A 72,089-nucleotide genomic window follows, 5' to 3' on the forward strand; every position below is an offset into this window, starting at 1 on the left:
ACACGCAGACTTTGTGTGCCCCGGTACAGGGGAACGCCAGGGCCAAAGGGGGGGAGTGGGTGGGTAGGGGAGTGGGGGTGGGTGGGTAAGGGGGACTTTTGGTATAGCATTGGAAATGTAAATGAGCTAAATACCTAATAAAAAATGGAAAAAAAAAAAAAAAAAAACATCCTTGACTGGAAGAGGAAGTGTTTCTGGTCGCCTGGGAGGGGGAGTGCTTTTAGCCAGAATGTATCAGGTATTTCTGCATGGCTGACCAAAAAAAAAAAAAAAAAAGGCAGAAAGGAGTCATCTGTTGCCTTCCAACGTTAGAAAAGGGTCCTGTGTGGTGCTTGCTGCCTTCTTCATGCTGCCCAAGCTCGGATTCCAGGATGTTTATTTTCCCTTCTTGGTGTTGGGTGTAAGATAAAGTCACCACAGCAGAATGGAGGTGGGGGTGGGTCTCCCTTAGGCCCTGAAAGAAGAGCTCTCTTAAAAGAAGGGATCTCAGGGAGAAGAGGCGCTGATGGGTCCGATCTTCCCACAGAATGTGGGAATGTAAACATGCATTATCAGCATGATTAAAGGAATGCAAACAGCAGCGAGCCCCCCCTTCCCCAAACCACCATCCATCAGCCTTTGCAATTAGCATTCTCTCTTGATTTGTCGCCAAGTGGGGGGAAAAAAAAGAAAAGAAGAATCAAGAACAGAAAAAAAAGAGAGAGAGAGCAACCTCCCGATGAAATGCAACACTGATTGATACAGCAGATGGTTCCCTGGCGGTTTGCTTTATTAGTTTCTCCTAAATGTATATGCCTACGTAATTATTTCAAGATTAAATCAAATATTTAAATTAAGATGAAGATAAAATTAAGGCTAAATGACTAGAAGCAGAATGGCTCCATCAACTAATCAGCTCAGTGTGAAATCTGATCCATAGTCTGTGGTGCCGCCTCCATAATGCCCTGATCTGATTGGTCCAAGCAGTGCCGCGTGCTAGTCTCATTTGCATGTCTCTATTGTCTCCTTCTTCCTTCCAGAAATTAACTGTGTGGGCTTCTTCTTTTACCAATTACCCGGTAATTGATATATATATATATATATATATATATATATATATATATATATATATACACACACACATATATATATATGTATACATATATGTATACATATATATATATATATATATATATATACATATATACACACATATATATATATTCCCCCCCTCTGGTTTGAAAAAGTTCTTTGTAGACTAGGGACTGTATTTATTTGTCATCTTCTTTTATATGGTTGTAAAATAAAATAAAATAAAATAAAATTCCCTTGCTGTAGACTTTTTATGATGTTTCAACTGTGTACAGGAGGTAAACACTTGGGGCCTTAGGGAATGACACAGAAGCTGAAATGATTGCCATGCAAATGTGAGGACCTGAATCAGGGATCCCCAGCATCCACATGGAAAGCCAAGTGTACTGGTACATACCTACAATACCATTGCTGGGACCCGCAGAGACTAAAGGAGCCCTAACTAAGGTTTACTGGCCTCCAGTCTAGCCAGCTGATGAGTCCTCTCAGTGAGAGCCTCTGACTTAAAAAAAATAAAGTTGAAAAATAGAGAAAGACACTGGCTGTTCCCCTCTCTATTCATGTATTCGTGGGCACACACATATCCCACGCATACAAGGCTCACACAAACAAAAACAGAAAAAAAAAGAAGCTGTATAATTTTCACATACGCAATGTTTTGTGTTTCTTGCATTTCTCTGAGTTTTCAAAGACCTGTCAGAAAGATATGATGGAAAACTCCTGCATCCTCACTTGATTATTTACCCGTCCGTGAAGGAACGATGAGGTCATCTCTGTGAGCTGGGACACACAGGGGAGTAGAAGTGTAACAGTGAACAAGTCAGCCGTGCCCTCACCAATGGGGCCTAAAACCCACCCAACAACAGCCTGACCAGATTCTCCTCCATGCAGATCTCAGGGTCTCAGCAATTGGCACTAACTAGAACCTCTGGAGTTTAACTCCTAAGAGCCATGAACTCTGAAAGTAAAGCCAAATGTATTATAAGTATTGACAGTTTAAGGCCTGTGGATGGCTTTTTATGTGGTAATACACTGGAACCTGGGCTGCTCAGCTCTAAGCTACCATGGAATCCTTTGGGCAAGAATGGGAGTTGAGTGTCACTAACCACTGACAGAAAGCTTGCAGTGAGAGGCCAAACCCTACTCCATTTTAGAAACGGCCTCCATCTTAAAAGAAAAAATGGGGGGAAAAAACTTGGCCCACACCTGAACCCAAGCTGTACCCAAGACACCACAGTTTGCCCTTGGCTACTCCCTCTACTTCCTAGTAACAGTCAAAGATTAGTCTGACTGTTTCAGATGTACTTTCAGATCGTTCTTGGTTGTATCTAGTCTTGCTTCAGAGCACCCACCTGTCTGCTTATGATAGACATTCAGTTAGATGTTTGCCAGGCTGGACCACACACACACACACACACACACACACACACACACACATACACAAACACACAGAAACTTACTTCCATTTCCTAAAAAAACCTTGTCCTGATGAGAGTTTGGGGCTGCTTTACCAAACCATCCCTCGAGCCGTGGGCCAGAGGTGAGTAAGCCCAAACTCGAGTTTGTACTAAAGAAACCCTAATGTGAGTACATTGATAACAGCTCTTGGTGCTCTTTTGGGGTTCATGAACGCTTCGTGGCACAACAGCAGAGATGCCTTTGCTGTCACTGTTTTTGTTATTGCTGCGCACTGGAGAGAAAACCATGCCTGACCTCGCCTCCAACCTTCTGAGAGAAAACTGTGGGTTGTATCTGCTGAAGAGAAACACAAAGTGATTAAATTTGCACAGAGATGGATAAAGATGTGGGTGGATTTGGGTCTGCTCCAAAATTCATGGAACCTTCCAGAAAAAAGGTTCACCTTCTTTCCTCATCCACCTTTGGGCATTCTAAGACACAAAGCACTGTGGGAAACTTTTTAACGAATTAGACCATTTGGATTTTTTTCACTTAATCAAGAAGTAATGGGAGGCGTTGGATCAGACCTGCCCCCCCACCCCCCCCACCCCCCCCCGCCGCCGCCACTGCCTTGAATGGTTAGTTCTGAGAGAATCTCATGCCCAGCAAGGACCACTGACCCAAAGCAGCAAGCACAGGGACACTTGGTTGAGTTCCACAAGCAGAAAACCAGCTGCAGGAGCAACTCAATATGACTTTACCACATTGCAAAGGGCATACGTGAACATTCTCTTATGCCAGCTGCTTCAGGCTCTGTCAGCAAGATGATTACTAAAACAAAGGTGTGCAGAGAAACAAAGTCAGAGTGAAGGTGTACCACCAGCACTGCCACTTATCAACAAAGATTCTTATGATCTCCCCTCTCAAAAACGAGTGTGTGTGTGTGTGTGTGTGTGTGTGTGTGTGTGTGTGTGTGTGTGTGTGTGTTTGCGCATGCACGTGTGCCTGGAGTATATATGTATATGCACCAAGTGTATGCAGGTGCTTCAGGAGGCCAGAAGAGGGCGTCAGATACTGAAACTAGAGTTCTAAGAGTTTGGAAGCCACCCAACATGGTACTGGGAACTGAACCTGGGTCCTCCGGGAGAGCTCAAGTGCTCTTAATTACTGAACCATCTCTCCAGTCCCTCTTCTGATCCCTTTAGATGAAATGATCGATTCTAGCCTTTCCCACACAAGATGACTGTAAAGGAAAAGTCCTGGTAAGTTAGGGGACTCATTCCAAGCCAGGCTGGGATCCTGCAGACCCAACCCGGTCTAGACTCTGCTTCATCCTTTCATCCCAGTGTGCAGCAGTGCCTAGACACCCTGGAGAGGGAGGAAACAGAGGACATAGAACCACAGCCGGCCCCCAACACACATACCACATTCTATAATTATGCTGCGGGGTTCTTAAAGTTCTTAGCATTCACCTCTGATTTTATCAGTTAAAGGAAGAAAGGAAAGAGTTTCTCCCTTTTCTTGTGCCAGAGCATATTAGATAGTTGGATCTCTGTATGTGTGTTTGTTTTCGGGGTACTGGGGAATGAACCCAGGGCCTCTTGCAAATTCAAGCACTATACTCCATTCTCATGTTTGTGTCTTCATATAGTAAGAATACTGCCTAACTTAAGCTTTACTTATAAAGAGAATATCATACACAGCTCAATGGTACTATTTAAAAAAAAGATGCACTTGACTGAACCATTGTAACATTGGTTTCAAATTTAAATAAAATCACGAAAGCCCCTGTGTTTGTCAGGGTTCTATTACTGTGAAGAGATGCCATGACCACAGCAAGTCTTATAAAGGAAAGCATTTAATTGGGGCTGGCTCACAGTTTCAGAGGTTTAGACCCTGATCCCCACGGTGGGAAGCATAGTGGCATGCAGACTGTTGACGAGGGAGCTAAGAGTGGCACATCTGGATCAGCAGGCAGCAGGAAGGGACAGTGACACTTGGCCCAGCTGGAGCATCTGAAACCTCAAAGCCCACCCCCAGGGACACATTTCCTTCAATAAGGTCACACCTACTCCAACTGAGCCACAGGTCCGAATCCCTTCAAATGGCCACTCCCTATGAGGCTATAGTGGTTTGAATGAAAATGGCTTCCATAGGCTAGACTTATATACACCATTTCTTATCTTTCTGCTGTGGATACACTCACGTTATGGCACAAGGGTGGTGTCAGAGGACGACCTTTGATGCCAGTCTCCATTTTTTTTTTTTACTTTGCTTGAGACAGGGTCTCTTGTAGTTCACTGCTGTGCTCTGAAAGCTAGTTGGCCCCTCCATTTCCAGGGACTTCCCCATCTCTCCTCTTTTCTCTCCATGGGACACTGGGATTACAGATGCATGCTACTATGTCTGCCTTTTACCTGAGGGTTGGAGATTTGAACTCAGGCCCTCATGTTTGCACAGAAAACAGTTTGCCTGCTAAGCCAGCTCCTCAGCCAGGGAAATGTTTTTAAAAAAAGATTTTCTTCTGCATTTAAAGACATTTCCATGTGTTTGCTATTTACAGAATTGGCTTCTTACAAAGGAAGTCGGTAAATGTTCATTTTCAGTCGTAGAGAGTGGAAAGAAGTTAATCACTTAAACACGCTCATCCTACAGGCCTCGGCTGGGCACTCCCGGTTTCAGTTTGGAGCAAACTTACTCTTGAACTTTCTCCAAAATTAGAATTGGAAGGCACTTCAACTTCTTGAATGGAAAAAAAAAAACCCAAATAACAAAAAAACCAAAACCAAAACTCTTCCAGTGAATGCAAATGGAAAGGGGTCTTGTGTATATTGATTTTTGGTTTAAAACAGTTCATCTATTGTCTTAAAAGTTTTTACTTATAAGAGTAGCAAGCTAGCAAAATGTTTCCTAGCTTTTTAATTGGGGCAGAGAAAAACAAACAAACAAACATACAAACAAACAAACTTGTCAAGTTACCAGGATTCTTCTTGTTTTAAAAGTCCATTTTCCATAAAGCTGACCTAGGAGAATTGAGTTGGACCAGAGTTTGAAAGAGATCACGCCCTATACAAAGGTCTCATTTTCTTAACACGATTTACTGAGTTATACAACACATTGAATACCATGATTTTTCTCTTTAAAGGTGCCCCAAAACTAATTAAAATCCCCTGGGGTCACCTCACCAAGATGGTATTGATTCCTGTTAATCAGAGTAATTTACTGCCTGGCCTATAAATAAATTCTGAAATATTCTAATTCACTTAATCTTGATATGGTGCTCCATCTTCTCTGCATTTCCACACATCATGTAGATGGCTTTTATCTAAAACCCATCTCAGACAACAAATGTAAGTAAGTGTGGTTCTTGGCTATCCATTTCTTTTTTGTACTTTAGTAAGTAGGACATTTTACCCTAAATCCCACCCACATGAAGCAACATGGTAAATTGACTTGACCTTCTTTTTTTGCACTGAGAGAACAAACATGTTTGAAATGCTTTGAAAATATTTTTTAAAGGTATTTATTTATTTTGTGTATATGAGTAAGCTGTCTTCCCGCACAGGAGAAGAGGGCGTCAGATCCCATTACAGATGATTGTGAGCCACCATGTGGTTGCTGGGAATTGAACTCAGGAAGGACATACAGTGCTCCTAACTGCAGAGCCACCTTTCCAGCCCCTCAAAATATTTTTGATTTAAGGAAACCCCAGAAAATATGAAGTACCAGCAACTTATAGCCACGGCGTTTGGGTGTGTCCTCATTCTGTGATGGTTAGGTGGGTTGTACAGACGCTTATCTTTCATTAAAATACATTATGACAGAATGCTACAGGACGCATATGATATACTGCATATGGTATATGCCTCTATCCATTTCCCAGTGCTCACTTGTGTAGGATGAATGCCCTAGAGCCGTTTGTGGTTTTTATGGTGTGGTCTTTGCCACCCGCCTGTGCTTGTATTTGAAAGGGACATTAGGCGTCACTGATGCTAAGTGGCATCTTCTACTTACTGACTCAGCTCCATTTGGGCTGAATTTTCACTTATGTTTCAAACTTCTAACTTGTGGTCATGAAAATAACAAACTTTAAGTAATAGCAAAACATTAAAAAGTTAAGAAAGAAAGGAAGGAAGGAAGGAAGGAAGGAAGGAAGGAAGGAAGGAAGGAAGGAAGGAAGAGATTCAGTCCATTCCTCTGATGAAAGGAAGACATCGCAAAGTCACGTCCCCGGGAGGGAAGTTCTTCCTGTTTTCCAGGTGGGCATGGTCAGCACCAGGAAGGAAGCATGATGCTAGAAATCATGAAAAACCACCATCGATGCTAAAAATGAAACGTGCGTTCTGAGCCAGGTCCTTCCAGGACTCAGATTTTTTACAGTGTCTGTCCACAGTTCTCTTCTCTGTGAGTGAGAGATGGGATTGTTGTTTTTCTAATTTTAAACCACTCTTTTAAATTTTTAAATACATTATTTTTGTCTTTGAGACACAAAGCTCTTAAAAAAACAAAAACAAAAACAAATAACTAAGAAATAACATAAATTATGTTAGACTAGGCGTTAGGGTCCCTTCTGTGAAATTATTTATATAGAAACATTTAATTGGGCATGGCTGGCGTGTTGATAATAATCAATATATTTGCTCCGCAGTGAACTGGGAATCACATCTCTCTGTCTGGAAGAATCATTTATATGTCTTTTATAGATTCATTAACTAAGGCAAGCAAAATCCATAGCTGCACAATATTAGCAAAAACACTTCCTAGAGTGATTTGTGATTCTTCGTCGGCTGGTGCAGTAATTAAATCACGTGCTGTAAAGTAGTACTGAAAACGAGTTCCTCCGTTCTTAATGAAATTCATTATTTTCAGCTTTAGACATTAAAACTAGAAAATTTCTCTATTTAAGGCCAAGTGCTTTTCAAGCTAATCCTAGGCAGCAGAATTCTTAATGTGGCAGGCAGGGTGCTGGGAATGAGAAGGGTTCTCCCCCCCCCCCCCCCCGCCCCGCCGCCGCCGCCCCCCCCCCCCCCCCCGCCTGGTCGGTCGTACTGAACGGTCCCAGCCCCCAGCTCTTTTATCGGATTCTGAAACTGCCTCAGACATAATTGGGTTTCTTAAGACCCGTTTCCTCACTGGACATGACTGTGAACAAAGAGGACTGAACTGGGAAAATAATTACTTTTAATGAGAGAGACACTGGGGAAGCGTGTGAGGGGCTTCTTCGGTTTGCTTTGATCTAAAATAATGAACGTTCATGCAGCAAATAGAGCAGAAAGATTACAGGCAGCGAGTCCTAAATACAGGCGACACTTTGGGAAAGGTGGGCGGGGTGGTGGTGGTGGTGTAACAATCTAATGAAATCTCTTTCCTCAAACTATGTTCACAACGGGGTTTGCACCGCCGCCACGACACTGCTTTGGATTTTTAAACCTTTGTTTGTACAAACGAGGTTCCGAAGGTCTACTGAATATGTGCGGTCCCCGGTGCATGGAGGGGCGGGTCTGGGTGTTTCCCTTTCTTCTGCCCACCAAAGTAGAATTTTCTCCTCTCCGTGTTTAAAGCCTTCTTTTGTCTTAATTTTTTTTTTTTTTTTTTTGCAACGTTTGCATTGAAGAGTATCCTGCCTGCACTGTCTTCTGACAGAAAAGAATTGTGAGCCTCCCCCAAATGAAGATAACACCACGCTCACGACTGAATTCCATTTTGACAATGTTGCAGCTGGTGGGTAAATCTTCACCCAAATGAATGGTATAAATAAATCAGCAGAAAGCCCACCACTGAAATTCGCGCACTGTTTACATTTGGCTGTCTATGAACCTAATCCCTTATAAGTATGAATATCTGTACCAGCTGGGAGAAACTACTCAAGAGTAAATACAGAAGCCTTGACATCACAGCGGCTAAAAGCTACATTTGGTTTGGGAGCCGGGGAGATGGTTTAGCAGTTAAAGAGCTTTGCCCGAAAAGCAAGAGAACTAGAGTTCAGATATTCAGAAGCTAAGTAGATAGATGAAGGTGGGTGTGGTGACCTGCCTGTCATTCCAGTCTCACAAAGTGGAGTCCTAAAGGAAAGCTGGCTGGTAAGCTAGCCATATAAGAGGACTCTGGGTTAGACTGAAAGACCTGGCTGAGAGATCTTGTTTCAAAACATAAAATGGAAAATCGATCACACACACGCACACACACATGCCTAAAACATATGTATACCCCATGCATGCATTTATGCATGCACACATGTACCCTACTCACATACAAAGAAGAAAAAGAGTGGGGAAAAAAAGAAAAAGTTTTGTTTTGTGTTCTGTGATACTGCAAATGCCACTGTGGGCAAGGTGGCTACTCTCCCTTACATCTGTTCTCCAGGTAGTAACTCAGAAACGCAGGGTGCTTCCATTAGGCCATGTAGCCTCAGCTCAAGGCACTGTTGTTGCTTCTGAGGAGAAGTATAGATAGCACGTTTCACTGTGCTGACTTAGAAACAGCACACTTGATCACTTTATTTTGTTTCTGTGAAACAGGGTTTCTCTGTCTAGAAACCTTGGCTGCCCTGAAACTCTTTCTGTGGACCAGGCTGGCCTCAAACTGAGAGATCCACCTGCCTCTGCCTCCTGAGTGCTGGGACTAAAGGCGTGCAACACCACTCATCTGTTTGTCTGTCTGTCTGTCTGTCTGTCTGTCTGTTTGCTTGTTTTATTGATCCACTTTATTATCTGTAGCCTTGTTGCTTATCTGGCTTCCCCGGCAGGGAGGCCGAGCTAGAATCAGTGCCTGGCATTCTGAGAGTCAGCAAACTTCTGCACAGTGACCTGCCCTGGAACTACGCCGTGATTATTTGAACCAATACTTTATTGTTAGAAATTATGATTATTTTAAATTTTGTATATTATAAGGCCCTCTGATGTGGATCCCAGAGGAAACTCAACAACTAATGCAATTTCTGGCTATTTCAGTGTAGTTTGTTAAAAACACATTGACTTCCAAAGTAGGTTTCCTCTCTGAAGGAGCAGATCCCGTTTGGGCTCAACTTTTCTCCCTAAGCACTCTGGGCAATATACAGGAACATTTTGGCTTTCTACCTGGAGAGTAGGCACATCTGACACCTCCACCCAGAGAGTAGGGGCCAAGCAGGGATGTAGAAAATATTTATGCAGCCCAAACATCAATGTGAATGGGGTCAGCAAACCTTGTGTCGTGGCGAGATTCCATTTTACAACTCAATTAACAGCAATTGTTTGACTGGGAAGATGTCTCCATGGTTAAATCATCCACTGCATTGCACAATGAGGGCCAGTGTTTTGGCTCACCAGAACTCACACATAAATGCAAGGTGGGCCCTGTAGCTGCCTGTATTTCCAGTGCTGTAAAGGAGGAGACAGGGGATCCCTAGAACAATTGGCTAGCCAGAGTAGCCTATTGGTGAGCATTGCATTCAACTGAGGGTCTGGACTCAATGAATACAATAGAGAGTTGAAGTGGAAACTTCTGGATTCTTTGGAAAGTCAGTTATGTCAAAGGATGTTTTCCTGAAGCAGACACAGGTGAAAGGATGTTTTGCGAAAGCAAACATGTGAAAGGATGCATGCTGTTAAGAAGGGCCCAACAGACAGTAGATGACACTGGATGATATTGGTATGCCTTGCCATTCCTTAATGGTCTATGTTTGTTGTGACTTCATAGAAAGAAACGGCACCAAAAGAACTTCTGGTGTTCTGGTTTCTTGCCACTGTCACAGACTCAGGCCGACTGGCAGAGTGATGTCAGCTGATCAGGCTCACATGGAGTTTTGTTAAGACAGGCTTATGTGGTGTTTTGATGAGGCAAGACCAGTGGGAGGCAAGACCCATGGGAAGCAAGACCCGTGGGAGGTCATGTGATGTTTAAAGGGTGTATAAATAGGACCCAAGGGACAGGGATGGGGGAGGGGAGCTTGCATATCTAGCTTTGCAATGAATGGCTTATCTTGAGTCTTCATCTTAGGTGCTCTTCACTTTGTAGGGAGAGGCACAGGGCAGAGAACTCCTGGCGTCCCTTCTGGGTCACACCACCACTGCAGATTTGTGTTTGCTATCCTGACACTACTGAACTGGACTGCTCATATCTATCCTGACAACGAAGATTGAATTTGATGCAAAGAACTATTTCTAATCAGCTCCATTTCCCCCATATCCTAATAACCTTTCTTTTCCACTACTTCTGGTGGTCAGTGGGCTTGAAGGGAGGTTAAAGCATTTAAGAACCTTTGTTAAAAGTAGGGTTTGGAAAAAATCTTAAGTCTACAGAGAGTGAGGCAGACTGCTAATGTCAACCTTGGGTGTCCAGATGAAAATACATATCACACATGTGTTCACACATGTGTAAACATGAATGCATGCACATCACAGACACACACACACACACACACACACACACACACACACACACACACACTGAGGTGATCCAGAGAACACAGTGGTTTTTTTGGTTGTCACACAAAGAATCAGAAATCTATGCAATCTCTGATTCCACATGTGCTGGCATCTAAATTCAGTTTCCTGGGTGCTGCTCCAGCATTTATTCCACGTTGCTCAGCAGCTTCAGGTTGGTTGGCATTCTGACTTTTCTCTATGTGCCTTAATTAGTGAGAGTGGCCCTTAGCCCTAGACACAGAAATAGATTTAGGATTCGGACCTCTAGATGATGCCTGCTCCACCCCAGAGTTCCTGCAAACTTACTGATGCTATGTCCTGCAAAATGGTAACAGTAACAAGCTTAGGTTTATGGAGTCCGCACTGGTCCTCTCCCTCACTACAAGGTGTCTGTGAATATTATTATGCACAGAACACTTTGTATATATGACAGAAAATAGCATGAAAACATTCATTTGTATCCTCCTTGTAAAAGAAGGGTTTGTATATGCATTTTAAAGCCTTGTGTTATGAAACAAACTCAGACTCACAGAAAAGTTGCATGAATAGAGCAAATAATTCTTCTCCTGAATCATATGATCATGAGTGGCTAACAGGGTGCCTCAGCTCCAGGCCCCAAATATTTTATTAGATATTCTCCCTCCTATCCACAAGCACAGCTATCAAAACAAGGAGCATAACACAGGCACGCCATTTCTCTCAGATTCCATTCAGTTTGCACCAATTGATTCAAAGATCCCAAATATCTAAAGGATCCGGCTGGAGCCCCAGGTGTGTTAATTTTCTCTTCAGACTTTTTTATGCTGGAGAAGGTCCTTCCACCTTCCTTGACCTGTGTGACCTTGTTGCTTTGAAGGTCAGTTATTTGGTAGATTGTCTCTGGGCTGAGGCTCATCTGATATTTCCTCGTAATTGGATTCAGAGTGCAGCTTTATACACACCGCAGAAGGCATGCTGCTGGGTTTTTTTGGGTCCTATCAGGTGGTCTGTGATTTCAGCCTGTGCTGTCAGTCACTTTGCTGACTTTGCTGATTAAGGGATGTTGATTAGGTCTCCTTACTATAAAGCAACAATTTTCCCATTTGAATTAATAAGGATTTTGTGGGAAGGTATTTTGAAGCCATATATTATTCCATATTTCTCTAACCTTCCAGTTGATTGATTGATTGATTGATTCATTCATTCATTCATTCACTCATATCATTACAATCTTCTTGGTGGGTAAGTTATAATTCATTAGCATCATAAATTATTCTTAAAGAGTATTTCTTTAACGTGTGTGTGTGTGTGTGTGTGTGTGTGTGTGTGTGTGTGTGTGTGTGCCTATGCGAGTTATATACATCTTGTGTATGCAGGAGCCCCAGGAAGTCAGAAGAAGGCATTGGATCCCCTACAGCTGGAGTTACAGGCAGTTGTAAGTAGACATGTAGATCCTCTGTGAGAGCTATAAGTGCTTCTAATCACTTAGTGATCAATCCAGCCCATGAGTTATTTTGACTTATTGATTACCCCAGACCTATTCAACCTACCCAAGCTGCATTGTGTTTTATACACACTATTTTCATCAGTTCTTGATTTGAGCATGGTAAAATCATTCAGGCTTGGTTTCTAATTTCCTGCTCCGTATCTAGTACCATTTGCACAGTGATCTTTGGTTCTCTCAGTACTGAAAGATATTTATAAAACAAAATCTAGACACTAGCAGTGTTCACTGTACCAATCAGCAGGGTGTCCTGGGCTCTTAGTGGATAGAGAGTGAGCCTGTGGCAAATCTACGAACACCCAAGTGTACATGCATGTACACGCACTCCCTTGCACTCACATGCTGTACCACAGTTTCCTCCAAGACTGAAGCATTCTGTGCTGCAAAGAAGTTCCTTTATCAGGAAAGCAAGCAACTCAAAATAGCTTCAGGAAGTCCCTGAAACTGAGCAGATTCACTGGGTACCTCTTTGCCAGAGTAACTATAAAAGCTGAGAGTACCCCTTAGAGGAACCAAGTTGAGTTGCAAAGAAGACTGAGACCAGACCAGCTGCCTGGAAGAAACAGAAACCAGTCTAGCTGTCTGAAAAGGCTTCAGACAGAGTCATGTGGAAAAAATACTCTCTAATCTGAGCTGCCATCAGGCTGTGCAGTAAACTCCAGGTTTCTGAACTGCCACCCATGATGGGGTAGGCTTTAGTGACACAGCTGTCTTTGAGTGATTTCTGCTCCAGTAAGTAAACCCTCACCTGTATTCTTGTAAGTAACCTGAATAAAACTCATGATTCGTCAAGCTGGACTTTGGTGGTATCTGTACTTTGGTCTGTTGTGGGCTCCCTATTCAGCTTGAGTAGATGTGTATGTTGTATCTCCCCAGGAAAACTTTTGTCACAAACCACATGCACACACATGTATAGTCTATGTCTACTTGTTCCTATAATTACTGATTTAAATAAAAAATTTAAATCCTGAGTTCATGCCAACATTGCCAACTCCAATTCAACACCATGAGGTTTATTTTAGGCTTCTTCGTTATCTACCACTTTATTCTTCAACTGTAAGAATCATGTCTCATAGTATCCTTCATTTGCTTACTAATATGACCAACCCTTTACCACGCTACCATTTTCTACACAGTCCAGCTGATATTTTTCCACTGACTATGTTATAGACACTATCTTTAAGGCTCCAACCATGAAATGTCAACTATTATATTTGCTTTCTTCTTCTCTTGCTTGCTTGAGATGGTGCCAAGGCTTTCCATGAACCCATAGGCTTACTCACTCTCCTCATCTTAGCTGACTACAGAGGCAAGACTAGAAGCACATACCACCTTGCCTAGCATCTATGTAATCTTGATGCCTTCTTTCAGGCCAATCTCGAGGACCCTTTGTTTGCCCTGACTCTGGAACTCTGCCAGGTACATCCACACTCCATGGATGTCTTCCCTATTCCAGTTGGGCTCTCATGCCCTGTGGTGGACAGCTTTACTCCTAGCCACCTACTCCAACTCCCTTCTTACCCTGCTTGTGTGAGACCCCGACTTAGAGCGTTTCTCCCTGAAAGGTAAAGCCCCTGGATGTTCCCCAAGCTTGTTTTCCCTGATCTTTAAAAATACAGCCAGAAAGAAGCTCTTTATTCTCTATAGCCAGCAAAAAGCCTTTTTGTTTCTATACTGTACAACCAGAGATGCCTGCCTTCCTGTGCCGAGGACACAGAGATAAAAACTCAGAAGGAACTCACTCCCCACTCCTGCCTTGTAAATTTCACCAAGGACACCCAGAAGAGAAGAACTCTTTCCAACTCCTCCCAACTCTCCTCCCAACTCCTCCCAACTCCTCAGCTAGCTGTTAAAAGCCCCCTACTGTCACCTCCGGGGGGGGGGGGGGGTCGAACTCCTTTGCCCTGCATGGCGGAGGGACTTCGTCCTCAGCTAGCTGATAATAAAACCTCTTGCAGTTTGCATCAGGTGTGGTTTTCTCTCAATATGTTGGGGTGTTGGCCAGCTCATCCCGGGACTTGAGTGGAGGCCCAGCATCGGGGGTCTTACACTTGGACTCTGACAGCATATGTCCTGAATGCACCTCTCCATTCCTTGCTCAGACTACACCAACTGCCTCATCTCCAACTCCTGTCCTTCTTACCCTTCATACTTTATAAAGTTTAAATCTGGAATGATTTTTTCTATCTGCCACTCAGAAAGAGCTACCAGCTTACATCATAGACCAGCATTAAGAGCACCTATCTCCCTGAGTCCTCACAAAACATTTAGGTCTAATCTGAGAAGTGAAATTTGTATATATCTCATTTTACCTGTACTTGAGGGCAAATAAAGTACAAAAAATGGAGCTCGGAGTATTTCCCCAAATTACTATCTCATTAGGACTCTTAATCTAATAATAAGTAACAAAGTTTACGAAATAATAAATTCACTCATTTGTATAATAGCATATTTTCCTGTTAATAACTAAATAGAGTCCCAGAAACATATTGTGGGACCCAGATTTAATTGAAGGAATTAACAAATTTAAATTCCAAATGGGACAAGAAAAACAACACATGACAGTCTGTTTTGACTGTAACAGTTGTCAAATCAATAACAATTATTTGTACTTATGTTACTTTGCCTACAAAAAAAAAAAAAAAAAGAAAGAAAAAAGGACTGACTATAGAGGGTGGGGGAGCACATCACATAATAGTAATAGAAGACGGCAGCCATGTGGCCTTGTGTACCAGACTTTTGAAGAGAGTCACAGTATGTATCACAGTGTGTCCATAATATCAAGTCATGCCTAGCCTGCACTTCATGATAGGCAGCAGAGAGCTCTGTGGAGTGTGAATGGATTTTTAGGGGCCGCATCATTCGTGAAAAAGTGCTTGGCGAGCCAGGGACCTATTGGAAGCTACCCTCTTTACATCTGCAAATCTAAAGCATAGGTTTCCCTTGGCAGGAGACCACCATTTTATACTTCCAAGGTGTGGCGACGCTAAGTAAATATGTTCCAACATCTACAAATGACATGTACTGGTTTCCAGAAATTATGCTATTTACATTTACAATTAACAAAATCTTGAGAGAGAGAGAGAGAGAGAGAGAGAGAGAGAGAGAGAGAGAGAGAGAAAACCTTTAAATCCAGGTTTAATGGTTCTTGCCTCTTGAAAGGCACAGACAGAAGAAAACCATGAATTTGAGACCAGCCTGGGTTGCATAGTGAGTTCTAAATTTAACCCTAGCCCCAACTACAGTGTAAGACTACATCTCATCAAACAAACACAAAAGCCAGCTAAAGTCTAAGACCACATCTCATCAAACAAACACAAAAGTCAAGCATAGTTGTGAATGCTTGTAGTCCCATCAACCAGGAGACTGTGGCAAAGAGATCATGAAATCCAGACCAGCCAAGAATATTACAATATTTTTAATATGTACTGAATGATATCTTAAATATGCATAATTTTCTAGAATTCACCAAGTATCCCGAGATTCTCCAAGACGGTGCCTTGTTGGGGGGGTAAGAAGATCTTCTTCGTCTACATGCAGCCTTGCATTTGAGATGGCACATGGGTGCCATGTGGTATCTCCTGGTTCACATCCAAGAAATTTTAGGGCTAGAAACTAGTTTAAAGATTATCCAGTTGAAAGTTCTCCTTTTTTTTTTCAAATAAAACATCTAAGACATTAGTTTTAAGCAGTATTCCTGAGTGCTTAAGACAGCCCATCTTGAGAAAAATAGAAGAGCAAGGTCATTACCATCGACCACCAAGGTGATAGCTTCATTTGCCATGTGCAAAAAGGAGGTCACAGGTCACTGGGGTAAAGTACAGGAGTTTGTAACCAGGTGATACAGTCAAGGTTGATGGGAACCCAAAGAATCTGGGGTCAGTGTAGACTTGGAAGACAGTCATGCTTATTGGAGAATTTCTGCTCATCCTCCAACTTTGTCTGTATATTTCCTTCCTATGAATTATTCCCTGACATCTCCTTCCTGGTTAAGAGAAATTAACTGTCCAAAGGATGAATTTTCTTAGCACTTTGTCCAAGATCTGTTTCAGAGCCCATCATTTTTTGTGTGTCAATATGTGATCTGAAGGAAGAAGTGGCCTCGAATGGCGTAAGCAGGCCTTCACCCACAGCTCTGGCATTAGCTCGGAGGAACAGAACGCTGGTGAGAGCATGTTTCTGATGGGAACAAAGACTCTATCAGGAGCCGAACAAGAGTCCCCTCCTGATATCTTCTAAAAACAACAGCAACAAACCCCAAACAACCAAAACCATTGGCCATCATGTCTACAGTTTGTTTGTAGCCTGAGATTTTGTGCAAGTTTACAGGTGATCAATTAATTAATCTGATTGAGGAAATTTCAAGGCATCCCATCATTCACGTATGGGCACTGCTGACTGCTTTTAGATGGATCTATAGTGAGAATTAGAACAACAACAACAACAAAAGCAAAGATTTGAAAGGAAAGATTTGAAAAACTTGCAGCTGCTATTCCTTCACAATGATATATTTTAAGTTGGAACTAAAATAGTACAATTGCTGAAGAAATTATTACCACTAAAAATGGAGAAAACACTTTGCCCTAAAACCAAAGGAATGACATCTGGAAGACGTCTCAGGCCTTGACTAGACCCTACTCATTGTAGACTCTAGGTATAAAAGTTGTTAACTCATTTCAAATTCTTTGCTATGAGAAGATACCTCCAGGGTGCTCTGCTTGCAAAGATCTTTCTAGCCAAGTGTTTCCTCATGTCCCACAATCCAGACACTTAGCGAGGTCAGTACAGCCATGATCCAAGGAAGGCTGTTGTCTGAGCTGCTAGAAGTCATTGGCGTCATCTGTGTGGTATTGGAGAAGTTTCCACTGAGATTTCAAAGAAAGCTCAGTGGGATCAGTAATGTGTGTCTGGGTTCGGATCCCAGCAGGCAGCGTCTTAAAGGTCAATATGGAAAATGGTGGTTTATCCTAATATTGCCAAAGATGCAGTGGAGACTCCAGCAAGTTGGAGAAGCCAGGACTGTGGAAAGTCTGACAAAGAACACAGAAGACAATGGGCAGGGTCAGCCCAAGAGGTAAGCCATTGTAAGGGGCTGCAAGCAAGGTTGTAGGGATGGTTTTTCCTTGGACCTTTGAAGTTTACTTCTTACCACATTACCATGGATACCAGGAGTGAAGATAGAAGATTGAATGTTCTCCATGCTTAGTCTGATCTTGAATTCTTCCCTTTGGAATAGGAAGACATCCTCTGTCTCATACTGGTATGTTATAAGCATATAACATGTTGTTTTTATTTTTTAGAGCCTCGTAGCCTCATAAAAGTTTGTTTCCAGCCTCAGAGGAGACGTTAAACATAGATTTTTCGAACAATGTTGCTGATGTTGAAACTTTGGAGACACATGGAAACAGGCAACACATTTTTCCATTATGAAATGGACACAGATCTTTAGCACACAGGGTCAGAATGCTATGGTTTGGATATAAAGTACCCTCAAAGACGTATTTGTTGAAAGTTTGCCCCTCCCATAGGTGGTGTTGGCACCAGATGATTGGATCATAAGGGTGTCAACCTCACCGATGGAGTCAGTTGAATTCTTAGCTAAATGGATGCTATTAGGAGGTGGAACCTAGTTAGTATACTTAGACAGCTAGGGGTTTGTCTTTAAACCATATCAGTAGCGTTTTCCTCTTCTTCATCTGCCATGGGAGGGTGGGAGAGCTTTTCTGTCACCCTTCCTTTGTGACATTCCTGCCTCGTCATGGAGGTGATGCTGTGGAGCCAAGGGACCATGGGTTCAATTATGGCCTAAATACATCTTTCCTTGTTGAAAAGAAAAGGTTGTGCCAACTTTTTCTCTTCATTCTCATTTTGCCACTCGATATAGGAAAAGATGCCCTGGCCTTCGGGTCTCAGTGCATACTCCACCAGTTGGAATTTTTATTAACTAGCAGGTGACTGCTTCACATTCTCTCCTGACTGTTAGGCAATATTTTAAGTAGAAAATCAAGACTTTCGGAGTCTGGTTTCACATGACTGCTTTAATTTCTTGTCTGTCAATGTGTATAGATTTCCATGCTGCACAAATGAATAGCTGCCGGGTAATTCCTCTCCGAAGCTGAGAGAATGCCTTCTACTCCTATTTACTGTAAACTAATTTTCTTCACCCACACAAGGGATGGAAATAGAAATTTCTTCCCCAGTCCTTTGGCTCTTCCAGTCCATGTCCTTATGCTTTAATCAAAGAATGGCAATCATGTCTGACAGGTTCATGTGTGAGAACAAAAGGAGAAAAGTTTAATATCCTCTGGAATTACTTTGGAATCAGGAGACTCATGGTTGAATTCAGACTTGTCTGTGAGTCTTGAACAATAGAGTCAGCAAATCCATCCCATCATCTCCCTTTCCAAAAGCACGAGCAAAGACACTTGGCAAACATTCTGCTGCTCTCTTCTCTGCCTCTCTCAAATGCTCCTCTTTATACCAAATAGCCATTTCTTTGCTGTTAGCAGCAAATAGCACACTCCAGCTTCCTTAGGCTATCCACGGAAGGCCAGAATCTTATAAAGACAGAAAGCCAGTGAGTGAGGCTGATGGAGTTGGAGTGTTTTAAAAAGGGAAAAATCATTGCTGGAGTGTCAGTTTCTTAAATGGATTGTGTTAGGCTGGGGTCTATATTACAGAAGAACTTTCTGTTCTGAAATCATCTAAATTCTTCTAACATTTACTAGGATACTACTTCCTATATGGATTTTGAATGAAAAAGTATGTATTTACTGAACACCATATGCCAGATATCAGCCAGACTCTTTCACTTAGATCCATCGCCCAAGATCTAATCGTGGTGAAGGCATAACTCCTGTAGATCTAGTATAGACATGAGCCTGGGTTACTGGAAAGGCCCTTGACACGTGAGGAGAAACTTGCTCTCTCCTGCCTCTGCTCGTCCACTGGACTTTTCCCTTCTGTCTGTGGGAAATGTGTCTGGGCTGTGGATCTCTACTTCCTAGGTTGAACTTCCCTAGAATATGGTGTTTGTGTACATAGGAAGAATGAGGCAGGGCCATGGGCCTTTGCATTCACTGAACTAGTCAGTGGTTCTCATGTTTTGTATGTGTGTCAGAATCCCATGGAGGGTACCATCCCTAGAGTTTCTGACACAGTGCACTGGCTGGAATAGAGCCTAGGAATTCTCATTTCTAAAGCATCTCAGGGCTAGAATAGGGTTCATGGTAGAGTGGTTGCCTTCTAGGAACAAGGCTCTGAGTTCCTGCCCCTCACCTCACTCCAGGGGATACCAACTGCATCATGTTGTGAAAACCTCAGCACTACAGCATCCTTTTGAATCTTTTCAGGAGGGCATAAGAGACAGCCTGGTTCAGAACCATGGTTTATGTTTCTTTATCCCCTTGAGTATAATTCTCCTTATTTCTTTTTGGCTAATTTGTTATCCTCTTTCTTCAACATACTGCTCTGTCTGTCTCTGTCTCCCTCTCTGTCTCTCTGTCTCTCTCCTGTTCCTTTTAAAACACGCTATCTTTTTCTTTCCTGTCTCTTTATTTACTTTCTGTCCTCAAAAGCTCAAGCCAGGTCCTAGTCTCCAGGAAAAGATTGTTCAAAGCAGCCCAAGTTCTCATCTTTTCTTTTTTCTTATTCTGGGTTTTGGAGTCTGTAGAAAACTTCAATAATTATCTGCGAACTGATCACAGGCTTTTTTCCTCCTTACATGAGCTCTTGTGGAAGCTCTTGTTATCACAGAAAAAGTAGCAACAATATTTAACATGCTTAACCTGTCCCCGTTAAAGCAGAGAACTGGCCATTGTTGATATATTAACCCTGTTGGGTTAATTACTATTGTCCCCTTTTGTGAGTAAGGAAAACTGACAACAGATAAGATGCATGATTCACTGAAAGTTTGCCACACAGGACTACCTCTCAGGGCAAGGCGTGAAGAGTTCTAATATAATTTTTAGCTTAGGCTTTTTGCTGGGGCAATTTTCCAGCTACTGTTTAAACTCAACCCAATTATGCTAGCCTATGACCTGCCTCTCTGCTCCACTCTGGTCCGTATCTGTCCCCTTCGTTGTCTGCTTTAAGTCTGCCATGTCTGCCCTTCATCATTCTCTCTGCTAGGAAGTTCCACCCTTGTACTTCCTGCGCCAGCTATTGGCTGTCAGATCTTTATTACTACCAATTAACAGTGCGACAACACATGAGACATCTCTTAGATTGCCTTTAGGCAGATGAGGTAGGGCAAACATTAACAAAAATAGATAACCCAGTGACAGGCCATAGAAATGACAATACCGTAATTCTGCCAGTACTTAGCTCTCCGCCCATACAGAATTAACAATAGAAAGTACAAGAGACATACCTTCATACAATCTGAGGAAGATTATACCAACATCTGATGCTGTACACAAATGTGTCATTGGGGCCTCCACCTTCCTATTGGTTTGGTGTTGATATGCTTCCTGCGTGTGTGGCAAGCAACTAGGGAGTGTCCAGAACTTCTGTATTAGAGGATCTTACCGTGGCTGAAGCCACTACTGAGGCTCCTTTCTTATTCAGGCATCTGGCTTTCCTTGAAAACATGGTAATCTCTCTATAAACAGCACGGAAGATCTGATGTTCTGTATTTTGCTTTTGGTCAATTAGCTGCTCTCTCTATACCACAGAAACGAGTTTAGCTGCAAATGTGACGCTCGTTAGGAGGGCAGATGTGGGGATGTGTGCACATGTAGAACATTGACACTTTGCTCCCCAAATATATTTATTCCCTCTTATTCACAAGGGTGTGTGTGTGTGTGAAATAGCTGCTTTCTGGGTATAGATTATTTCTGCCATCTTAGTCTGTGCTTGATACTGCGGTGAACAGTGTTTATCGTGGTCTTTGGTCCTCAGAGCTGAAGGTTTCAGGAGATCCCTGCAGGTCTTAGCCTTCAAATGAGCCCGCCAGGGAGATTGTTGCTGCTACATCTGACTCAAGCATCATATCCCAGGTGCCTGAGCTCACTTGGAACAACAGAAGCAAAGTTTCCACTTCCGCCTAGTAAACACTCTACCAATTAAATGAATCCTGAGTGCCCATGACCAGGATGGCCTTGTCCTCAGTGTAATTTAAAGACAGGTGCATATCAATTGCTATTATCTTTTGTTTCTATTCAGACTCAGAGGGGGCAGAACTCCTGGTGGTCGGCTGTTAACTCACCCACAGTATACCATCATTTTTCCACTTCTATCTTAGAGGAAAACATGTAAGCCAACTGGTGGGTGTCTAGGTTCTTGTCCATCCCCCCTCCAAGAACGGAGTGGGCAGGCAGCCAACAGTACAAAGAGGAAGCACTTTATTAACAATTTAGGATTAACAACTTTTTTGGTTTGGTTTGGAGGCAGGGTTTCTCTTTGTAGCCCTGGCTGTCCTGGAACTCACTCTAGACCAGACTGGCCTCAAACTCAGAGACCCACCTGCTTCTGCCTCTGGAGTGCTGGGATTAAAAGTGTGCTCCACCACACCTGATTTCTTAACAACTTTTAAACAGATGGCCACAAGGGATTTAGACGAAACAAGTTTGACTTTTCCATGAGCAGCAGTAACAACGGGCAGCTACTCCAGAGCCAAGCTATAGCTCGGCTAAGTCACAGCTAAAAGTTCTCAGGGCCTTTGGGGTGCCAATTGATAGCTGTCCTTTGCAGAGCAAATTTGCAGGGCCAGACAGGAGCAGTAGGAGCAGGTTTCCTGGCTCTTGCAGGTATTGAAGCATAGAGTCGCAGGGCTCTGGGGGTGGAGGCAGAAACGAATTACCCTGGAAGCAGTAGCTGGCTAGTGGAGAAGGAGCAAGCTCCCAGCAGGCAGAAAACTGCAGGAACGCAGAGCTGAGTCCTTCTGAGGACCTGCTTGGCTATGACAGTCTTTGCAGGCTGTAGAGAACTGCTTTTTATTGTTGTACCCTCCAGGGTCCCTTCATGTCAAAAATAGGGCCTTCCTTCCTGCAGCTGGTTTTCTTTTTTGTTTGTTTGTTTTGTTGTTGTTGTTTTGCTTTTAAGATGTATTTCTTTATTTTATGTATGTGAGTACACTGCTGCTCTCTTCGGACACAGCAGACGAGGGCATCAGATCCCATTACAGATGGTTGTGAGTTGCCGTGTGGTAGCTGAGAACTCAGGATCTCTGGAAGAGCAGTTAGTGTTCTTAACCCTTGAGCCATGTCTCCAACACATTCCCCCAGCCCCACCCCATCCCCCCATCTTTAAAATCTCCTTCCACCCTTTTCCTCTGGGGCTGTGTCCCTTCTTAAAGAGAACCTCATGCCAAGGGGGAATCTTCCTGCCCCCATCACTAGGAACCTTGTTTTCCAGTTCCAGAGTAGATTTGACCAGGAAGAGACACCCATCCTCAGAAGCTGTTCAAGGTGGTGAAGGAAGAGAAGCCATCATGCTCTGGTCTGTGAGCCAGGCCTTCTGGGAAAGCCCAGTTGGAGCAGTGGGAGCTCTGACAGCCCTTGAGATCTTTGCCCTTTTGGGATTTTTTTCTGCTCAGTAGTGACCCAATCCTTCTCACGGTTGAGTAAGCCTCAGCTCCCCTAGCAACTTTCGGGACAGAGCCCAGTGATAGAGCATTTGCTCAGCACGTGCAGGGAGCTAGGTTTGAGTTATACTACCACCACCACTGCCAAGGCACATGTGTGTGCTCATGTACACACACACACACACACACACACACACACACACACACACAGAGTAATTTAAAGTATCTAAACTCACCAATCTGAGGTCAGCTTAGGCTTCCCACATCCCAGCATCTGGATTGGCATGAGATTGAGACCAAAGCCAGTCTAGTCTCATATTCAAAAAATAAACACACAAAATTAAAAGTACTTTAAAAAATCTAGAGGGTCTCTTTTTTTTTTTTTTAAGGTAATCCTTACTGATACAGAGACAAGGAGTTCATTGTTCTCCTCTTTCCTTTCCTTCTAATTCTAAAGGGCTATTAGTCAACAGAAGCCCTGGCTGAATACAATAGCTCGTGTTGCAATGTGGTATGGAAGGGGATTCATGACACAGATGAAGGCTCTACCTTCACATGGGCCCAGGAGCTGGGGTGCTGGTCATTCCTGCATCAAATGGACTTGCAACTGCAGTAACTGAAAGGTTATTCTCTCCCTCGGGGAAGTGTGGATCTTTTGAACGGAAGACAATGGAATGTCCCTTCCTTTCTAAAACCTGTGGCTTGCTGAAGAAATGCTCAGTAGTGGCCTTGCTGGGCATGTGCCGGAAGTCTTCCACTGTCCTGAGTTACTCTGAAGTGTTGTCCTGCAAGGCCAGATTGCCCCTGCATACCTGGGGTGTAGAAGGATGTGGGGCTGTGAGCAAAGTCTCTAATGTTTACATGCCTGCCGCTTCTGCACATTCATGAGGTATCTGAAACATGAAAATCATGGCCACGGATAACTGCACTTAAATGAGCACATGTCAGTTGAAAAGATTTGGGTTTCAAACAAGAGAAAGTATTGTTAAGCTGGCCTGAGTTATAAGGAATTGTAGCTCAGTGATCCCATTTACCCAGGGTCCTCTCTGCTCAGTTCTGCTGGCCTGGCCTGGCCTGGCACTGGTTCTGTTCCGAGGGCATTCCTATTTAAACAGGATTGCTGCAGCTTCCCAGTCGCAGATCATGAATGAGCGCTAAGGGAACTTGGCTTCTGATATTAGTTTTTCAGAAATAAGGACAACTTTTTCACGAGTCCCACTGCATTTTGCTGTTCTTAAGAACATGCCCCACTGGCCAGAGTATGTGAAAGGCTTACCACTAAACCTATCATGAGAAAGAACTGGTGAACACTGCTTCAGCCCTGCCAAAATGTAAGCCTGGCCCTTGAGCTCTAACCTCACTTTTGTGCCGTGCCAATGTGGGATGGATGGATGATGCTGGTGTTTTGATCATTAAGAAATAAGGAAGGGGGCTAGAGAGATGGTGCAGTGGCTGAGAGGACTTGCTGCTGATGCAGAGCATCTGCATTCAATTTCCAGCACCTACATGGTAGCACATAACCATCCACAAGTCCAGGCCCAGCATCCTCTTCTGATCTTCATGGGCACCAGGTTCACATGCTGTTCCTTCATTCCCTAGAGAAAAGGAAGGGTTGTTAGTAAATGGAAAGAGATTTATTAAGTTCAAGACACACTTGAATATGCTGTGTAGGAGGACATTGAAAACCTACGGTAATACTGAGAGCAGCCTCCTTTAGCATAAGAAGACAAATCAGAGTATTTCCCCTGTTCTACATACACCCTCAGTTTTCTTACCGGCTTGTAGGAGATTAATTTGTGTTGTGTCTGGCCAGCAGATCACAGCCTGGGTTCTAGCCTGGAAAGGCATTCTGGAAACCTGGAAGAGAAGAGGGGCTAGGCGGCGAGATAAAGAAATGCAGCTAAGACAGGCATTCTGATCAAAGCTCAATTTTACTGTTCCGACACTCAGTTATGAAGGAAGGGGGAGGGGCCCGATTCCCGCCAAATAATCTCGGGATCCAGTAGCAGGGTGACCACCTGTATGACTCCAAACAGCAAAGCAGGTTCCAGCAATGGGCGTGGCAGAACGATTGAGCAGGAAGCTCCACCCCTGAGCAAGCAGGTTTCAGTCTGGGGGAGGGGAGACTACAAATTTGGATGCTGTAGACAAGTGTGTCTGGAGGGGGGGGGGTGTCTCTGCCTCCTTAGTGCCTTGGTGTTGATGCACACAACTCATTGCACATTCGAATTCTGAAGACACTGTGCAGTCCTGTTAGTCAGTACAGTGATTTTTTTTTCCTACTGAACTTTGCCAATCCTTTAAGCACTAAAGTATTCATTACTGTGTGTGTCTTCCTTCTCCTCAAAAGAGGAAATGCTCTTATGGGCCAGAAGCACTGAGGTCACAACCCCGAGAGACAACTTTAATCTGTTTGACTCCACAGTATGAGCCTCAGTGTGTTCACATAGACTGAGTTATTACTGGGCTCCACCCCAGGTCCTCAGCATGGCTAAGCCCTAAGGACACATGTCACAGCTTCTACTTCAAACCATCACAGGTAACATAAAATAGTGATTATGTACATTGGTTTCTTAGAGACTGATCAGAAAAATAGGTTAGTAACTGTTACAGGAAACTAGGAGGGATTCTGGGACCTGCTAGAGTTGCGTTGCTCTTGACAACCACAGGTCCCTAGGGAGTCTCTGCAGGATTCTCATCTTATTTTGCATTACCTCTGGTGCCACACACACCCTTGGCACCACAGGTTATGACTAAGGCTTTGGGGGATATTTAAAATCTAAGCCATAACCCTGTGTAAATTTGCGTCCAGTTGCTTTCAGAATTCTCCCCTCAGTCCTGATTTTGATAAGAGAGCTACTTCACTACCACAAAATTTGGGGTTGGGGGTAGACAAGCACCTCAGGACTGTACAGAGAATGCAGAAATGGAATTCTTTAGTCTGCTGGTCTTTAGACTTCAATATTGCAGGGCAATCAGCAAACATTACTAACATCAGTAACAAGTCTAAGAGACCTTCCTACAGGGTGGGAGCCTAGGACAGATAGGGTCAGACCTGGGGGCTCCTGGGATGAGCTGACCCAATGTTTGTTAGACATTATTAGACTTTTAGCAAAAACAAACAGCAAAGCAGTGGTAATTGTTAGGTCATTGTTAGGTAAGTGTTAGGAAAATTTCCCAGTAAATAAGCTTGCTTACTTCAGGACCTCCTTAAGCTATTAATACAGTGTGATAAGTTGTGGCGTTTCAAGAGTATTATATTCGTGATTTCCTCAACACATCTTGCTAGAGGACACAGAATGGAATGTGAAGATGGGGAGATAACTCATCAGAGAAGGGCACTGCCCCTGCAACATGGGGGCCTGAGTTCAGATCCCAGCACCTATGTAAGAAGCTGGGCAATTTTACAACCTCAGCCCTCCATTGTCTGCGACCACAGCAATGTAGGAAGGTTGGGAAATGAAGACAAGAGTATTGAGGCATACAGGTCATTAACCCAGCTCTGGGTTCACTGAGAGAACAACGTGCCTCAAGGAGGAAAGGTGAAGACTAATAGATCAGGACATCACATCCTCCTTTGGCTTCTACACATACATCAAATATGCACCTGCACACACAGACATTCACACACACCACACACTCACTGCCACCGCTGGCACTGCCGCCACCACTGCCGCCAGCACCGGAATAAGATAAGAGTAGTTATGGCAGAAACGACACTGGGAATGCTGCCCATCTGTCTCACTTTGTGGTTAAAACAACCAGGTCTCTTGGGTAAAGGGAGGTGTCAAGATTTATCTTAAGATCTCTTGGGAAACAGGCCGGAGAGTTGAAAATAACACAGAGTCATCACTTGTTTAGAGACACCACCAACACTCACACTAAGACACCCAGGGAACCACAGAGGCAGGAGGAGGCAGCCATCCCTTTAGGAGCAAGGGCAGGAGCCTTGCCATGGAGCCCAGTGAGAGCAAACGCCACAGACAAGGGCCGGCCTGGCAGACCTGTAGTGTGCCAGGTAAGGGGGATAGACACAGAACCCTGCCTTGCTGTTCTTCTGTCTCCCATTGATGCTACTTCTGGGCCAAACCTCTGGAAGACTAGAGAGGACAGGACGCCAGGATGCACAGCCTGAGCACACAGCGAGGAGGGGAGGGGAACTGCAGAGGAATGAACACAACCTCACGTCACAGCTATTTTTGTTTTCCTTTTCTTATAAAGAAGAAATTGGCGTCTGTATTCCACATGCACCAATACACAAATATGCTACATGTATGTACATACATATGCATATACACACATACGTGTGCGAGAGAGAGAGAGACTTTATATAAAGAAAAATAAACAAAAGTAAAAAGAAGATAAAAAACCGAAAGCAGAGCAAGAGGGATTCAAAGCTATGTGTGAGAAGTGTGAGAATCTTCGGGTCTTCAACACACTAGATCCACAAGGTCAGTTTGTAATGACATGGCAACCAATGTTAGTTAGCCCTTGCCTCTGGCTCTCACAAGTGAGCCTTGGAAAAGCTTGGTGGTGGGCGGTGCAGTCAGTGTTCTGGTGTAGGATGGGGGCTGGGCTGTGCATTTTCTATTGGCCGTCTAACACAGTAGAAGACAGGCATGGCTTGATCAACACAACGTCTGTGGGTTCCTCAACTCATTTTTGATGTCATGGACTCTGAGTCCAAATGTTGTACAACTGCTGTGGCATAGAGATGCATGGAGAGGCGTGCGTGTCCATGAGATTGAAAGGAACTAGCCTCACTCTGGACACTGGATCTCCCTTCAGTTTATGTGGAAGAAAAAGTCTACAGAAACCTTATGAGCAGTTTCACATCTGCTGCCTGGGGTATGAGTTGGTCAAGTTTTCGAGCTACGGAGTACAAGAAGTCCCTTGAGCATCATTCTTGCATAATGATCTCCACGTGTAAATAATGCAATGGAGACACCCAGTCACAAAACCAAACATCTTCATTGCGAGGCTGGTGTGTCCGTTTTCTATTTCCACATAACAGACAGTGACACAATGCCAAGCACTATTGTCTCGCTGCATCTTGGGTCAGTCTCAGAAGACTGGCCATTAGCAGTCTCATCTGGAGGCTTGGCTGGATGTGCTGTTGTGGGCAGAACTAATTTCTTCATGGCTGGAGAGCTCCTGATACAGGGCTTCCTCAAAGCCAGTTTGCTTTATGGAAGGCCAGAATCTCCTCTTAAAAGAAAATTTAGGTCAGACACAGCCAGGATAAACTTTTTATTATTATTATTATTATTTGTTTAAAAGTCAACTTATTTAGGATCTTAATTACATCTACAAAACCCTTCACATCTTTCGTGTAGAACAATATGATCGCCTTTGCCATAATTCTCAGTGAGAAGAAAATGAGTTTCGCCCTGAATACACCTACATTCCACACCCTGTCGATTCTCAGAGGTAAAAAAAAGGTGAGGTGAAGTTAAGAAGCTGAAGCAAATACCAAAAGGGCCAAAATCTTACATCTCTATGACCAGGACCGTTTAATGTGGAGTTCAGGACTGGACCCAGACAGGGCGGGAGTGAGTTAGGGAGCACCTGAGAGGCAGAGCTCACCTGTGTTAAATGTTTCCCAGTGCAGCCGCTCGTTTCTGTTTTAAATAATTTTCTTTATGGTTTGCCATAAAGTGAATATTTTCCAAATAATCATCAAGAAATAAAGACCCCCAAAACTGTGTCTTTATTTATTATTATTATTTTAATATATCTTATAACAAGGCAGTCTGGATGCATTTGCTCTAGTTAGTATGATGTACTCATTAGAAAAAAAAAAGGAGTAATCACTAGAAAACTAAATCAAGCAAATCGTCAATACTTGCCACATAGTAACAAGGCCGTTTATTAACTAATTCACTTATAAGGTGGAAGCAAACTCTGGCTAATATTTTAAAACCATAACAAACTCAATTAATGTCAGCAGCTACTATTGATGCCTGATTTTATGGAGACATTATCATGAAAGGAATTTATATTAATTGAGTACCTTTAGTGTTGAGAAAAGAATCCGAAGTTCACTACTGGCATATGTAATATGATACAAATTTTAAGATTTACCAACTAAAATTACTGTTTTTCTTGTTTATTCTATAAAGCATCCTGTCAAACTAGTAATTTCACTTGGCTCCCTGTCTACCAAGACTTTCTAGGAACATGACAATTCCTTATCTTAATGATTTTTTACATGTAATCCTCTTCCATTTTATATATATATATATTTTTTTTTTCAGAAACGCAGGCACAAGGGTGGAGGAAGATGATCAGTCATAGCTGGGGAGATATAGCAATTAAAGTATTGTGCGGCTGCCCTGGCAGCTGTAATTTTAAAGATGAAAGCTTCATTTTTTTCCCCCTATCTACAATGCCAATTTCATCCAAGCTGTTGTGTTGAGTGCTACATGCACTTAAAAATTACATGTTTAAACTAATCAGGAGCAGAGGGAACGTAAACCCCTCATCCCAATAACGTGGGTGGACTATAAATCTGCTGTGCCTTTTTAACCATCGAAAACTAGGTCTGTTCAAAACGTATTGTTTCTAGAAGTCTGTCAGACAAATACAAAGATATAGATGCAAAATATTCACTGCAGGGGCTTAAGGAGGCAAAGTCTAATAATTTAGAGTAAATAGCAGCCGAAATATCCTCACCTTGGCATTTCTGTCCAAGCTAGCGCAAGAAGAAAGCCCACATTAATTGGTACGCTCAGAGAAACAGGCACTTAGAGCAATTAAGTCAGATGCAGGAAAACAGCCCTGCATTGAAAAGCTGACAGCGGGACCCGGGCACAATATCCGTAATGAGTGGCTGAGGATGGTAATGGATGGAGGCTTGGAGACTAATGGACAATTAATGTAAAACAGATGACTTCCCTCGGAGATGACGGTCTTTTGAAAGGCGCTTCACCTGCTGCTCAAACAAACGCAGCTAAAATGAAATGGGAAGAGGAATGAGGACTCACTGAAGTGAGCCGCAGCCAGCGTTTGTGTCCCTGCTTTCTCCTTGAATATTCGCAGAATCTAGGTCAAAGATTTAACGGGCTCTTGGCAACGGGGGCTGGGGGGGGGGGTGCTTCCTGTCATTTTGGCTTCCTGCCGTAAGGATGGCCTGAGTTGAAGGGTTGCTGTGGCAAGCCTTCCCAGGAGACGCTCTAGGGCTTCTCCTTGTGTCCAGGGGGAAGAAGACAGTGCCTGTCCCGATGCTGCACGGCAGTTTGGAATGACAGGCGCCAAGTGTCCCGGTTGTATGCACTGCCATAGAGATCCTGCAGAGCAGAGCAGTGGTTTTCAACCTTCCTTAATGCCTTCAACACAGTTGTGGTGACCCTCCAAGCATAAAACTATTTCATTGCTTCTTTATAACTGTAGTTTTGCAACTGTTATAAATCCTAATGTAAATATCTGATATAGAGGATGTACATCTAACCCCTGTTGAAAAGTTCCCTCAGAGCGAAGGTATGAAAAGGGGTCTTTCAACTAGCAAGGGGGGTCATGACCCACAGGCTGAGAATCACTGCCGTAGAGGGTCTCTTGGAGATTTGAGAGCCAGGTTTCTTTTCCAGTGCTTATTAAGGTAGGACAGAGTCCTTCATACCTGAGCTTACATAAGTCGAGGATAGGCTTGTCCCAGAAACAGGTTAAGCACCAAAACCGTAGAGCGAAAGCAGATGTCTGGGAAGAGACGTCCCTTTCCCCTAGGGAAGTGCTGCTGGGGTCCCTGTGGTCCCTGAAGCCTGCCTAGCCCTGCCAGAGGCTTGGTGCCACCTGGACTGAGCCTGAGTCCCAGGAACAGTAACTAGCTGCCATCCAGAAAAGAAGAGGAGACGATGAGCCAAGCAGTCCTGGAGAGAACTGTAACCCCTAGAGACAAGGAAATCCTTGTCACTTTCCTGCCTCCCAACACTCTCGGTGCCCAACTCTAAGGACACAATGCTATGACGCTGTCTAAGTCACTGGGCGCTGCATACTGTGTGGGACCATTTTCACTCCAAAGGTCTTGGTAATTTTTTTCACCTATCCTCCTCCATGTTTTCTTCTATTTACTCAGAACAGTGTATCTGGGCTAGCAAGTGTAGGAACGCAGTCTGCATGCTACTGAACACCCTTGAGCAGTGGCCTGAATACTACCAGAAATCTTTGCACTTGTAGAAAAACAGGAAAATGATTCTCAACTCACAGCTGTTTCCAGCTAACAGAATTCCTGTGAGAAAAAGTCAAGTGACGAAAACAAAATGTCAGCTATGTCACACGTATTCATATAAACAACAGCGTTGGGGAGAGGGCTCAGGGCCAGAGACAAGGCTCAGGGCTGGAGACAAGGCTCAGAGCCAGAGACAGGACCTAGGGCTGGAGACAGGGCTCAGAGCCAGAGACAGAACCTAGGGCTGGAGACAGGGCTCAGGGCTGAGACAGGGCTCAGGGCTGGAGACAGGGCTCAGGGCTGGAGACAGGGCTCAGGGCTGGAGACAGGGCTCAGGGCTGGAGACAGGGCTCAGGGCTGGAGACAGGACTCAGGGCTGGAGACAGGGCTCAGAGCTGGAGACAGGGCTCAGAGCCGGAGACAGGGCTCAGGGCTGGAGACAGGGCTCAGAGCCGGAGACAGGGCTCAGAGCCGGAGACAGGGCTCAGGGCCGGAGACAGGGCTCAGGGCTGGAGACAGGGCTCAGGGCTGGAGACAGGGCTCAGGGCTGGAGACAGGGCTCAGGGCTGGAGACAGGGCTCAGGGCTGGAGACAGGGCTCAGGGCTGGAGACAGGGCTCAGGGCTGGAGACAGGGCTCAGGGCTGGAGACAGGGCTCAGGGCTGGAGACAGGGCTCAGGGCTGGAGACAGGGCTCAGGGCTGGAGACAGGGCTCAGGGCTGGAGACAGGGCTCAGGGCTGGAGACAGGGCTCAGGGCTGGAGACAGGGCTCAGGGCTGGAGACAGGGCTCAGAGCCGGAGACAGGGCTCAGGGCTGGAGACGGGCTCAGTGGTTAAGAGTCTTACAGAAGACCTGGATTGAGTGTCCAGCACCCACCTAGTATGGCTTACAGTTGCTTAAAACTCCAGCTCCAGGGCATGTGACACCTCTGGCCTCCTAGGACACCTAGACTTAAATGCACACACACACACAATTTAAAAATAATAAAAAGTAAGTCTTTAAAAACTGCAGAATGTGTGGGGATGGTACCTATGGAAGAAATAGAATCCTGTGAGAATCAACAGGACAGTGTCTTGAGAATAGCATCTTCCAGCAATACTGCACAGAAATTATATGTGACCAGGAGAATATTAGACAACGTCAGTGTGTCCCTACAGTCTGACTGGCTTCAGTCTCCATGTTCCCACCACCAGGGACCACTGGACAGGAAGAAATCTGTGCAACCAGCAAGTTATAAGTCCTGCCAGGCCCACTTAACGCAACACGACCTGGTCTGAAGATACAAATATTAACAGGAATGGAGATTGTGACTTGGCGTGTGTGTGTGTGTGTGTGTGTGGTGTGATGGGTGTGATGGGTGTGATGTGTGGTATATGACTGTGTGTATGTGTGATGGGTGTGTGAGTGTGTGTATGTGTGTGTGAGTGTATGTGTGAGAGAGTATGTGTGGTGAAAGTGTGTCTATATGTGTATGTGCATATGTGTGGTATGTGTGTGGGGTGTATGGGGTGTATGATGTGTGTAGTATGTGGTGTGTATGTATGTGTGAGTGTATGATGTGTTTGTGTATATGTGGTATGTAATGTGTATGTGTATGGTGTGTGCTGTGTGAGGGTGTGTGTGTGTGATAGTGTGGTGTATGTGTGTATGGTATGTGGGGTGTGTGTATGTATGGGGTATGTGTAGTGTGTATGGTGTGTGTATGGTATATATGGTTTGTGTGTGTGGTGTGTATGTACAGTGTGTGAGGGGCGTGATGGGGATGTGTGTGTGTGTGTGGTGTGTACAGTGTGTGAGGGGTGTGTGTGTGTGTGTTTGCGGAGAGGTTGTGGGAGTGCATTAGTTACTCTGATCATATGACCAAATGCTCAGTATAAACAGCCTGAGGGAGGACAGATCCCTGCAGCTTACAGTTCCAGGGGATTCGGCCCATGGTTATTTGAGCTCATGCCTGTGGGAAGAATCCTAGTGGTGAGAGCACATGGTAGAGAAACATCTTCACTTCGCTTCCGAGGAGGCAGTAAGCAGGGGAAGGGGGAAGAAAGGGGGAGTGAGACTTGAGAGATCTATAAAGCCCACGAGCTGGGTCCAACCATTCAACACGTGAACTATAAAGTTCAAACCGTGTGCAACAAACCAGAAACCTGATAGTGGGGGTTGTGTCTGCTCCAAATTGGGTAGGAAAGAAATACCTGATTTTGTTCATATCATATTAAGTCTTTCTTCCAACTCGATGCCATTGAATTAGTCAAAAACTGAATCCTAGTTGTCCTTCTAAAACACCCATAGACATGAAAATAATTATAATTTTAAAAGTACTAAGTGTGGGAGAGATACTAGACAGAGAAAACAAAAATAGCTCTTACCCAGCACCATCGTGATGAATAATTACCCTGTGCCCTTCTCATAAGACACTGAGGGAAGCCCTGTCTGGGTTTAGGAAAGATGAAGGGAACGCTAAGAACTTTAATGGATCTCCATTCACCTCATCTGTGAATCCTTATGTCTGTGTTCCAGTTGTAAGAGCCCAGGAGGATTTACCCCAAGAAAAGAGCCTGCTGAGAAGTAAAGGCCAATGCATAGACGTGGAATGAGGATCATGTGGGCACCCCTGGGATGAGTTGGGTAACTCCATACAAGGACCTTTATACTGAACAAGCTAAAAACAGCACAGAATAGAATTTCAGAGCACCAAGGTCTCCCATTTTAAAAAATGCAATACCTTCCTTCACAAAACACACAACATAAATGCTGATTTGTATCACATTGTCCTATTTCAACTTTGTCCTAAAGGTTTGACTCATGAAGAAGCAAACAGTTGTCACGTCCATTTTTAAACCTAACTGAATGTCATGTCTCCTTATGTGTCCCACTATCCCAGATATTGCTAATATTTTGAACCTGAAATCTTCCAAATGGCTTCTTTTCTAAGTCATTTTGAGAATGTAGAATTAAGTACGTAATTATATGACTGAGAAATACTTTTAAAGCTTGCTCTCACTATGACTTAAAAAAAAAAATAGTGCGGTTCTCTATTTGTATTCCTCGGAGGATGGCTTCCTGAGTTAGGTATAACTCAAGAGTGCCTCTGCAGGCCCATTAGTCGCCTTTTCTAAATTACATGAACTCTTTCAGGCCCCCCAGAGTGCCCACAACTTAGGAATAAATGAATGGATTATATCTCACGCCACTGTATTTTTAAACGATATATATTAACAACCAGCACTGTTGGGCAGTTTGGGGCTTTGGAGATTACAGTCACAATTATTATAAAACAGAAGATTCTCCTTACAGAATAGGAAGAACAAAACCATTAAACAAAATGCAAAATTAGCCTTCACTTTCACTTGAAGAAATCCAGACTACAGATCAATTCAAGCTTTGATCAAGGTCGCAGTCTGGTTTCTGGGCAGCAGGAACTGGACTCAGGCCTCTACACTTTTTGGCACCTGTTAATGGTTGCTACCACCAATTCTTAAATTGTTTGCCAAAAAGACTATTCATTACCTCTTGTCACATGATTGCCATCTAGTGGTGACAGTGCTTATAGTCGCGTATTCAATGACAAAGGCCAGAACATCGAGAGAATGAGATTTAATTTGTCTTTCCAGCTACTGCTTTTTAAGGTATTTCGTCTATGTTAACTTAGTTAGTACTCGGAATACCATGGTCTAGAAATTTTTATCCATGTAGAAACGTTCCTATAGATGAAGGAATTGGGACAAAAACAAAAAATAAAAAATAATCACACCACCTTGCTCCCAGGTGCAGTCGCTAGATGGCGCGCTTCCCGGGAGCTCGGTGTCTGTCGAACGGCTCAGGACTGTGAGGCTGTGTTCTCTGGGGCAGCAGCACCAGCACAGGTAGCCGCCACCTTCTGTTTGTTTGTTTGTTTGTTTGTTTGTTTGTTTGTTTGTTTGTTTGTTTGCCTGCTTGCTTGCTTGTTTGTGTCTTGTCTTGTTTGCGTTCCTTGGGCTGCAGTGTCTGCCTGGAACAGCCGGTAGGATCCAATGACACTTCATCCCAGGTGAGGAAAAGGTATGTGGTGTTTTCCACTCACACAGCGCTTGAAAGCCTTCCAAGCTCACTCAAGATGGACTGAAAACCGAATCATCACAGTGCTGGAAAAGCGAGGGACAGGAAGAAGTTGGACCCCGTGCAAGCCCTGTGTGCTCTTCCGAAATAGCTCATGGCAGTTTCAGACCCCAGTCAACAGATTGTCGCTTTACAGACGAACCCAGTTTGAGATTGCTTTTCTGTACCTGGGCTGTAAGAGTTTGCCCTTTTCTCCGTTCCTAATTTTGTATTGGCCACTGTCTGTGCTTATGAAGCAAGGGCGGTGCTTCCTAGAATCCACTATCCTATTCTGGCAGTTGTAGCATTTAACTAAAGACAACATTTGAAAACATTTATAAATTTTAAAATGAAGCCTTTTACATAAATTAAATGATTAAAAACTTTGCATATTTTTTCCATTGTAAATACCAGCGTCTCAAAAGCAACAAAGTTTACAACCTAAAGCCGTTATTCTTTTGCTTAGACAAAAACCAAATAACTCTGGAGCTTGTGAGAGGTCTGTTCAGAGCTTATGTGTTCACACAAGCCTGGATTCAGTCCCCGGAACTGTAAAAGAATCTGTATACTATGACCATAGTTTTAAAACCGAAGCACAAAACCCACAGACAAGACTGTAGCTCTGTGAAAGGACACTTGGTGATGTGAGTTAGGCTCTGGGTTCCATCTCTAACGGTGCAAAATAAAGCAAACTAATTTCAAATGTAACAAGAGAGAAAACAACATCTGGAGTTCTAAACTTCTGCTATGGCATGAAAGTGACTTTCTTTTCCTTTGTACCGTTCTTAATTTTCTATACTTCCTGTAAACATGCTATGTGATAAATTAAGATGACATTCATTATGATTTCTGTAATCTGACACTTCTATTGTTAAAGCCTAAAAGGTATCCACGCTTATTTTTATACTCAAAAGCTACTGTTTTCATCATCTGTCATTTAAGGTAATCAACATTTCTGTAAGCTTTCTAAGCATCTGAATGAAATGACGCAAGCCACAGCAAACGGATACATACACAACACTGTGCATAATAAGACATCCTTTGGGAGGTGGGCTCTGAAGAGATGGCTCTTCATGGGCTGCTCTTCCAAGAACCTGGGTTCAATTTCCAGCACCCACATGGTGGCTCACAAGCATCTACAACTGCAGTCCCATAGGATCCCTCTTCTGGTATGCAGACCACACAGAAAAAAATATGTATTAAAGTAAATGAATAAATCTAGAACAAGTAAACCCTGTTTGGTTTGGAAGACATAGTTTTCATGCAGACGATACCTCCCCAAAGCTAAACATCAAAACAAACCCATTATCCAGGCATACCTTGTCTCTGTTGAACAGAAGGAAGGGGTCTCCTGGTTGTCAAGTAATAGGTGAATGTGTGAATGCTGCCGTCACTACTTGCAATGAAGATAAACTCCTTAGCATACGTCTTAGGTCATGACATAAACTGAGAAGAGTAATAAGCCCCTGTAGAGAAAATGGTCTCGACTCACATGACATGAAGTTGGAGGCTGTAGTACAAAGCAAGAGTAGTCATGACTACAAGACAGTTTTGAGTGGGCTGGACTGCGTTAATAAGAAAATTGGAGGAGGCCGGAGTGATGATTCAGCAGTTAAATGATTGTTACTCTCTTAGAAGAGTAGTTCCCAACACCCCATCAGGTGGCTCACAACTGCCTGTATCTCCAGCCCTAGGGAATCTAACATCTGGCCTCCATGCTCACAAACACACACACAGAGGAAGGGGAGGGAGGAGGGGCTATGCGTGCACACATTATTAGAAATAACATGAAGCTTTAAAAAAATTTAGGAGCTAGCTGAAGAGGCACCTCTTCAGAGGAGGTGGTAGAGGAGCTGCTACAATTACAGAGGACCTGGGTTCAATTCCTAGCGCCCACATGACAGCTGAGAACTGTCTATAAGTTATAGATAAATTTTAAGTGATAGATCCTATAACTTCAATTCTAGGCAATCTGAGACTGTGCTCTCTGGGGCAGCAGCACCAGCACCAGCCACCACCGTTTGTTTGCTTGTTTGTTTGTTTGTTTGTATCTTGTTTTGTTTTGTTCCTTGGGCTGCAGTGTCTGCCTGGAACAGCCGGTAGGATCCAATGACACTTCATCCCAGGTGAGGAAAAGGTATGTGGTGTTTTCCACTCACACAGTCAACAGTAAAAGCACTCTCTTCTGGCCTCTGCAGGCATCAGATAGGTAAGCATTTATATACATAAAATACAAATATATTTTAAAAACTTAGTAATGGAGAATATTGGGGCCTTTGAACTCAGACTGATCCTTGTGTGGAGTTCTCTCTCTCTCTCTCTCTCTCTCTCTCTCTTCTGTTTTGTTTGCTTTCCAAGACAAGGTTTCCCTGTGTAGCCCTGGCTGTCCTGGAACTCATTCTGTAGTCCTGGCTGGCCTCAAACGCAGAGAGCTGCTGCTCGGATTAAAGGTGTGTACCCAAGCCGGGCGTGGTGGCGCACACCTTTAATCCCAGCACTCGGGAGGCAGAGGCAGGCGGATTTCTGAGTTCGAGGCCAGCCTGGTCTACAAAGTGAGTTCCAGGACAGCCAGGGCTACACAGAGAAACCCTGTTTTGAAAAAACCAAAAATAAATAAATAAATAAATAAATAAATAAATAAATAAATAAATAATAAAAAATAAAGGTGTGTACCACCACCACCCAGCTTAAAAAGAATTCATAGTGAAATGCTAATACCGTCATTCTACATTAATTATATATTTATTGATTTGTAAACATTGGCATCAATCATTTATTTTTTTAAGCATGTATTTTAAGATGCCCTGGGTTCAATTCAAGTTTGTTATTTGTGTGTTTAAAACATAGGCTATTATGCTCTCAGCCTTTGGTTAAATATTTAAGTTAGCATTTTAGTGACTTTTTGTTGTTGTTGTTGTTAAGTAATATTGGCTTTTATTAAATGCATTTCTACAAATCATTTTAAGAGAAACCATTGAAAATTAGCAATGTGATTTGTATTTTTTAAGTCAGTGATAGAAAATAAAAGAACAAGGGGACACCTATTAATTAAAATTCCCATGCACTCGCAAGACAGGCTAGAAGTTGATAGATGCACAGAAGGGAAACTGATGGATGCAGGAAGATGACCCTGTGGGTGTCTTTAATAAAACTCCACTCTTTGTGTTCAATTTCTTCTTCATTTTTAATGAAGAATGCAGTTATCCTAATGTAATTACAATAATCACAACACTTGCCTCTTCCCCTCCCTCCATCTAAACCCTCCCATACACACCCCTTTCTGCCTTTCCATTTCATGTCTCTTCTTTCAAACTCACCTCTCCTGTTCCCAGCCTTCCCCGGGTGCCTTCAGTTCCCTGTGGAGGGGTCAGGTCGCCTGGGCTCTTCTCCATCCACGTTAGCGCATCCATTGATTTAAGTCTTGTAGACTTCTTTTTCTTGCCTTTTAAAAAATGTATTCCATGTGCTTGTGTGTAAGTGTGCGGGTGCACACGTGTGACTGAGCACCTGCCGAAGTCAGAGGACAACTTTTGGGAATCAGTTTTCTCCTTCCACCATGTGGGTCCAGGGGTGGAATTCAGATTGTTAGTTAGTATTGGCCGCAGACGCTTTTATTTCCTGAGCCCATCTCTCCAGCCTGATATCCCTACCCTTTATTTATAAAAGTCTCACCTAAGCATTTTAAGCTATCTATTCCTGGGTATTCTTTGGTTTGCTACAATTTGTTCATATTTGAGCTCTCTGTTTATTGTTGTTGTTGTTTTATTTGTTTGTTTGTTTGTTTGTTTGTTTTTCTCTCACTAGGACTAGTTCAGCTCCATAAACATCCCAGGGAAAATACTGGCTCAGTTCCTCTCCTTCTGAGGTGTTGCAGTAGAGGTGAAACTGGCAGTTTATAAAGCTTTGAACACAGGTCCATGTAACTGAGTTTTCACCACGTGGCTTGTGGGCTCCGCCTACTCATTCACTCTTTCATTTGTATGTATACTTGTGTGTGTGCCTGGATGAGTTTGTGTGTACTCTATGTGTTCAGGTGCCTGGGGAGACTAGAAGGTAGGTATCAAATGCCCTGAAACCAGGAGTTACAGGCAATTGTGAGCTGTCCGACCTGAGTGCTTGGAACCAAACCTGGTGATAGGTTATTTCTCCACTGCCAGTGAAATGAGCCAATTTAAGCCAGATTAGATTATATTAAAGACAGGTTTGTTGGGAAGCTGTTCTTGGGTGAGTTTGCTGGCCCCAAGAATTGAAGCCAGGGGAGTCACCATGGGGAGGAGGTGGAAATAAAGAGAGTTGGGCAGGAATGTACAGAAAAGAGGTGAAGAAGGAGAAGGAGAAAGAGAAGGAGGAGACACCAAAATATCTCAATTATATAGGGAGGAGCCTCTAGGGAAAGGGCAGCCCAGCCCCTGGGCTAGAAAGTTCAGGGTTTGGGGCAGGGTATCCCAGGTAGGGACTAAGGGATGCTGGGAGAACCAGAAGGTCTGGTCTGCTTTGATGTATAAAATATGCACCTCAGTCGCCTGTCCTGGGGTGAGAAACCAAACACCTGGGTCCTCTGCAAGATCAGTGAATGCTATCAACCAGTGAGCTTAGCCTCATCTTGAAGTAAAATCATAAAGCCAGAGGATGAGACAGTAATCACACAGTCCAGACTTAACAGGTAAGGAATACAGTTCCACATTTTATCTAGGATCCAAGATGTTGGTGAGTTCAAAGCCAGTTGCCTCCTCTTAAACTAATTTTCCAGTATTTTGTACAAAGGTAACCTTCTTTAGAGCCCTCTCTGTGCCCGTGGAGATAGAAATAAGCCTTTCAATAGAAATGTACAGCCTGTGTGATCCAGTGGGTGAGTGAAGCACACTAGTGACTGTCTTGACTTCTCTGGTCCTGGAGGGAGGAGAGGAGACACTCAGTCACTAACAGCCCTTGGTCCTCTGTATCAGGCATATAGGTTGTGAAGGGGCTGGAAGTAAATCAAAAGAAGTAAACAGACTCCTGAGAAGTATAAGTGCTTGATCTGGGGCTAAAGCGATGACTTCCTGGTTAAGACTGGCTGCTCTTACAGAGGAGCCATCTTCTGTTCCCGGCATCCACATGGCAGTTCCTAACCATCTATCTGTGAGTCCAGTGCCAGGGACTCTGCTGGAACTGGTGATAGCCTTTCCTGGTCCCTGTGGACACTGCATTCATGTAGTATACATATATACATGCAGTCAAACATTCATACTCACAAAGTAGAAATAAATAAATCTTAAAAGAAAAAACAGTATTGACCAAAATCCTAAGCAGACATGAACCATACACAGTGCAACGGCATATGTGTTAGATCTCAAACTCTGTGTGAGAAAAGGGTATACACTTATGCGTCTCCATATAGACCAAGGATTCCTCTAAGCCAGAGGACGACATCCAGAGGCTTCCATTTTTATCTTTAAATTTTCTCTTATTCTATTTTTACTTTGATAATTAACTAAGATTGTTTAGAATTGCCATTAAAAAATCCACAAAATTCAGATTCCAGATACTAGTACTGTGTGTTAAAATCTATAACTACAGTGTTATAGATTTTTACCGTCTCCTTATTTCAATTTTATCTGTTCACCCTAGCTTAAAAAATTTATGAAAACCAAATCATAGTTATTTGATAATTTCAAGATCCTTTGACTTTGGTAACATACATAAACAATTTTTTTGTCTCAGTTTTAGTTACTCACCTTTTTAAAATTCTCATCAATTTAAAAATGGAATTTAAAGCAATTATGATAGGATATTAAATTATCACTTAAAATATTGTATATAAACTTTTCAGAAAAAGTTTTGTTTTCATTTTAACTCTTAAAATATAAAATGCAAAACTGTCACAAAATTGACTATACGTAAAATTAAATGTATTTATAATATGTGTGTAAGGACTATGCATTTTTTACTAAAAGAAGGAAGTACACCCAATTGTTAGGCTTTAGTTGACACTGGGATGCTACATGCCCTTTGTGTTTGGATGAGCTTTTAATATGCGAGCTGTGCTTTCTCCAGGCCAGTTCGCTGCACCCCGGGCACTCTGTGTGCAGCTTCCTGCATCCTTTTATTTTTTCTTTCCTTTCTCAACATTAATTGTGGATACTGTTTCATCTTAAGCTACTGTCAGGACCAGGTACATTTGACAGGCTGATAGATGCTGCCACGCATTAGAGCACACAAAACATGGACCCTCCTGAGCAGACATTGCGCATACATGTCGTATTTTTATAATTTTGCTCTCCAACCACAAGGGTTCTCAGGTTTCATACTCAAGATATCTCATTATTTACATCCAAACACTGAAGGGCTAAAGAGATGGGTTTAGTGGGTAAAAGCGCACACTGTCTAAGCAGAAGGGTCTGAGTTAGGATCCCAACATCTGGGTAAAAAGCTGAACATAGTTGTGCTTGGGACTGGACATGCGGCATGGAGGAGGGTAGAGGCTGCCAGCCTTACTCTAGGTTCAGGGGGATCCTGTCTCAAGAGAATAAAGCGGACACCGGAAATCCTCTTCTGTCTTTTATACATACTTCTACAGGTATGAGCACTCCTGCCCCACAACACGCATGTGCATCTACCACACTTATATATACACCCATGAAGAAATAAGCATATTTGTATATTCAAATTTGAGAAGCTGTAAAATCTGAAGCATTCAGATGAGGGACACACAACTTACATACTGTAATAAATGTGTTGGTGGTGTTTGCTCATACAGCACTTATTATGTAGCAGGTACTTTGCAGCATAATGCATAACATTGTGAGGTAGGTAGACCGTTATCATCTCCATTATAGAGATATAAAAATAATCCCGCAGAGGACATGCAGTTTGCTCAGGATCTCACAGCCATTAGCAGAGGCTCTAAGAAAACACCTCCAAGGCAGTTCTTAATGCTGGGTATGTGGATGTATGTGGATGTAGCTGCACTGTGGGATGGGGAAGATGGTCATGAAGTGGTGAACTCTGTCCTATTTAAAGAGCTGTACTTGAATAAACTGGACTACAGACCAGATTTCCTGTTTTGTTTTGTTTTGGTTTTTCCAAGAAACTGCAGAAGTTTGAATTTTCTGTGCATGTAACCTCCTAATTAAAACATTGAGATAATTCAAAGAAAAAAAGAAATCACTGATGGACCAAACAAAGAAACAAATAGTTTCTACTTCTTGATCCCGCAAGAAACAAAATCTGATCATCCTTTTTGAAGGCACCTCTAGCCAGCTTAAGGTCAACTACAAATGAACAGAAAGCACTAGACCCTTGCCAAGGCCTACTTGTCTATTGCCCTCTCCCACTGCTGCTAAGCATACCTCCCTGCTAACACACACACGAGCATCCTACTATAAGTCTAGAGTGCAGATCTACTGACAGCCAAGCTTGCCTGAGCCAGAGCTCTCTGCCCACAATGCTTTTAGAGGTCAACATGAGAATAAGAAACCACACAGCCACGTGCAAAGGTTGGTCAGTTGGCAGTCGTTTGAATGGTGGAATCGTCTTTAAAAATATACTATTGTCCCTTCCAACTTGTTCTTGGTGAAGTATCAGATAAATAAACAGAAAGAAGGACTTGAAATGCTGATCGGAATCTGTGATTTTTTTCCTCACAAACAATTTAGTCTTCCCAGAGGAGCTATACTGCTGCCATCCCAGCTGCCTGAAGTGTGTAACTATTTCCCTCAAAGCACGTGGACAGCTAGTTCAGTAAGATCCCCAGAAACCTTTGCCCAGCTCGCTGCCCAGACATTATCATTACTGCAGCATCCTTGCAGACAGTCCACAGGCCTAGGAAACTCCATGATTTGAAGGCTTTTGTTCTCTTCAGTTGATTCATTTGATTTCTTTCTAGGAAAAAAAAGAAAAAGAAGTTGTCTATATATTTCATGCTTCCAGTGCTCATGGGCTAGAGACTTAAATGTCAACTGGCTGAAATGGTTGCTTTAAAAAAAAAAATTCCGGGAAGATGACTTTCCTAATGTCAGCAGTTCTGGTTTTTGAACTGACTGGATCTGTACCCCTGGCTGGCATTCACACAAAAGCTTCCTACAGCTGGCCTTTCTGTTGCAGAGATGGGAGCCCTCGCTCACCACCTCACCATCCCCTCCCATACCTGTGCCTGGTGGCCTCATCTCTGTCCCATCATTTACATTGTGTCTGTTCCATTTCTTCAGCATAAGCATGTGATATGACACCTCTGCAACCCTGCCAGGAGACTCGGGCGTTCGTTTCTCCCTCCACTGTCTCACCCCCTACGGCGGGCAGCAAACTCAATCTATTTAGAGAGCTGTTAATTAAGTGAACTAAATGGGGTCATGTATATATGAACAGAGAAAATAGAGAGAAAATGATAAGTGTGCTCTTTCGAAAGGACTGAGTAAGCTCTAAAGCTCTATAAAACTTTAAAAAATAAAATAAAATAAAAACCTCAAAAAAACCTCTTTGGAGAGGATTTTCCTCCACTGTGATCTCACTTAGGGTTTGGTTTTTTGGTTTTTTTGGTTTTGTTGTTGTTGTTTTTTCCCTGAACCAAGCACATTTGCTTTCACTGTGCACAGTGGTTTCAGTCTCATTACAGGTACGTTTGCATGGTTGGGCAAAAAAGACACAGCCGCACTTCAGAGAATGCCGATATTGTAAGTCCTCACCACTGCACTGTCCAGGGAAATGCTGCTTCCTTAGAAAGGATTTGGAAAGTGCACTGCTGAGTCTCAAAGAGGACAACCAAGGAGCATTACAGCTACAAATGGTCTGTTTTCAAGGCGATGACTGGAGAACTGTTTCCCATTGCGAATTCGGATAACAGGAATTTATTTATGCGTCATGTATGTACTTACAAGCTATGTAAGGAGATGCACGGTGACAGCCAATTTCTGAGAATATGCCTTGTCATGATTTCAGCATAGGATCTCATGTATGGATAATGTACAAAGTTGCAGGGATGAGCCCCAGGGCACTTGGAAGCACCATCCACAATATTATTGCTCTTTAATGTGGAAACATGCTGTAAGGCAGAGCGAGCAATTCCCATGTTGCCATTCACAGGCCCGGCTCTGGACCTTTCGATTCATTACACACTAGGGTCTCATTCCTAAGGCCAAGGAAAGACATTCACACAGCTTGACACAATCCTTTATGGAGCTAGCTGCTGAGGAAATGAAATCGCATGTGGACCCTGAGCACGTTTGTGAAAAGTGGACCGGCATGTGATAACGGATCCACCAAGTCCAAGATCCATAGAAGAGTTTTGAGAAAGCTGAGAAAGGACAAGTTTGAAGGCTGGAATGGGAGCAGAAGGTAAGGTGGGGGCAGGGAGGGGTGAGGACTCACCACTATCTCAATGAGAAGAGGTAGTTCTTATATGAAATGGAGTTTATAGATTGGTGAAATCGGGGAGATTTAGGAGGGAGCATAGAAGACAGAAAATACAACTATATAGAAAGGTGATTGACAGGAATCAAGCTGGACTCCAAGGAAGGGGCACAGAGGTGACTAGACTGACAGAGACAGAACTTGAAAGTTAAGCTGACTCTTTACCCACAACTCGAGGAAGAGGCTCTAAGTTAACACTGTGACCTTTCTTCTGACTTATCTCATTGCTTACAAACTTTTGTAGCTCTCTCCTATTAACCAAAGCATCTGGTGGTTTCAATCAGACAGTGAGCATGTGTGCTCACAGATGCACAAGGCATGGCTGCCGTGGGGTGGAAACAGACAAAGAGGATCTAAGGCATCCTGAGTACCCAACTCCGTCCCAGACAGTCAGTCTCAGACAGCTTGCAAACTCATAATTACATAGGCATACTAGGAAAATGCATTATTTATAATTAGATAAATCATTAAAATAAAAGTAACAGTAAGCATATTTTACTGTTGTCTATTCTTGAGATAATTTTAGTCCCCTGTAGCTACATGATGCAAATACCACAGAGTGATGTGACACTAGCCATCACCCCTGGTGACAATGTATCCTGTGTGTCAGCCATGAAGGTGAGTAAGGTCCAGCACATCTAGCATAATGTACTATCTTCAGGAGAAGGCCTTCTCTTTATATCAGAACAGAATTTTTTTGGAAATTGCCTCATTAGAAAGTAGGTGCAAGAAACATCTGAGTGTGGGGGTAACAGTGGCGGGTGTTCATAATTCCAACACTCAGGGCTCAGAGGCAGGAAGGCCACAAGTGTAAGCCAGCCTGAACTATACACAGAGACCCTACCACAACACACACACACACATGCAGAGAGAGAGAGAGAGAGAGAGAGAGAGAGAGAGAGAGAGAGAGAGAGAGAGAGAGAGAGAGGTCCAAGATAATAAGTAATATTTCTCTAATCTTGGTGTCCATAGTTTTTGGTCATTTAAGAATACATTCAAGGATATTCATCAAACACGGTCCATGGCCACACTAAGTTGTCTTGGATACGATGAAGCACAACATGAGCAGCAGCCCCCTCCCCCCAAGAAACCTGTCGATGAATCCACCATCAGAGGTGTGCTTGGAGATTCCACTAGAGATTAGAATAGGAGGCAATACAGAGTGCAAGTGTGTGTGTGTGTGTGTGTGTGTGTGTGTGTGTGTGTGTGACAGGAAACTCGAACCTGCCCACGGTTCTTGAAAACGTAACTGTGTCTTGTAGAGGCATCACCTGTGAGGAGGAATGGCCCCATGTGCCTGCAGGTGGGTAAATCTGGGAAGGAGCAGAGCTTCACCAAGGCTGTGGTGGTGGGAACTGGAAGCCTTTGCAGTGTGGGTCACATCATCTGGGCAATGGAAGTTCATGCATCGCACTTGGTAATTTTGTACAGCCTTGGGTCAGAGCTTTCCAAGGCTAGGCCCTCCAGGGCCACCTGGGCCACCTTCGTCACCCAGAGCAAGGGTGTTGTGCCAGGGGGAAAGGAGGGTGGAGAGCAGGGAGATCTCAGAAAATAATTCAATCTGAGACTTGAAGGAAATAAGGATGAGAGCAGGAGTGGGACCAAAGCCACTCTGGCACGTGTTGTCATCATCTAAAGAGCCAGTCCCAGCGTCTAGAGGTGTTTAGGAGTATATTTGGGAAGTTGGAAGACATGGAACAAGGAAGGTAAGCACCCGTGTAAGGCGTTGCACTCAGCAGCTGGTCCAGGTTCAGGTGCCCCTGAAATTAGGCCTGGGGCCCTGAGATGATGATTAAGCCGTCAGGTCTTAGACCAATACATCCAGCACCAGGCAACTGAGAAATAAACTGACATGACATGATTAAAAATAGGTGTTTCTATATAATAATTTTGCAGTCTCATTGCTGGAAAGACAAGAGTGTATCATCTGCATTCATCGCTTTTGAAACTGCTAAACTCAGTCCTACATTTCTTCACATAGAATTGAGATGTGGAGTTATCAAAAGTTGACAGGCTGAATTATTGGCTATTTTCAGAGCCCACACAAAGAGTTTCCCATGAATAACACTCAGTGTGTGCACTGACAGAAGAGAATTATTTAGAGCTATCAAATGTGTTATTACAGCTTACCCTCTATGCCCTGAAGAAGACTTTTCTTTGACTTCTAGAATGAAAAGGAAAAAGATATTCACAGAGAGCTGACAAATGACAAAATACCATTGTTGATAAGAGAAAGGGGACAGTAGCAAGGAAAGTCTGCAGTATTCAATTAAAATCTTCCCCTCCCCTCTCCTTTCTTTGTTTTTCAATAGGTCTATACATACCACACACTTAAAAAAAATCAGAAAAGAACTCAAGGTAATAAATTTCTTTGAGATGCTGGTTTTATTACATATATGCATATATATATATATATATATATATATATATATATATATTATATGGCAAGAAAAAAATAATGTTCCTTATTTTGCATCCAAAATATTATAAACTACCCCAGTGTGAGGATACAATCACCTGCTATCTGTCTTAAGGGGGAAAATGTTATAAAAACTCTGACTTTAACTACTAGGAGATGACTCAGAAGTAAATAAGGTGTTATTGTTATGCTGAGTACCAAGTCTCATGAGGCACTTCACTTACTCTCTGTTCTAGTGCTGTGAAGAGACCATGACCAAGTCAACTTATGAAAGAAAGCATTTAACAGGATGTCTGATTACAGCTTTAGAGGGTTAGCCCATTTTCATCATGGCGGAGGAGTGTGGCAGAAGGCATGGTGCTCAAGAGGTAGCTGTGAGCTTTACTGATCCACAGACAGGGGAGGGGGAAGGGAGGGGAGGGAGGGGAGAGGAGAGAGAGAGAGAGAGAGAGAGAGAGAGAGAGAGAGAGAGAATGATGCAAGTGGCTGGCATGGGCTTTTTGAAACCTCAAAGGCCACCCTGAGTAACACCTCCTCCAACAAGGACACACCCCTAATCCTTCCAAACAGTTTATCAACTGGGGATTAAGCATGCAAATATGTGAGCCTCCATTGTCATTTAAACCACCACAGCAACTAAGGACATCAAATTTCCTCCCCCCCCCCCCATAGAATTCAAGTCATGCTAAAAATAAAATAAATGCTATAGAAATGCCAACAAGTTTTCATAACCCTAGTACACAGACTACACAAGGAACTCTCTGGCATGCTAGGGCATTCAGGGACAATGTCTCTTCTTGGGAAAAGAGAGCATTTCTTCCATAACTTCTGTTTTTAATCCACAGACAGAGTCATTCCCTCAGGGAAATTCTTGCCTCTATATTTCTTAAAAGTGGGGTTTTTAGGCCAGTAGTCCTTACATTTATCAACTTTTTAGTAGAGTATGCTATTTTTATTTACAACACAGAAAATACACATTTTAAATTGTTGGTTGTTTTTTCTTCCTAGGTTATATTTTATTTTTTGATCTCTATAGAAGTGTGTCTTTTATTGAGAAACAACTGAATAAGCAATTTGGATCAAGCCTCTAGATACAGGGGCAGGAGGACTGTAACTTTAAGACTAGCCTGGGCTACATAACAAGCCTGAGTCATGATAAAAGCGAGTGCTTGTGTCTATTTCAGTTGAATATTCCTTAAGAACCAAAGTGATGAGTCACCATGGGAAATGCTGCTATGGACACATCTTCAAGAGTTTGATGATGAGTTCTGTGGGCTGTATCCTGGGTATTCTGTACTTTTTTGGGGGGGGCTAATATCCACTTATTAGTGAGTACAACCCATGCATGTCCTTTGGGGTCTGAGTTACCTCACTCAGGATGACATTTTCTAGTTCTAAAGCAGTAGGCTGAGCAGTCAGTATGCCTCCCACAGTGCATCTTGATTAGCTACTGCCTTGGGAAACAGACCTAAGAGAAAGAGCACAGCCACTCCTGGGTGTCATGATGCCATTTCCTCCTGGGTTCACAGAGAGCACTCATGCCCTGGGTTCTACAGGGCTGGTGGAGGGCATTCAGTTATAGCTAGCAGGCTCTCAGAGGAGCTCTGTGGGTCACAGATTTCCCCAATAGCTCTACAGTGTCCCTTTTCTGGCCACTGCCATATTGAACATAAGACTGAGTCTGTATACTTCAGAGAGCTACCTCATGGAAGTTAGGCTACACATAACTGAAAGATTGACACTTATGTTGGCTGCTTTTGAGTTGTTAGTGTGTTTGTCGCCTCAAAGCCTAGTCTTCCTTATCCTTTCAGAAACAACTTGGTTTCTATATGTCCCAATATGGCTAGAACCATACATCAAATTAAGATGGCAGATTGAGTTTCCTCAAAAGGTGTCAGTCTTAGACAGTAGTTGATTCTAGGTTGTTGTTTTTTTTTAAAGATAATAATTAAAGATTTTTATAAGCAATTTGTAAAAGAAAATATTTTCCTTATCTTTGGTGTGTCAAGAGATACAGAGATCCTGAAGTGCATTTGATGTTGGAATGCATGTGTTGGGTGGTGGGTATGACACTGGTCTAGAGCCTATGTCTAGCCAGGGAGCCACTGGAGAACACTTGTACCCCATCCATGTCAAGACACCTTAGTGTGTTCTTTCCCTTCTGTTCTCCTGCATTCTCTGGCAAAGTCTGTTTTAAGGTACAGCCTGGCTTCAGCTGTACTAGGAGCCATTCAAGAAAGACCTATCCTCTCTTCCAACATGCCAGTGAAGGGGAGAGCAGTGTCCCTGTCACCGAAGCTCACTAGTGAAGAACAAGGAGTGAGAGCGGGAGGTGGCAGGCAGCCCTGTGATTGATTGGATGAGGCTGTTCTCATCTGACACATAAGACAACCTGGGATGCTTAGCATCTAAAAATTCTCCACTGCCAGCCCACCTTCCGACCTCAGTGACTTGAAGCTACAGTTTCACTGTGCATTCAGAAATTCTCCACAGGGTTATTCAATAAGGAACATGTTGTTCCCACCACCTTACTGTCATCAGTGCCTGAGCTGTCACCATAAAAAAAAAGTGACATAATGCTTCACCAACAAGCAGCTCTCGAGCTCTCGGGGGCTTTGAACAAGAACGGGTTGTTTCTTATTTGTGCTGCCTACCTAGCCCAGATCAGCTTTGCTCTCTGCCCAAAGTCATCTTTCTCACATGCAGCTGCAGCCTACCTTCTGAAGTATAGCTAGTTACTGTGGCCAAGGGAAAGAGGACACAGCAAAGAATGTACTTCCTTCAGGTTTCCACTTCCCAGGAGTCATGCACATGACATCCCTTTCCTAAGGACACACTGCACACATGGCCTGTTGGTTCCCACACTCACACACTTCCCACAGGACCTCTTGAGTCCCTTGAAGAAGAGTATACTGGTTTTTTTTTTTAATTGAATAAACCGTCCTCAGATTTAAAATGTCCCAAGGCTAGGAAATATAAGGGAAAAGATGAGAAAGAAAAGAAGGAAAACTCCAGCCAGGGTGTTCTTGTGAGTTTTCTGTTTTTCCTCATTCCCACTGTGCTTGGTTCTCAATCTCCCTCATGCTGAGACACTAATCCAGTACCTTATATTATGGTGACCTTCACTCATAAAATTAATTCATTACTACTTCATAACTGTAATTTTGCTACTGTTATGAATTGTAATGCAAATATCTGTGTTTTGCGATGGTCTCAGGGGACCCCTGTGGGAGGGTAATGGCCCACAGGTTGAGAACCACTGCGCTCACACCTGAGATGCTCACTGAGCAGAGAAGAGAACCCAGGGTTAAAATAAGACCCAGGAGTCTGGCTGGAGAAGGAGATCAGGGAGTACTGTAAAGAAGAGAAAATATAAAAACTATATGCACTGAGAGTCCAAAATTCAAAAGAAAAGTTGGTACCTCTGGAAGATGCCCAAATACAGGAAGCTGAGGAGAGCTTTTGAGATGCTAACTTCTCCCTCACCATCATACCACAGCCTCAGGAGGATTATCCTTTGAGATGTATATGTGTGGCTCTGGGTAGATCTTTGCTGTTCTGGGACATGCAGAGCTCAGGATAAACACATGGGCCCTTTACAGCATGGAGTGATCACTGGCCTGCACTGCCACAAGTCAGCAGGCCAAGCTCTGGCCCCAGCCTCTTTCCAATGGTTTCTAAACATGCTCACCTCGACCACTTCCAGAGAGCCCCAGGAGGATACTGGGGAACTGCATAGTTACTAGTGAAGAGGTCAACTAACTAAAGAATGTTGGAAAATTCCACCAGGCACCCCTCCCCTCCTGGAAGAGAGAGGTCATGAAGCAAGTAGGCACCTCTCCCCGTCCCCCTGAAGGGAATGGCTGATTACATTCCTCAGAAAGACCACAGGAGGGACCGACCTTTGGCCACTCACAGGTAAGGGAAGCACTTGCTATCTCATTCCCTAAGGACCAATCAATTTAAAAGTCTCACTGTTCTGCCAATCACATTGTGCCTAGACTCTGGTGCTCTATTCCGCTCCTGGAAACTGTATAAAAACTCATGAATGGGCCGCCTCTCCTTTGGGTGCAGGACAACCCCAGCATGCTGGAACAATAAATTCCTCTTGCTTTTGTATCAATCCCTGGCTCCGAGTGGTTCACTCAGAGGGTTTCCTGTAGCTAAGGCTCATCAGAGTCTTACACTACATCATGAATCAGGGGAGCTCAGGTATGAACTCTAGCCAGGTGTCCATCTACAGACAATCTACATAAGCTGTGTGAGTTCCATTCCAGTGCAAACCTCTCACCCGTGAGAAATCATATAAAGTTGTTGTAAGAAGAAAGAAAAGAAAATCTTAGTGGAATAACAAATCTGGTGCTACATACACTGTTTTTCATAACAAAAGCTGTCTTCAATGCCACTTTTCTAGTGGGGACGTTCAGCCATCACCACTGAATGTCAGAGTGTCCTCTCACATTAAAGCCACGAGATTGCCTAATTGTCAGACAGTGTCTGCTTATCCAGGAGTGTAGCTGGGAGGGTGGCAAGTTATTCCTGAAGACCTTGCCTAGGTCATGAGACAGCAGTGGGCTTGCTCACACTGTCTGCCAGCTTTCCATGGCTTGATAGTGGAGCTGGTTTAAAAGCTGTATGTGCCACAGGAAGTATTTCTGAAAGAGAATGCATCCATGTTGCTAGGTTCTTCTTAACCCTGTTTTCTTACCAGCACGAGACTTCCATCATGAGGATTTAGGTACTTTAGCTTGACAGGCACTAGTAAGTGCCACAGTGGATGAGACAGTCACATTTTATCCCTCAGTCCTTCTTCTGTGACCTTCAGGGAGTGACTGTTGCTTTTGGAAACCTTTTTTTTTCCCCCTTTAGTCTGTAAATGGGAGTAATCTTATTTTGCACAGATGTGTGAAAACCTTTTCTAGCACTGTAGAACCCTACGAAAATTTAAAAAAGAAAAAAGATAAATGAAAGATTACAAACATTATTCCAGGTGTGCCAAGGCAGGCCTGTAGAGATGGCTCAGCAGTCAAGAGCACCATCTGCCAGATTTGATTCTCAGCTCCTACTTGGTGACCCCAGTTCCTGGATCTCATGCCCTGTGCTGACTTCCATGGGTTCCTGCATGCATGTATGTGGTACACTCAGCACACACACACACACACACACACACACACACACACAATAGGCAATAAGTAAATTGACTAACACCAAATTATGTTATTTGGTAACATAGTAATATCAATGATTAATTAATCATTATTAAGATTAATTAATATTAATTTTATTAATGTTTAAATTGATTTAAACTACTACTATAATTTTGTTTTAAAATTTTAATTGTTTACTTGATACACATAAACTATACATATGTATGGGAATGTATATGTTTTAATACATATACATTCTGTGCAATGACCAAATAACAACAACAATTTATCACATGTTTCTCATGGGTGCATTCAAAATCCCCATTTATCTTTCCTTTTGTAGAATGGCTAGCATTGGAAAGACTAAAAAAAAAAATTAAATAGCAAAAGTTGACAAAGCAAATAAATAGCACAGAGATACAAAGAGGGATGTTTTCACACCATTGATAGGAATGTAAGTTAGGAGAATCATGGAAAACAATATGGAGCTTCCTCCAAAAAAACAGAAGTATAAATTTTACCATGTGTCCCAGCTACCCCACAATGGGAGTATGTTCAGAGAAAGTGGAATCAGGATGTCAGAGAGCACCCTCCACTCCCATATTAGAGCGCTGTCCAGGACAGGACAGCTAAGGTGGATTGAAGTTAGGTGTCTATCAACCACTGAATGGAGAAAGGGCATATGGGACATATAGCCTCCATATTGCTTAGCTTCTGAAAATGAAGACCTTTTCCTTTACAGAGATGTGAGTGAAACCCAAGGACATTATATATACTGAAAGAAATAAGCCAGGCACAGAATAGCTAACACTGTGGGTTCACTATCTGTGAAAGCTGATAAGAAAATTAAGCTTAATAAAGAGTAGCAATTACTAGAACCTGAGAATAGGGAGAGGAGTGGGATGAGGGAGACTGGATAATGAGCCCTGTGGTGGCCTGGATAGGAATGACCCCCACAGACGCATGTGTTTCAATGCTTGGTCCATAGGGAGTGGTGCTCTTAGGAGGTGTGGCCTTGCTGGGGTATGTGTGGCTTTGTTGGAAGACATTAGCCACTAAAGAGTGAGCTTTGAGATCTCAGGATCTCAAGCTCAGTGTCAGAGGTTCACAGTCACAGGAAGACCTGTTGCCTGTGGATCAAGATGTAGAGCTCTCAGCCCTTCTCCAGTATCATGTCTGTCAACATGCCACCATGTTCCCACTGTTATGATTTTGCTTAAGAGACCTGGGTATGCTTTACTGCCTGTAGAGTTAGGAAATGATCTTTGGTTTGAGAATTCAGGATTGCAAGCTAAAAAAAAAAAAAAAAAAAAAAAAAAAAAAAAAAAAAAAAAAAAACGAAATGAACTTATTAGACCTAAGAGATTTGTAGCAGCGCTGACTTTAGCCTTAATTGCAATTTTAACTTCTTTTGCATTATATACCACAGTCTTAGTTCAGCAGCTGCATACTACTCATTTTGCTAATGATAAGCATAGGAATATTTCCATAGCTTTGTCAGAGCAACATATTATATAGATAAAAAATTAATAGCAAAGGTTAACCCCCTAGAAGAAGTAGTGCTGGCAATAGGGCAAGATATTGCAAATATTAAGACCAGGTTAGCTACTAAATGTCATGCTTCTTTCCAATACATTTGTGTCACCCCCTTACCTTATAATACAACCATTGATTGGGAAAAGACTAAAGCTCATTTGCAGGGAGTATGGAGAGATACTGATATTTCTCATGCCTTGGAACAGTTAAAGGCAGAAATTTCAGATATTAGTAAAAGTCATTTGGGCACTTGGAACATTGATGAATTGGCTAGAGATTTGAAAAACAACCTAAGTGGATTGAAACCCCATAGTTTGGGTTCAATATATAATCCTACTTGTTATTATTTTTGACACTGTTTTATTAGTAATCATTGTGTTTCCACTCATCTTTAGAGTGCTCCTGAGGTCTGTAGCTATGACAAGGTGGGACATCCTGGAACTTCGGCTGGAAAAAAAAAAAAGGGAGAAATGCCATGCACTCTGGTCAAGTCAGCTTGACAAGCCGAGAGGCTTGGAAGCTACTCACAAGGCAGAAGAGTTTCACGGAAACTCACTCCTGGAGTCTGGCGTTCTCTCTAACCCATACATTAATTTTCCATTCCCGAGTTAGTTTAGTGAATGGATCCACATGCTCTCTTTTAGTATTATCCTATTATAAGTGCCTTTTAAGATTGAATTCTGACATAACTAAAGCCTTTGCCAGTGTTCCAACAGTCCTAGAAAATCCTTGAGCAAGACCATGGGCTTGGAAATTCAGTAAGAATGTTGCTATTCAGTGACATTCAGAATTGCCTTTGGTACTACACAATCACTTTGAATAAAAGCTAAGTCACTGCCCTACACAGGAATTTACCATCACCTAGGAAGAAGGAAGTTTCAGACCTAAGGAGAAACCAGAGTAGATACTTAGAACTATAGATAGCTGAGTTACACCCATACACACGTATTTACAATGGCCTAAGGGAAAGGTGGACCATACAATAGACTAAAATAAGAACTATGGCAAGGGCACGAAGCCCTTGACCCTGGCTTCTAAGATTAAGTGAATCTTAGGTGGAGCCCTTGTTGATCCCAGTTGTTAACAATGAATTCTATCCCAGGTGGTTCCTTTTAGACCTTCTGTGTTTGCATTCCTCTGTTTTATGTAAGAATCCAGTAACCTCTTTGTACCTTGCGGGTATATCACCCAACTTCCTTATTGTCTTCTGTATAAAAAGTTTGATGCTCGATTTGACAAATTACATTCAGATTCTACACAACCTCTCCTGTGTGCATCTGTCTGTCAATTCATCCGACGCTTGCCCACCCGCGACTAGAGACCTGTTCCACGCAGACAAAGGGGCCCAGAGGGTCTGCGGCATCCCACCATGATGATAGTAGACTAAAGTTCAGAACTGTAAGCAGCCCCATTAAATGTTGTGCTTTATAAGAGTTGCCATGGTCATGGTGTCTCTTCACAGCAATAAAACCCTAACTAAGACAGGCACCAGAATACAGGTGGATGGCAAGGGTGAGCTTTAATGTTCCACAGTGCAGCGGAGTGACTGAACCTCACAGAGATCTCTTGATGCAAGCAGCTTAAATAGTAGAGGAGAGCTCAGAGCTTCCAGTACAAAGAGGTAAAGAAATGGAGATGCAAACTTCTTTGATATAACAAGTACATAGTGTATACATATTAAAATATCACAATACGCATAATAAATATGTATGATTATTGCATGCAAATCACAGTTTTAAATTAATACTTCAAAGTGAGACTTTTCAAGCCAGAGTTCTTCTGTTGAACACAGCAGGTATTTACCATGTGCCTGAAAATAGGCAGTTCTTTCATTCATAAGAATCAGTAAAATTATTTTTATTTTTATTTTTAAAAAAAGGTGTGTCGTTTAAACATTTATACTTTCCCTGTACTGGTTTATGTAGAGATTTCCCTGATGAACACTGTGTGAGAATTTTGATAGTTCACCAAGGCCAGCCTAGAAAAATAGCAATTTTAAAATTACAAATCAAATCTCAACGTGATGTTTAAAACATTAGCATGCATACAACAAAAGAAGCCTCCTGTCAAATTGTGTTTTTTCTCACCACGCTAGCATTTTGTAAGTGAAAGTTTTGAATTAATAAATGGATCTGAATACAATCATCTTTGGGCCATTTCTTTGCGAGGGGTAGCCAGACCCACTCACTGCCTGACAAAAAGCAAAAAGAAAAGTTGAATACATTTTCTAGTACGTTTGTTGATTAAAGGAGAGACACAGCAGGTTAAATTCATGTAAAGACATGTATGAGAACAGGATGCTGGAACACTATACTACTGCAACCTTCCTTTGGGTAGAACATCACCCCTCCCCGACTAACTTTCCTCCCTTGTCCAGCCAGGCTCGAAAGGCAGGACACAGCAGAGGGTATTAAAGATAGCATCATTGTCATTTTCAAAATGAGCTTGACTTACAGTAGTTGCTGGTGATGCTGTTGGTTCTCAGGGTGAGGCAGATACTATTGACCACTTCTGGCATCGTGTTCCCTTGTATCCCTGACAATAAAATGGTCTACTTTGCTTGGATCTCAGTGTGGTTCCCCTTGATACTGGATCACCACTACTCTCTGCTAACTCCCTACTAGGGATGGCCGAATGTGATGTCAGTGGAGTTCCATGGCATCGCTGAGAAAATTTCTGCCTACATAAAGGCTCACTAATGTAATCCCTTTCCTTCTTTGAACACTATGATAGGACAATGTGATATTTGAATATACACAATCTTTTGGGTACCCATGATGGGAAGAAGAGCTAATCAGGGGATACTCAGCATGCAGACACTGTGGAAACGCTGACCCATGTCCTAAACTGCTAGGCAACCATGCCACCCCCAGGCGACTCATTAACAAACATATTGGGTAAACTACTATTGGGTGTCTTTGTTTTTAATAACAAGAATTACCCTAACAGAAGGGTCTTCCAAAGAATTTTCTCCCCTCATTCTCATTTCCTCCCCTATTATACACAATGCCATACATGTAGGCCACAAAATACCACAGCCAAGAGCCCCTCTGCAGCATCATTTCACAGATGATAGATTAAGGAATTTGGAGTGGTTACCTTGTTGGAAACATCAGCCAAATGTGGTGTAAATGTTGATAGGAAAGAGAAAAGAATGCTGAAGCGTGTTGTGATGACTCTCTCAAAATCACCTCCTATTGGTCGTTTTGTTTTGAACAGAGAACATGAAAATTTTAGATATCTGGGGTAAGTGGAGAGGAAAGACAGTGAAAAGGGAGTCTGGAGGTAGGGGTTCCTTTCCTATTCTCTGAGGCTAAACTTGAAGTCCACAAATACAACATGGGTAAAGGGTGCATTTTGCAACCTTCCTGGAAGTGCACAGTGAGTATTCCCAGAAGCCTGGATAGGCTGACCTCACCACACTAGAAGCTGTCTGCCCCTCTCTGGTCTTCAGGTGCTGAGAGATGGTAAAAGGGAAGCCATAGAGATCTCTCCATGGAAAGGATTTTAAGGAGCCAGAGCTAAAATAAATATTATCCAGGGTATCAGAATCCAGTTTCAAAGCCATACATATACCCTAACAACACAACCCCCAGACCAATTATGGTGGTTTGAATAGGAATGGCCCCCAGAATAGCTGTGGTCTGGACTAAGGCTGGTCTTAAATACTAACAAAAACAATGGAAAGTACACATACTCATGGAAGCTGAACAATGCTCTACTCAATGATAACATGGTCAAAGAAGAAATAAAGAAATTAAAGGCTGTTTAGAATTTAATGAAAATGAAGACACATCATACCAAAACTTATGGGGCATAATTAAAGCAGTGGCAAGAGGAAAACTCATAGCTCTGAGTGCTTCCAAAAAGAAACTAGAGAGAGCATACACTAGCAGCTTGACAGCACACCTGAAAGCTCTAGAATAAAAAGAAGCAAATATACCCAAGAGGAGTAGACGGCAGGAAATAATCAAACTCAGGACTGAAATCAGCCAAATTGAAACAAAAAGAACTATACAAAGAATCAACAAAACAAGGAGCTGGTTCTTTGAGAAAAATCAACAAGATAGATAAACCCTTATACAAACTAACCAGAGGGCACAGAGACAATATCCAAATTAATAAAATCAGAAATGAAAAGGGAGAGATAACAACAAAATATATCTTAAAATAATTATTCTGCCTGGAAATATTGATAATTTTCTCACTGTGCTTGAAATTAGCATTTTCTTAATGTTTAACTTCAAAGAGTTTTTGTTATTTTGAGATTTTTTTAAATATACTTACTTATAAAATAATTTCTCTCCTAGAAACACTGATAATCTTTTTAAAGTAAACTGTTAGAAAATGTACACAGATATATAATGCGTTTTAAATACTCTCTCACTACATCAGGTGGTATCATATAAGGGCTTTTGAATATATTTCCTAGTGGTTTAAAAAGAAAAAGAATTGCTGTAGCCATGGTGTCTCTTCACAGGAATAAAACATGGATAGGAATTTGTACAAGCGATAGTCATATCATATTAGGCATAATTATGACCTGGTTAAATGTATAATGAGTTTGTGACTGTGTGTGGGGTAGTTGGATTAGGTTTAGGCATTATTATGAACTGGCTATTATTTTCATTTGGAAATTAATCATGACATAAGGAGATATGACAGTGTGTCAAGTTGACAAGGGGTAGACTTGTGATGGCTATTGTTGGATGCCAACCTGACTATATCTGGAACTATGGAGGGCCCATCTGTGAAGGGATTTTGCCTTAGTTTGAAGAGGGTGGATCCACTTCAAGCCGGGACCTTCAAGGCAGGAAAATTCAAACCTTTGATTCAGATCTTGAGGCAGGAGGATATACCTTTAATCTGGGCCACACCTTCTGTGGAGGACTATGTAAGGACATGGAAGATGGGAGCTTTTGCTCTTTGCCTGCTTGCCCTTGCCTTGCTAGCCCATCCAATCCTTCACTGGCATTAGAGCCTACTTCCTTGGAATTCTTTGGAATTCTAGCATATACTGAAGACCAGCTGAGACATCCTTGTGGGTTGAACAACTAATGGATTCTTGGACTTTCCGTACACAGCCAGACATTGTTGGATTAGCTAGACTGCAGCCTGTAATTAACAAATCATATACATATATATATATATATATATATATATATATATATATATATATCATATATAAAAAACAAATCATATTTACACACATATACATACACACACACATATATAAGACAAATCATATATACACACACACACACATATATATGATTTTGATTTTGTGTGTCAACTTGACACAAGTTGGAGTTATCACAGAGAAAGAAACCTCTCTTGAGGAAATGCCTCCATGAGATCCAGCTGTAAGGCATTTTCTTAATTAGTGATCAAGGGTGGAAGGGCCCATTGTGGGTGGTGCCATCCCTGGGCTGGTAGTCTTGGGCTCTATAAGAAAGCATGCTGAGCAAGCCAGAGGAAACAAGCCAGTAAGTAACACCCCTCCATGGCCTCTGCATCAGCTCCTGCTTCCTGACCTGCTTGAGTTCCAGTCCTGACTTCCTGTGGTGATGAACAGCAATGTGGAAATAAAAGCTGAATAAGTCCTTTCCTCCCCAACTTGCTTCTTGGTCATGATGTTTGTGCAGGAATAGAAACCCTGACTAAGATGTATATGATTAATTTAATTCACCTCTAAGTATCTTCAGAGAGTTCCAGAGACAGCCCCCCCTGCCCCCACCAAGGACACCAAAGCATTAACTGTGCAAGAGTTGGCTTTCTGTTAGCTCCTGTCAACTCCTTACTGTGCGTCTCTGTTTATTTTCTTAGTAGCCCCTAATCTCATTCACTTCTCTGTTTAGAGCCAGACATATGGAACTGCTCTTCTACTCCCAACTATTTAATGATAATATTAACTGGAGGGGGAGGGGGGTCTCAAAATACTTCGAAAAAACAAGCTGTCTGTTGTTCTTACTGCAACTTTGGGGGGTGGTGTGTGTGTGTGTGTGTGTGTGTGTGTGTGTATGTGTGTGTGTATGTGTGTTCGTTTGTTTGCATTTGAGACACAGTATTATATGTAGCACTAACTGGCCTGGAACTCACTATATGCATCAGGCTGGCTTTGAACTCACAGTGATCTGTCTGCCTCTGCTGGCATTAAGGGTATGGGTTACCATACTCTACTCGAAATTGTTTTAGTTGTGCTGGTTAACCTTTATCTGTGGAGGAGACTTTCTAAACCCAAGACAAAACCGCAGAACACAGAACACTATGCTACAATTGCTATTTAGAACACTTGAGAGTGGCTGCCAGCCTGCAGCCTCGCCCCTGAACGGTCTATGTCTAATGACAGTGTCTGTGTCTTCAGTGTCACTACTTCATCCCACTGCCCTGATAGATGCCCTCATTAAAGTGGAGAGGAAGAATTTAAATACCATGGCCAAGCTTCTGTGCAATCCTGCCATTTCTATCGATCCCATAATGAAAATCTACAACATTTCGAGGAAAAGCGATCCCCTCATGCTGACTTGCACAGCTCTGCTCCTGCACGACTAGGAAAACTCACATATCATGAGCTCTGTCTGCATTCACAGTTCTTCTAGAGGCAGAGAAAGACTGGGTAGTCCTGTCCTGACATTTCTTTACTAAATGATAAACACAGAATCAAGACAACAGTTAGCAATGTGAGAAACAAGAGATTAAAGATGCAGAGAGCAAAGCCGAGAGGATAGGAAATCGTCACGTGGTCTTTTGGGCAGGTTATGTCTGTTGTCCTTTCTGGGGCTCTGCAGATATGATGGTTAATAGCAATTCTTAAAAACAAACAAACAAGCAAGCAAACAAACACCCAAGCAGGATTAATATGAGGGTAGAAACACAGTGTAATGAACACCTTCTTAAAATGCAGAACTTTATCTCATATTTGGAATGGGCATGAGTTATATCACCTACAAAATTCAATTTATTGTCACCACAGTAAAGCAAGATTCTGGGGAAACCACACAACTAATTTATTCTTGGCAGGGAGATTGTGGCTATGGCTCCAGGCAACTGCACCTTTGTCACAGTTAAAGGAAATGTAACATCACTTGCCAAGCAAGAGATTTCCTATTTCTTTTTCAGCTAATCCCAAAGATGGGAAAGGAAGAGTCCTTGCTCTCTGTGCCAGAGTCCTTTGCACTCTCAAGCACATGAAGAGTCCTGTAGAAGTGACACCTTTCCAGAAAAGTTGTCTGTGACTTGTTTATCTAAAATGAAAGCGGGCCAATGACAAGCTTTGTGACCAAGCTTGACCACATGAGTTCTCTCCCCAAGCAACTGAGTCCTCCAAGTTGCCCTCTAGCCTCCACATGTAGATCCCCCCTTCCTCACACACTAAATAGTTAGATAAATATGTAGATGAATGTAAAAAAACCAAATAGAACATGCCCCTGTGTCTTAGGGTTATGGGTCTTGTGGTCAGGGCTATGAACAGACACCATAACCAAGGCAACTCTTAATATAACATTTCGTTGGAACTGGGCTTACAGGTTCAGAGGTTCAGTCCATTACCATCAAGGCGGGAGCATGGCAGCATCCAGGCAGGCACAGTGCAGGAGGAGCTGAGAGTTCTACATCTTCATCTGAAGGCTGCTAAGAAAAGACTGTCTTCAGGCAGCTAGGTCGAGGGTCTTAAAGCCCATACCCACAGTGATGGACTTCCTCCACACACACAAGGCTACCCTACTCCAACAAGGCCATACCTCCAAATAGTGCCACTCCCTGGGCTGAGCACATTCAAACCACCACACCCTGTGACTCTCCACTCCCCTACACTGCTTTCTTGGAGCGTATCCATGGAGCCCACTCTGCCAGGTAGTGGCATAGACTGCTGGCCTACAGTCTATCTCAGTGACTTGCTGGTGTGTGACCTGGGGCAAGGTTACTCAGCATGTGTGCTGAATTTTTTCTGTGTCTCCATTTATTTTTCTAACAGTTAGGGGCATGAACAGTGAGTGACTGTGTCAAGCCTTGGGAGAAGATTCCAGTGCAAGTCAGGCTGAACACAAGCCTGCATTCAAGAAACAAAACAGGGAAGTAAAATGTCCCAGGAGGTAAGGACCTTGTTCTGACTCAGGTAGATCGTAGGAGCTAAATACAATGGCTGGACACTGTGTGACCTCAAATCCAGGAGGTCTGTCCTAGGCCACCACAAACTTCCTTGGTGCCACTTTTCCTAGTTTCTCTCCCTGGCTTCTTTCCATATTCAAATCGCCTCCCTGGGCAATCTAGCTTCTCTGGCTAATTAGTGAGCCACTGCAAGCTTTTATGGCAGCAAATTCTCTAGGAATATCATTTCCCGAATATAGGTGTTTGTTTATCTAGACCTTGCAGTTTTAGGATGACAGCTCTTCCTGGTGCAGCTCTGTGCTCCAGAAATAGCACTTGGAATGCATCTAACTGTAAGACAATAAGATGCTGTCTGATTTAGCACACCGAGCTGGCCATAAGGTGCCAGGCTGGTAGCTGGTGCTCTTAGGAGAGCGCTAAAGTCAGGGCTCTCACAGACCTAGTAATCCTGTGGACACGGACTTCCACTAAATACTCTGCTTCCAGGACTGGGACTTCCGCTCCAGGCTCACGCCCCACCTTTTCCACCCCTCCCCTGCCTATTCCCACATCTCTTCCTTCTTTGGGAGTTTTAGGTGTTACTTTAGAAAATTCTAAAGTTCAAAGGTTATAAATCAGACCTTATGAACATTGTTATAAGCTTGTTATACTAAGAAGTTATACTAAGCTTGGCCACAGAAGAGCGTGAGACATGCAGTTGGCATGTCTGCAGGCACCTGGGGTCCTTTGTGGCATAGGACTGAGTATGGGGAGGGGGTGATGGGTGACAGGTTTGGAGCCTTCACATAGCCCATGGGGTGGTCCGTTTAGGTAAATTTACTTCACCAGGAAAATGAAGGGAATAAATTGTGGAATATAGATCAAAGTTATCTAGTCCATTCTATCCAACTTCCTCTTGTGCATAATTGAATTCTGAGCTTCGAAAGAAGCCGGGCTATTTCTACTGAGAGACATTAGATTGCATTCTAGCCATCTCGGTTTCGCCCTGTATAAAAGCATAAGATCCAGTAGTCATAAATTCTATGACACTCCATCACATTAAGATGATTGACATAAATATTTAAATCCGAAGTAGCTGTGACACCGCCCAGTGGGTGTGGTTAAGGGTGACAACTGAACAACTTTCACAGCTTTCAGAGCCTCTTTCTTTCCAGGCTGCAAAGGCTGTGAAATGATTTAAGGTTCGTTACTACTAGAATTTTATATTGCAAAATCTGCATAATGTATTTAAGACATAGCACAAGACAAGCCAGCTGGTGGCTGGGGACTACACATCTGGCTTCCAAAGGGCAGCTGCAAAAGGTGTGCTGATATGCTACACTGGGGACTTGGAGGCTAGCTGCTGTTACTGAGAGCACGCAGGATGCAAGTGTTTACACACACCCCTCTTCTCGAGACTGCACGACCTTGGCATTTGTCCTTGCCAGTGTCTGAAAATGCCCTTCGATGCTGCCTTTGTATGCAGGGAAATGCCCTGATAATCAGTCTCTTGAGATACTGGGAAATATTTCATCAAAACATGAAAAAAAATACACAGAATACATTATTCCTCTGAAAAAGTTTTGTCCTTTGACAAACTCAAGCCCCTTCCCCCATTCCACCTTGGAACCTTGTCAGTTGAAAACACTTTTCCTCTATCCTGAGAGGCTGTTCCATCTCACCAGACTTCCCTGGGTGTCTCTGCACAGGGCAGGGAGGTAAAGTGTAGGCACAATATGACTTGTCTTGGTGGCAGCTCTGGGGGTGAGAGGGAAGTAGGTCATTGCCTGACCACTATCCTGCCTTGTAGCAGGTTGTCACAGGTACCTTCCCATCTATTTCCCTCCATTGTGATGGAGCCTGGGCCCCTCCTTCCAGATAGTTGCTGGCTATAAAACCACTACTCGGGAGCCTAGGGTTGTTGCTCTGCAACAGACATACCCACCACTTATGTTCCTGTCTTCTGGCCCTGATGTCCTGTGAGTCCAGGGAGACAGGTTACTGACTCCATGCGGGACTACTTTGTGTAATGGTCTGTGTAAGTCGTGGGGAGCCCAAGTGTACTTGAGGTCTTCCATTACCAACGGACTCTCTGGAAATGTGGCGAGCCAGCTAACTTCTACTGCTTTTGTTCTGTGACCTGACCACCAGGAGCTTGAGAAAGGGGAGATTTTTTTTTTCCTGACCTACACTAAGAAGTATGGACATAGGCAACTGTTAACTGAAATAGCAAAAATAAGGTCAGGACTAATGGCTAAACACAAATGCTACAGACTTCTCGGACAAGACGTCTGGCTACTGCAGTTCTAGATACCACTGTGCCCTTTCAGAGTACCATGAACCAATGAAGGCTGGATATCCTCTCCATGCTTGTTTATTCAGAAAACAAAGCCTCTCTTGGAAATGCCCCCAGTTGACTTCCTCTTATGTATAATGGAATTCTGAGTTTCAAAAGAAGCCAGGCAAGTTCTGTAAGCGATTCTAGATTCTGTAATTGCCCTAGACTAGACCAGACTAGTCACAACACACCCCTTGGCTGGCCTCTTTGCCACTGTAAAAGGAACAGGAGTTCATACGGTGGAATGAAGGAGGAGGATGAGTTGTGTTGGCAGCAGACTATGTCTTACCACTCAAGCCTGCTTTGCCAGCTGTGTGGGGAGGACCACAGATGTTTACACAGTCTCAATCTTTGCTTGCACATCAGTCATACCTTATACCTGAACTGACTGGTGAATAATTGGTCCATCTCAATGTTAATTTCCATTTCTGTTGAAACCAAAAGGCCATAGGCTTCAACCAGAAGCTATGAATGCACCAGGCCTTGAACTCTCCTGCTTCCTTTATTTTAGAGATGAAAAATCAGAGTTAACTCAAAGGACATAGGTGAGCACAGGGCTTGCACTGTGCCAACTTCTGTAGAGCCCTGGCCACACTATACTTCCTGTAGGTAAAAGAATTCCATTCCTTGAAAATAGGTAGTTGAGATCACTTGCTGTGCTTGGTAGATTGACACATGGGATATGAGCCTATTTGGGTTACAGAGAAGCTGCTGAGATGCTAGGATTGGTCATGGTCCTTCAGAAATGAGCCTGTAAGGACTTAACCTTCTGTCTATTCTTCCATTCTTCACTACTCATGGCCACTCAAGAATCTGCTTTAAAATAATTTTCCTTAGAAAATCATTTGCAATTTTCTGTGAGTAGGCAGACCATGTAGGATTTTACAATTAGTCTGTCTGCTATATTCTTATTACTGGCTCCCTAAAATCATATAGAATTACCTCATCCACTATGTTAGGAAATGTTCAACAGGAACAGTTTTGTCCCAATAACTTGGCTCACAGTGGGATGCTGAGTTGGAAGCATTGAACACACTTTGAGACCTATTCAAACCCTGAATAACCAACAACACAACCTTTGGTCTTACATTCTAATTCAAGCACACAGAGAATGAAAAAATATATATTCATAGTTAAAAGGACATAAAGTAAAAAGCAATTTCAAGCTAAGAAAAACACTGCTGCTTCCATTATACGGATATGGCTTCTTGCCTCACAATGTAAACTCTGAGAAAATGAGATGGAAAAGACCAAGTGGCTGAAAGATAAATTAGCTAAGGCATGAACAGACAGCTCACATAAAAGGATATTTAAATAGAAGCTGGACACACACACACACACACACACACATATACACACACACACATACACACACACACATACACACACACACACCTACCTTTTTTGATGATATGACATTTGATTTTTTTTTGCCAATGATTTCTTAGATGCAAATTTAAAACAGGCAGAGATGTCATGCTCATTTTCCTATGGGCACACACCCAAAAGTTCTATTATATATTCTATCAGAGTGACTGGGAACAGACCCCTTCAAGCATTCCTGGGAAAGTTAAAAATACACAATTCCTAGAGGGGACCATGCAGTGACATCCAACCTCTAAAGAGGACTTTACCCTATAGACATCTTCACATTTACAGGATGGCACACAGGTGATACAATGCATTACTGTTGCAGTATGACAGAAGAGACCACTAGTTCTCTGACACAGGGCAGGTCAGTCCCAACTGTACATCCTCACAGTGGACTGTGAGGTTGCTGAAGAAGGGCTATTTTGTCCTCTAGGAAGGTATCCATTACAGACAGATCTATATACAAAGGAAGTTCAGAATAACAAATATTATTAGCATTCTGTCTATTACATCAGAAGGGAAGTATATACACTATGCCCTTGTTCAGGTTTATAACTTGTTTACCTGAAAGGTATTGGGACCTGAGAGAACAGAACTGACAAATGAGTCTGACGTCAGAGTCAACTTCATTCAGAGCATCGGACAATTTATACTCTGAAGGTTCAAAAGACTCCCCTGAGTAAAGTGCACAATCACAAGAGCAAGCCACACAGGGTCGAAACATACTTTTCCATAGAGGCCTATTAACACACAAGAGTCGCCAGTTGTAGTGAGTAATGTGGAATCAGCTCACTCGTATCCGCTACACCTGGCAGAGTCATGGAAACACAGCCTAAGAACCATTCTGCGCTTTGAAGAAACTGAGGTCTTCTTTTCTCAGAGTTTTCTCATAAGCACTCACGTCTCACATAACTGTTCTTGGACTGTGGGAATTCACTGCAGGGAGAACAGGGAATGCTGCAGAAGGGGAGGGGTGTAAGCAGCAAATCACATGCCACTGTAACCTTAAAAACCCACAGAGCAGAAGTCTCAGACAGAGGGATTGTGTGAGAGGAAGACACAATGGCTCTCAAACTAGAGAGGAGCAAAGCAAATGAACCTCTGTAGATGCCACGATCATAGGAATAATAAAACCCCAGACTTCCTTTAAAAGCTGCTAGAAAAACAAACTACCAGACGGGTACACAAAAGCCAAGAGTGTTATATACATTAATAATGAACTGACTATGAGAGAAATCAAGAAAACAATTCCATTCATGATAACTACAATGGCACGAAATACTCAGAATAATCGGTACAAGGAGGTAAGTATGTTATAGTTTGAAAACCATAAAGCACTAGTGGAAGATGTTGAACTAGATGCAGAAAGAATTAAGATATCACTAAAATGAGAAGAATTAATGTATGTCCATCTCCCATAGCAGTCAACATATCTCATACAGTCCTCATAAATATACCAGCAACATTTCTCAAGAAATAGAAAAAAAAAGGATTAATCTTAAATTTATATGGAACCATAATAGTCCCTAAATTGCAATGACAAAACCTTCAGAGCAAAAAGAACAAATCCTTAAACATCACAACACCTGATGTCAATACACAACAAAGCCTTAGTAGCTAAAACAACATGACAGTGGCATTAAAGCAAACAATAAATCTACTACTTAGAGACAGCTGGGGAAAGGATATTCTCTTCAATAAACAGTACTTCGAAAACTAGATACTCACAGACTGAGGAGAGAAATTAGACCATTACCATTACTCATCAAGCAAACAAAAAAAAAAAAAAAAAAAAAAGAATCAACCCCAAAGTAAAGACTTAAACGTAATAAGGCTCCAAACTATGAATCTCCTAAAAGAGAGTGCAGAAGAAATGCTTGCCCAACTCTTTCTCTGAGAAAGATCAGCAAACCCAAAGATAAATCATCAAAGGTGAACTCAGAATAAACTACGGCAATGATATCCAAAGCAAGTCAACAAAAGCAAAGACTGAAAAGTCAAGAGTGTGAGGGTCAGACAATCAGCATCTCTCTCCTCTGGGCAGCACAGGGCCAGCGAGATGGCTCAGCAGGTAAAGGGCTTGAGACATGGGGTCATCAAGGCACTTGAGGCAGGCCCTGACAACCTGGGTTTGATCCTGGTCTCAACAAGGAAGGAGAGAATCAAGGTCTGCCAGGTATCTGCTGATGTCTGCACATGTGCCCACAACCACACCACACACACACACACACACACACACACTAAAAATATCAGAAAAAATTAATGAGTTTCTGTATATCAAAGGCAAAAACAGAGTTGAGGCAGTTTGTAGACTAGGATACAGTACTTGCAAACTACTCTTCCGCAACACGTAGGAATTCAAGCGACTCAACAGATAAACACACAAAGACCTAAGGGCAATAATCAGAAGATTATTCTCAAAAGATTTACAGATGGCAGCACAAGTTAGGGACACACTAGCACATACAGCATGCCTGATTCATGAGGACTCTAAGAACACAGACCTCAGAATACAGAGAAGGTAGACTAAGAGTAGCCAGAGCCTGGGAAGCCTAGGGGAAGCGGGGAGGGAAGCGTTATAAGCTTGTGCTTGGCTTGGGGTTGGGGAGGAGGGATAAGTTCCTCTGCTGCACAGATCATGGCTGATGAAAATTAAATGGATACTTCAGAAATAGCTAGTAGATAAAACTGTTGGTCTTCCCACCACACAAAAGGCGAAATGTTCGACACAAGACAGATACTACTGATTATTGCTTGAAACTGATCCTCACACTGTATGTTGTTATCGGCACGTTTGTGTATTATTGACACATCCTACTGTATTCCAAAACTAGGTGAAATTGTATGTCAACTGAGAATGAAAACATGTGAAAATAATTAAAATCTATGAGTATTTTATCTAAACAAATTAAAAATTTAGTCTTTGTTATGTGATGCTGGAGTTAGACTCGAGTTCGGGCTATCTTTATTTCTCCTCTACTGCATCTGTGAATTTGGGCACACTTACTCCTTATTTATTTACTTAATTACTTGGAAATAGGATCTTTTAGTGATGGCCAGACCAGGCTGTGACATGCAATGGCCCTGCCTTTGTGCACCCTCCTAGTCAGCACATAAGCTTTAAGCATGTCTCTTAAATCTGTGCAAATAATTTGGAGAGTTAATATGTACAAAGGGAGCTAACCTGAACACAATCTGTTCTACGTTACTGTAAGCCATTGCTAATACTGTCTTTAATGATAATTTAAAGAGCTATTGGCAACACTCGCGTTACCAAACTTCCTAAATATTTCTGGTATTTGTAAACTGTTTGGATTTTGAAGATAATAGAAGGAAAGTTAGTAATCCCAGCTAGCCAGTCTGAGCACCAGATCACGGGGTGCAGAGGACCTAGATGCAAGGTCATACAGAGAATGTAACTGTTAAACTGTGAGGTAGCGGGAGTGTACAAACCCTTCGGAGATGCAGAAGACAGCTGTAAATACAGCACCGAAAGCTGGAAGTGAGATATGTCCACATGTTTTCTAGATGACCAGAAATGGGAGCCGCCATCAGGCTGGAAGTTCTAGGGAGAAATTCTAAACGAACAATAGTGATGCCATTGTGCTTCCACTCACACCACCTCAGGGGTTTTTGTTTTTTTGTGTTTTTTTGTTTTGTTTTGTTTTTTTAAGAAAAAAATATCATTGCAAAAATTATGTAACTGGCTGGTCACTCCCAGTAAATTTGCCAGCCCCCTTTTAGGATGGCTTACATTTTCATTTTCTGACGGATTATCAGAAAGAGAAAAGGAAAGGAAAGGAAAAGAAAGAAAAAAGAAAGAAAGAAAGAAACCCTCAAAATAACACAAAGAAACAAGCTTGGGTGTTTTTCTTCTAATCAAAAGGAACTGTGAAGAAATTGTGCCCCCTGCTGATTTAATTTAATATTAAAGTTGTCAACAAGCCAGCGCTGAGGAGAGCTTCCTTCATGTCCTCAAGGTCACAATTGAAATTCGCCCTTAGTAGCTCAGCAGCCCGTGCCAGCGACTGGAAACCTTCCACGTAATTAAAGGAGAAAAAAATTAAAATGAAAAGAAGCCACGCTTCCCAAGAGCTTCGTGGAGATATTCGTTCTGCGGACTTCTCTGTATTACATGTACCTTTGGTAACAGCTGAACACAGGTCCCTAAGATTAGTGCCATCTTTACAAGAACCAAAGGACATTAGAACCCTGACCTGAATACTAGAGAAATAAAAACGTAGGTCCCAAGACTGGAAGGACATTCAGAGGCAGGCAGCCTGGTAGCCATTTAACTGTGAGCCAATGAACAGTATACACCTTCCCAGAGGTTCCAGGCTGGGGCAGTATTGAAGACCAGAAATGCACCAACGAGTTCTCTTTCTTTTTCTCCTTTGGACTCGCTTCTGCCTCTTCATATCGTCTCTCGGCCTTGGCTTTTTTATTTGTTAACTTTAAAAAAATTCTTCCTTTATGTGTATTTGCGTGTGTCTGGTATACACATATATTTACCACCTGCTGGCAGGTGACAGAGAGGGTGGAAACAAACTGTCGGATCCCCTGGAACTGGGGTTACAAATGGCTGTGAGCTGCTGGATGTGGGTCCATGGGAACACGGATCCTCTTTAAGAACAGAAAGTGCTCTTAACCTAAGAGCCATCTCTTCAAGGCCTCAATGCCGACTTTTAATTTACTTTTCTAGTTTGTAACTCGTGGCCACACGATCCTACTAACAAAGTTAACTGGCAGGAACATGTGTGTTTCTAGTCTTCCCTTCTTCGAAATAATTCTCGCGCATAGAAAGATGCAATGTGACCTTGAAGAAGATAATGCGGAAAGTGCTTCAAGAGAGAGGGCGTTCTCTCATGCCAGGCCACACGATGGTGGCACAGTGACCACACTATGGTGGCACAGCGTCTTCTCTGGGAAGAGAAAGAGTTCCTCCGCCGATCTGCAGCAGATGCAAACATTTTGTTCTAGTTTCACCGAATAGGGGAACAGGTAAGGTAATGCTGCCTTTCAGCCGCGACCCTAACAGTGATTTTATTCTTTCAGGTAGCTTGACCGGTGATTATGATCTCCAGATTTGCCCCAAAAGTGCAGCACTCTGACGTGAATCTTATTTAAATATAGGTTTCAGGCGGGGGTGGGGGTCGGGAGAGACAAATAACTACCTTAGTTTTGGTTTTGTTGTTTTTCTGAAATTCACCTTTAATTGGTCCTCCGTATTTTATCTGATCGGCTTTTTTTATTTTCTGTGTTTCATGCTGTTTGTTTTCGAGAGCATTCCAAATGGATTATTCTCCAAGATTGCTGAGCCAGGGGCTGGGACGCTCCACGCGACTGAGCAGCCACTTGACTTGAGCTCTCGTCTCCCTCTAGTGGCCGCCAAGGATATCTTCACCGAGCCCTCTCGTGGCCACCAACAGGGCTTCCAGACCTGGTAAATTTTATTTACCACCTTCCCCTGGACATTTTCCCAGGCGGGGAAAGGGAGAAGTATTGAATATAAGACTTGCTGAGGTCAGAGCCGTGTAAATGTATGTCTCTTCTTTGCAGAAGAAAGTGGTGCTGTCCACAAAGCAGAGATGTAGTTTCTATTGCATCAGTTAAAAATGCACTGGACAGGAGCTGAAGAGATGGCTCAGCAGTTAAGACCATGCACCTAGAGGGCCCGAGTTCAGTTCCCAGCACCCCTGTCTGGGGTCTCAGATGTACTGCTAATCCAGTTCTAAGTGATCCAATTGCCCCCTGCCGGAGGATGTGCACACCCACACACACATAAAAATAAATGCTTCTCCACAGACTGCTCCATCTCACCAGTGAAAACTGGTAAACACTGGCATTTCATGCTGAGGGAAAAACCCAAGCCCTTCCTCCAGCTGGCTCGAGATGATTTATCAAGATGAATTTTATTCAGGGGCGGGCCTAAGGTAGGAGGCCACAGTTGAAGGCTAGTCTGTTCGCCTTTGGTTTGAGAACCTACCTTGAAATAAAAAGAAGATGGATAGTAAATTATGCCAGGTGTTAGAGCAGTCTCCTGATTTGCATTAGGTCCTGGGTTTGATCTCCAGAACTGGGAAAACAAAAGAGAAATGAATGCAGCTATCAAGTTCGAGAAGGGTGGAGATGCGTATCTGTCATCGGTAAGGTGTCTTTCAATTAATAGGTAATGTCGAAATGAATTGACATTGGAATATCCTAGCAGTTGGAATTCAGCAGTGATCAAGTCAAAGCCCGTATCTACCCACCGAGAAGGAGCACCTTGGGCAAGGCAACAGTGGCTGAGGGTGTGGCCTCAATGAGGGGTGTGGCCTCGGCCTGCCCTGTGCAATTGGGCCTTGTAATTTCACTTCCGTTCTCAGTCATTTGATGACTAGAGCCAAGAAAGCAGAACTAGCGCTAGGAAAGTGATGAGTGGGGTTCCTTTTACAATATGCCATTCACCTATTTAAAACAGGGACATTATCCAGACTAGGGGAGTAAACCAGTCTGGGGTGCCTAGAGACCAGAGTTGGCTTCAGATTGTATCTGAATTCCTTGAAAGATGGTTTCTGCAGTATGTGTTCCAAGCCTGCTTATTGGATGGATGGACAGATGGCTGGAGTGATAGACCTGTATCTACTGCAGCCATCTCATAAAAGGACACACATCAAATGGAGCATACTCATTAGTTTTAGAAAGAT

General features: G+C 42.9%; 4 long non-coding RNA genes across 4 annotated transcripts; 3 read left to right on the plus strand and 1 right to left on the minus strand.

Moving 5' to 3' along the window:
• Positions 1-22,489: 22,489 nt before the first annotated feature.
• Gm36120 lies at positions 22,490-24,744 on the minus strand. The gene is made up of 4 exons (XR_379672.1): positions 24,658-24,744; positions 24,389-24,477; positions 23,119-23,189; positions 22,490-22,525 (listed from the first exon to the last, which is right to left on the minus strand). It is a non-coding gene; the product is annotated as a predicted gene, 36120 (long non-coding RNA).
• Positions 24,745-34,575: 9,831 nt separating this feature from the next.
• Positions 34,576-36,348, plus strand: Gm2109 (predicted gene 2109). The gene is made up of 3 exons (NR_046066.1): positions 34,576-34,672; positions 34,812-34,909; positions 35,111-36,348. It is a non-coding gene; the product is annotated as a predicted gene 2109 (long non-coding RNA).
• Positions 36,349-37,880: 1,532 nt separating this feature from the next.
• Positions 37,881-54,082, plus strand: Gm39385. Its single transcript, XR_870964.2, has 3 exons — positions 37,881-44,432; positions 50,716-50,844; positions 54,005-54,082. It is a non-coding gene; the product is annotated as a predicted gene, 39385 (long non-coding RNA).
• Positions 54,083-69,246: 15,164 nt separating this feature from the next.
• On the plus strand, positions 69,247-71,421 carry Gm39386. Its single transcript, XR_870965.1, has 2 exons — positions 69,247-70,846; positions 70,963-71,421. It is a non-coding gene; the product is annotated as a predicted gene, 39386 (long non-coding RNA).
• The last annotated feature ends 668 nt before the right edge of the window (positions 71,422-72,089 follow it).

The sequence above is a fragment of the Mus musculus genome, chromosome 9 (genome assembly GCF_000001635.26).
Source record: "Mus musculus strain C57BL/6J chromosome 9, GRCm38.p6 C57BL/6J".
Lineage (NCBI taxonomy): Eukaryota > Metazoa > Chordata > Mammalia > Rodentia > Muridae > Mus > Mus musculus.